Genomic DNA, 66,303 nt, shown 5'->3' with positions numbered 1-66,303 from the left:
TACTATTTTGACCCTATTTTATTAGGTAGCTATCTTTAATTTTCTTCGTCAAATAGGGATATTGAAGCTTGAGAGTTACCTTTCTTGTTTTCAAACTAATAAGAAAAACAAAATCGTGCTAACAGGTTGAAGCAGATTCTTTCCTCCACAAATCATCCTCAGCAAGCGTTTTTCAAAAAGAGGATTTACGCACGGACTCGCTGACTCACTGAAGATGATGTGGGCAACAACAGCTGCTGTTTCTTCTTCTTCTTTGAAAATTGGTTATGGCAGCAGCAGACTCAGAGGTATGCTGCCTTGTCTTGTTCAATCTTCTTTTGTTGTTGTTTTCTTCAACAATTACCTGGGTTTGTTTCACTCTCGAGCTTTTAAATCGACGGAATCAAGAAACACCCAATAACACTAGCGTGTGAAAATCACTAATGTTGAGGATGCTCTTAATGTGTTCGACGAAGTGCTTCAATAGTGTCTTCTGCATTCCATTATCCATTTCCCTCAAATGTTGGGTTAACTTGCCAAGTTGAAACATTACTCAACAATCATGTCGTTGAATAATAAAATGGGTGTCGGGAATTCATCCTAATGTTTGTACTCTAACCATTACCATTAATTGTATTAGACTATATGTGGTGATTGATGTTGCATATGACTGATGCTGCATAAGTTACCCCACTGATGCTACATATGGATATTAGACGATATGGGGTTATTGATGCAGCCAGATTTTATGTTCCCTCTTTCCATGGGATTCTCTATTAAGTATAATCCCTTAATTTGAGGAAGATTGACATCTAGGTGAATTGTTGATAGTTATGTGCTAGCTACTTGCTGCACTTCCTTAATTTAAGGAGTGACAGCTTTAGGGTTTACCGGGTTAGTAGGATTTGCCAAGGTAGGGTTGCTTGTAACCTTCTACCTCATCATATATCCCCCATTGTACATTCAATCAATGTATGAAAAATACATTGAAACTTAAAGCTAAAAAATCCACATGGTATCAGAGGGGGTTTTGTCGTAACTTGTCTGTGCCATTCTTGCTGCTGCGTTATTCCTTTCATCTTTGAGCCATGGCTAAAGAAAGTTCAGCAAATCACGATGAAGAAACTCAATATAGCCTTTCCCTAAATTTCTCAGACGTTGAGGTTAACACCAATCAACGTCTGTGTTTAATTATCTTCTTTGGTCTTGAGCTGTTTCACTAGGTCTCAGAGGCAAATGGAAATCAGGGTTTGTCAATGGAAGCGTGGTGGCTCTAGATAGCTCATTGTCAACATTTAGTGCATGGCTTTGCAAGGATCAGTTTATCATGTCCTTACTCCTCAACACCATGGAGATACATGTTGCTGAGATTTTCAGCTATTACAATTCGTCACTTGATTTTTGGAAAGCCTTGCAGAATATGTATGTAAATCAAAACAATTATGCATGAGTTTTTCAACTTAAGAATGACATTGCTAGTGTCCAACAAGAAGGAAAGGCATTTGTTCAACACCTTGGGAGTCTGAAGACCATGTGGAATGAGTTGGATGTTTATCTCCCTTATACCACAGACCCTACCACTCTCTTGAGCTAAGGAAGACAAAATTTATTAGTTGTTAGGGAGTTTGAACTCCGAATACGAAGACCTAAGGGGTCACATATTGATGATTCAAGAATTACCCACCTTCAACAATGTATGTGCAACTATTCAACGAGAAGAAGCAAGGAAGAAAGTGATGAATGCTGAGCACATATCAAGATTGACTGAGACTCGTGCATATGCCTCAAACTACAAGAACTTAGAGGCAAAGGGGTACAAGGGAAGAAATACACACCTAAAATGCAAATACTGCAATGGTGTTGGTCATGTGGAAGACAAGTGTTGGGAACTTCATCCTAAACTCAATCCTAAATTTAGCAAAGATGGGAAAATGATACCAAGATCCTCACAACAATTATACTCTCAACCCAAGGCTCAACTTGCTAATGCTCATTCTCTTACTGTCTCATAAGGATCCATGGAATTCACTGCCAATCCATTGTCACTCATCAATGAATTTGCAGCGTATCTTCAAAGTAAAGGACATGAAGGAGGTTAACAAGCTCAAGGCAAGGATAAGGGCAGTCATACAGCTATGTTGGGATAGTTTGTCTGTTTTTTTGCTGGAAATGAGAAGGTATCACGAGAGGAAGTACCAGGTATACTCAAAGCCTTCACTACTGCCCTATTGACTAGTATTGAAAATGATTGTTGGGTAATAGATTTAGGTGCCACAGATCATATGACAAACAAAGTCACAAACTTGCATCATTTTAAACGTTTTTCGAGTCTTTAACATGTTTTAGTCGCAAATGGAAAAAATGTCTTAGTTTTGGGCAAAGGGGAAGTAAACTTACTTTCACACAAAACACCCTCCATTGCCTTATATGTACCAACCTTTCCTTTCCAACTTCTGTCAATTGGAAAAATCACAAACACCCTAAATTGCCATGCTATTTTCTCACCAGATAAAGTAATTTTTCAGGATGTTCTGACCATGAAGATGATTGGTAAAAGGGTCTTCATAAATGGACTTTACTACTTGTGCAAGAATGCTTGCTTTTCTCAAGCTCTTCAAGCTCAATCGAAGTCCATGGATGAAAACCAACTTTGGAATAAGAGATTAGCTCATCCCTCAGAAGCTGTCTTGTCAAACCTATTTCCACATTTTTGTAAATCTCATCTTACTTGTGATACTTGTCAAATTTCTAAGTTTACTAGACTACCTTTTGGTAATTCAATGTCTAGGACAAGTAAACCTTTTGAAATGGTACACACTGATGTATGGGGACCAACAACTGAATCAATTGAAGGTTTTAATTATTTTGTTCTATTTTTTGATGACTTTTCTCGAATGGGTTTTTTTATACCTTATGAAAGAGTGAAGTCCCAAACATTTTCAAGGACTTTCATCTACATGTTCAAACTCAATTTCAATCAAACATTCAAGTCTTAAGATCTGACAATGGCACTGAATTTCTATCCAACAACATGCTTCAATACATAAGTTCTCAGGGCATCATACATCAAACCAGTTATGTAGGAACTCCCCAACAAAATGGAGTAGCAGAGAGAAATAATAGGGATCTCTTAGAGAAAAATTGTGCCCTTATGCTTCACATGAATGTTCCAAAGAAATTTTGGTCATTTGCAATCCTCACTGCCACTTATCTCATCAATCGACTCCCAAGTCGAGTGTTAGAGTTCAAATCTCCCTATGAAGTACTCAAAGGTAGAAAAATTGATTTGACACACATTAAGGTATTTGGATGTGTTTGCTTTGTTCACATTTAAGCCTTGAATCGTGACAAATTAGATGTCAGGGCTACCAAGTGTGTGTTTATGGGTTACTCTTTCACCCAAAAGGAATATAAGTGCTTCAATCCAACCACTGAGAAGTGCATTGTGTCAAGAGATCTGAAGTTTAAAGAAGACTGTCCTTATTTCACTTCCAAAGGAACTACTACAAGTCAGGGGGAGGAATTGTTTGAATTATTTCCATTCCCTCAGAACTTTAATCCTTCTGTGTTGGAAGAAAACTCAGTCTTTGTGATTTCTGATGGAGAAGAAGTGCAAATTGACTCAGTCATTGCTAGTCTGATTCCTGCTAGTGAAGAGAATGATGAGTCTCACTCTGATCACTCTCAACCTCTCACAGAGCCTCAAGTGATTAAAAGAAATCCTCCTCAAACAAGGAAACCTCCAACTAGGTTGCAAGATTATGTTACTTATGCCTCCCAGCTCCCTATCACTGAAAGCATCAGTTTTCGTGAGTTCTCTACATCTCATGCTGCATTTCTCATTGAAATTGATAAACACTATGAACCTAGGAGTTTCCGAGAAGCATCACTTCTCCCACAATGGAATCAAGCCATGGCAGATGAGCTTTATGCACTGAAGGAAAATAACACCTGGAGTTTAGTTCAACTACCACCAGGAAAAAAGGCAGTTGGAAGTCGTTGCATTTACAAGATCAAATTCAAGGTTGATGGTTCTATCAAAAGACACAAAGCTAAACTTGTAGCTCGAGGTTTCACCCAGACCTTTGGGGTAGATTACAAAGAAACATTTACACTTGTGGCCAAGATGAATTCCGTGAGGGTTTTACTTTCAGTTGCTGTAAATTGTGGGTGGTCCCTCTATCAAATGGATGTGAAGAATGTTTTTCTTCACGGAGAGTTACAAGAAGAAGTGTATATGCAGCCTCATCCAGGCTATAATGGTCTTGAAGGCAACATGGTGTGTAAATTGCACAAGGCAATATATGGATTGAAATTATCCCCAAGTGCTTGGTATGCCAAGCTCAGTTCAGTGCTCGAGAAAGTTGGTTTTATGCGAAGTAATGCTGATTCCTCACTAATTGTAAAAACTGGTACAGGTGGGAAATTAGTGGTTCTCAGCTACGTGGACGATCTCATTATCACAAGAGACAGTGATGTTGAAATTGAGGCACTGAAACGTTCACTACATCAAACATTTGCTATCAAAGATCTAGGGCAGCTCAAGTATTTTTTGGGTATTGAAATGACAACATCTTCAAAGGGGCTATTTCTACATCAACGTAAATATGTACTAGATCTTCTTCAATAAACAAACATGCTTGATTGCAAACCCGCCATCACTCTCGTGGATTGCAAACTGAGGCTCAATACAGATGGAGAAGCCATGGATGATGTGAGTTATTACCAACGGGTAGTAGGGAAGCTTATATATCTAACCATCACACGTCCATACATGACATATGCAGTGAGCTGGGTAAGCCAGTTTATGCACTCTCCCACTGTTGATCACCTTCACATTATTAAAAGAATTTTGCGTTACCTCAAGGGGTCAATAGGGCAAGGAATCATCATGCGTAACAATAAGTCCATTACCATTAGTGGCTACACAGATGCAAATTGGGCAGGGAATGCACTTGATAGAAAATCTACCATAAGCTATTGTACATTTGGGGGGGGGGGGGTGAATCTTGTTACTTGGAAGAGTAAGAAGTAACAAGTAATTGCTCATTCTAGCGTAGAGGCTGAATATCGAGCCATGGTAGCCATTACCTGTGAACTTATTTGGCTTAAAGGGTTTCTTTCAGACTTAGGGTTCCCTACTCCATCCTCTATGTCATTTATGTGCGATAATCAAGCAGCGATGCACATCGCTGCCAACCTTGTGTTTCATGAAATAACCAAACATATCGAAGTGGACTGCCATTTCATTAGAGCTCAAGTTCAAACTTAAGTCATACAGACTATCTTCACACGAAGCCATGATCAACTAGTAGATCTCTTTACCAAGACACTGGCATCAGCTCCATTTCATCATTTTTTGGGCAAGCTTGGCTCAATTAATTTCCTCGATCTAGCTTGAGGGGGAATATTAGATGATATGGAGTGACTGATGCTACATAAGTCACCCCACTGATGCTGCATATGGATATTAGACGATATAGGGTGACTGATGTTGCCAGATTTTATGTTCCCTCTTTCCATGAGATTCTCTATTAAGTCTAATCCCTTAATTTGAGGAAGATTGACATCTAGATGACTTGTTGATAGCTGTGTGCTAGCTACTTGCTGCACTCCCTTAATTTAAGGAGTGACAGCTTTAGGGTTTACTGAGTTACTAGAATTTGCCAAGGTAGGGTTGCTTGTAACCTTCTACCTCATTATATATCCCCATTGTACATTCAATCAATCTATGAAAAATACATTGAAACTTAAAGCTAAAATATCCACAAATTGCTTCTGCCATTTGCACCAATTGGGTTCAGTTTATCTATCTTTGGAAAATTCTTCAAATTGGGTTTTGCACCAGATGTCACGACTTACAGCACTCTAATCGGCTTTCTTCTTCAAAATAGAGAAGCCGAGGCAGCATCAATTTTCAATAAAATGTTGTAGAGTGGTAATTGCATACCAAATGTTGTTAGTAAAGGTCTTTTGCATGAAAGACAACAACATTGCAGCTATCCAATTGCTTAAGAAGATGGAAGAATGGGCTTGCAAGCCTAACGTGGTTATTTATAACATGATTATCGACAGTCTTTGCAAAGATACACTAGTTGTCGATGCACTGCACATGTTAAAAAGGATATCTCGGATTGATTAGTCAAACATTGTAAATTATTCATTAGTGATTTACTTCCTTATTTAACCCTCAGTCAGCCTTAATTATAGGTACTAGAGTAGGATCGTGATATACATTGTGTATATAAGAATGTAACCTAGTTTTGTGAATAAACAAGAAAGAAATTCCATCATATTGAGTTCCTTTAGATGGTACCATAGTGATCGAACTGGGAAAAACACAAAGCACGAAATACAAACCCTAGCATGCATAGCTATGGGCGACAAACCAGACAAGTCAACCTCTTCAGACATGACTTTGTATCAGAAGTGGGAAAACCCTAATCACCCACTCCACCTTCACCATTCGGATCAACTCGGTGTGATCCTTGTGTCGCAGCTGCTAGTGGAAGAAAACAAATTAGGGCTTGTTGATGGAACAATCAAGAAGCCAAGTGATGAACATATTGAAGAACTAGAACAATGGAATCGATGCAACAACCGGGAGAAAACGTGGTTGCTTGGTTCCATGTCAAATGAGATCTCGTGAAGTGTCATACATTGCAAGGATGCACAGCAAATGTGGCTCAACTTGCAAGAGAAGTTTTCTCATGTGAACGTCGTTCAATTATTTCATATAGAGAATGAAATCCATGACTGTGTGCAAAACAACATGACAGTAAGCTCTTATTTTACTAAACTTAAGAGTCTTTGAGATGAATGTGATGTCTTGTGTTCGATCCCAGCATACCGTAATGAGACAAAGAAGGAGATAATGTCATATGTCGAAACTCAGAAAACGATGAAGTTCTTCATGGGCTTAAATGACTCGTATGCTACGGTTCGTAGCAACACTTTGTTGCTCGAGCCACTGCCTACTGTAAACAAGGCCTATGCACTTGTCATTCGACGTGAGAAACAAGCCGAAGTCTCAAGTGGAAATAACATTATCCAACCAGAAGCCGATGTGTTCATTGTGAAGCGCGTTGGTCGCGAGACTGAATCCGAAAACAGTGATTAGTGTTGTGGAAAGTGTAACAAAACAAACCACAGTACAAAGAACTATCGTGCTCATGTTAAGTGCACCTTTTGTGGCTGGAAAGGTCACACCTTTGAGTTCTGTTGCAAGAGAAAAGTAGCTGCAGAAAATGAGTCAAGTCATTCATTTTCTTCCAAAGGGAACCAGGTTACATCACATGAAAAAAAAATGAGGTGATGCCCAACATGAAAAAAAATGAGTGATGCCCAACTTTCCTTTCTCCCAGGAGGATTGCAAGTAAATCCTTCAAATGTTGAGCAAAAATAAGTCTTCCTTTGGCAATCAAGTCGGTAATTCCTCAAACGTTGAAGAACTTTCAGGTAAAGCTTTCTCTTTTACATATAATGGGAAGAAAAATATATGGATCCTGGATAATGGTGCTACGAACCACATAGTTTGTGGCCCTGATCTTCTCACGCATTCAAGGCATGTTGAGAATCACACTGTTGAATTACCAAATGGTTCCTTTGCCAAAGTCACCCATATTGGACAAATGATGTCTTAGGCATACCACCTTTTAGGTTAAATTTGATAGCTATCAGCAAATTAGCTTATGAATCTTTATTTATCACCATTTTTCTAAACCAGTTTTATGTCATACAGAACCTACGCTCGAGGAAGATGATTGGGACGGGAATTGAATGGAAGGGGCTCTACTACCTCCACCCACCAAAGAAAGGAACATGCAACCACGTTCAAGTCACTTCTCCTAGCCTTTGGCACCAACGCCTTGCACACCCCTCTCAAAAAGCTTCCTCATTATTTCCTTTTCCCAATAATAAGTCTTTTGATTCCAATAATTGTTTGATTTGTCCATTAGCCAAACAAACAAGATCATCTTTTCCATTAAGCTTTATTTCTAGTAAATCATGTTTTGAATTAATACATAATGATATTTGGGGTGGCTATCAGGTTGCGTCTCTTTCAGGTGCCAAATATTCTCACTATTGTAGATGATCATACTAGGAGCACATGGTTTTATTTGATGAAGCATAAATCAGATACAAGAGAACTCTTAGTCCAATTTATTCACATGATCGAAACTCAATTCAATGCTAAGGTCAAAATAGTGTGCAGTGATAATGGCCCTCAATTTAAACTTGCAAGTTTCTGTGCTCTCAAAGGAATCCTACATCAATCTAGTTGTGTCAACACACCCCAGCAAATGTAAACATCAGCACTTACTTAATGTGGCTAGAGCATCGGCACTTACTTAATGTGGCTAGAGCATTACTCTTCCAAGCTAGTCTTCCAAAATGTTTTTGGGGTGATGCAATTCTTGCTGCGGCATACCTCATCAATAGGACACTAACACCTCCCCTTCAAGGGAAAACACATATGAAAAACTGTTTCATAAGGAACCAAACTATTCCCACTTAAGAGTCTTTGGCTATTTATGTTTATGCTTTGCATTCACTCATGCACAACGACCTTCCAAATTTGATCCCCGTGCAAGTCGTTGTATTTTCCTTGGCTATCCATATGGTCAAAAGGGTTATCGATTATTTGATCTCACACTTAAGAAGGTTTTTGTGTCACGAGATGTTATGTTAAGAAGGTTTTTGTCTCACTAGATGTTGTGCTTTTTGAGGATCAATTCCCTTACCAAAATCATGATCTTTTCGCTGTGCCACACTCCACTTCATATCATCCCACTTCATTTTTGCCATTTCCCAACCCCCCTTCTTCAGCCAATCTCTCAGGGGACACTTCTCCTGATCCTCCTAGCCACCCTAGCATCACATCCCAAGATCCTATTTCTCCACCACATCCCTTCCCAACCATGGTTACTTTCCTCAACAACTCACCTTTTACAACATTGCCCAACCCCCCACCTTCACCTCCACAACCACTTTTTGTTGACCGTGTCTCTCATCCTCTCCGACGAGGCACGTGACCCACAAACCATCCACCTTTTTTGCAGGACTTTCACATTGAGGTAGCCTTTCCTTCCCGCGTTGGTCCCACATCTTCCACGAGCATGGTTAAGTCCTTAGGTACTTCTCATTCTCTTTTTCATCATTTATCCTATGGTTGTTTGTCTTCTCATCATAAAATCTTCACCACCAAACTTACTCTTCTCAAGGAACCTATAAGTTTTTCACAGGCTATTCAGGATCCAAAGTGGCGTGAGGCTATGCAACATGAAATTACAGCACTTCAAGACAACCACACTTGACCCTTATGCATTTGCCACCCCACAAACGTCCCATTGGCTGCAAATGGGTCTACAAAGTGAAGTTTAAACCTGATGGAAGCCTCCAGTGGTACAAAGCCCGACTTGTTGCAAAAGGATATAGTCAAATGGAAGGTGTTGGGTACCAAGAAACCTTTGCTTCGATTGCCAAACTGACCACTGTTCGTGTTCTTCTCAATGTTGCCTCGCTGTGAGGTTGTCATATGCCCCAACTTAACGTGAACAACACATTCTTGCATGGTGATTTATATGAAGATGTCTATATGTCATTGCCTCCTGGATTCAGACGAAAGGGGGAGACTCGAGTTTGCAAATTAAACAAATCCATTTATGGTTTAAAGTAAGCCTCAAGACAATGGTTTGTCAAACTATCCAATGTTCTCAAGGCTGCTGGATTCCATCAATCATGGTCTGACTACTCATTATTCCTCCGAAGTCATCAAGGTAGTTTCATAGCATTAGTGGTCTATGTTGATGATGTGATACTCACAGGAAATAACTTACAAGAGATTGAAGAGACCAAGCAATTTCCTTCCTTACGTTTCAAACTAAAGGACTTGGGGCAGCTTCAATACTTCTTGGGGATAGAAGTTGCAAGATCAAAGAAGGGAATCACTTTATGTCAACGCAAGTATGCGTTGGAAATATTAGACAATGCTAGTTTCCTTGGTGCCAAACCCTCACGGGTTCCTTTGGAACAAAATCCGTCTCTCACACAAACAGATGGGACATTACTAAGTGGTCCATCTTCATAGAGGCGACTCGTGGGTAGATTAATTTACTTGACCATCACAAGGCCTGATCTAACTTATGTCGTTCATGTATTGAGTCAGTTCATGGATAAACCACGGTAGCCACACCTTGAAGCAGCTCACAAAGTTCTTAGGTACATCAAACAAGCTCTTAGACAAGGAATATTTCTACCTTCCATAGGCTCATTGCAATTACAAGCATTTTGTGATGCTGATTAAGCTAGATGTAAAGACACTAGAAGATCAATAACTGGTTATTGCATCTTACTTGGTCAAGCACCAATCTCTTGGAAAACAAAGAAACAAAGTATTATGTCTCATTCCAGAGCAGAGGCAGAGTATCATTCTATGGCCACTACGTGCTGTGAAGTCACATGGTTGAAGAACATTTTGAAAGATTTGAGAGTAAACCATGCACAACCTGTTATGCTATTTTGTGACAATCAAGCAGCTTTACACATTTCTTCAAATTCGGTATTCCATGAACGAACAAAGCACATAGAGATAGACTGACGGGTAGTGCGTGAGAAGATTCCAGGAGGGATGGTGTGAACAGCCTACATACGAACAACAAATCAGCCAGTTGACTTGTTTACCAAAGTGCTTGGTTTGGTTCAATTTGAAACCTTGCTTGACAAGTTGGGTATTATCAATATACACTCCAACTTGAGAGGGAGTATTAAAAAGGATATCTCGGATTGATTAGTCAAACATTGTAAATTATTCATTAGTGATTTACTTCCTTATTTAGCCCTCTATCAGCCTTGATTATAGGCAATAGAGTAGGATCGTGATATACATTGTGTATATAAGAATGTAACCTAGTTCTGTGAATTAATAAGAAAGAAATTCCATCATATCGAGTTCCTTTAGAGCACATCTTCTCAGAAATGATTAGTAAGGGTATTTCCCCAACTGTCGTTACCTATAACACATTGATTCACGAAATCTGCAAAATAGGGAACTGGAAAGAAGCTACGAGATTGTTGAATGAAATGGTGTGCAAACATATCTTTCCAAATGCGCCCACATTCAATGTCTTGGCTGATACATTATGCATAGAGGGGATGGTCCAAGAAGCAAGGAACATGTTTGAAATGATGATTCAAAGCAATATTGAACCTGATACGGTTACTTACAATTCGCTTATGGATGGTTACTGTTTGTGAGGAGAAATGGACGAGGCGAACAAATCTTTGATCTAATGCTTAGCAAGGATTGCATGGTTGATACTTATAATTATAATATATTGATAAACGGCTATTGTAAGCGTATAAGGATAGATGATGCCCAAATGCTTTTTGTGGAAATGTCTCATAAGGGAGTTGCTTCAGATACGGTTACTTATAACACTCTTATGGATGGGTTTTGCAAGATGGGGAGAATACAGGATGGGCAAAACTTGTTCTCTCAAATGCAAGCTAGTGACCAACTTCCAGATGTTCAATCTTATAAAATTTTGCTCGATGGTTTTTGTAAAAACCACCAACTATCTATGGCAGTTGGATTGTTGAAAAAGATGGAGGGAAAGAAGTTGGATTTTAATATTGTAACTTACAGTATTCTTATTGAAGGATTATGCAAAGCTGAAAAAGTTGAATATGATCGGGATCTCTTTCGTAGTTTGTCATAAAAAGGAATTCAACCTAATGTCAGGACATATACTATAATGATCATTGGATTTTCTAATTGGGGGCTAGCAAGTGAAGTAGAAAACTTGCTTAAAGAAATGGAATAGAGAGGTTGTTCTCCAGATGGTTGCACGTACAACACAATTATTTGAGGGTTTATCAATAACAAAGAGACATCAACGGCAGTGAGGCTTATTCAAGAAATGGTGGAGAGGGGTTTTTTTGCAAATGCATCAACTGCGGAATTGATTGTTAGTTTATTGTCTAAAGATAAAGTAGATCCCGCTTTGTTGGCATTTATAGAAAGACCATGATGAAATTGATTTGCATCTTTTCAGTTTTGACGAATGATATGTGTTATTAATTTAATTTATCAAGTGATAGAGCAACTCTTATGTTACTCTTTTAAGATGATGAGTTATGTTGGAGAAGCAGAGTATATGGACTGATATGAAGTTCGTAGACTTATTTATGACTTGTTTACCTTCTCTTTTGCTTTTTGGTGATAATTCTGTTAAGGATATGGTTCTGATGGAAGAAGCAATGGAGGAAATGATAACTACAGGAGGACTTGATCCATTTCTTAAACTTGTGCAGTTTTGCTCTAACACCAGATACAATATACACATCTGATCAAACGATGTGATGTGTAATTAGAAGGATATGCGAATGCCATCTTTCAGTATACAGACGCCGAAGCATTTGGTCTCTCAGACATCAGAAATCTTCAGCATTGTTGCAAACAAGTATCTGAAGCTTCATTTCACTCGCTACTAGACAGCCAAATTCAACAGAAGAAATTGAATTCGCCTCATCTAAGTGCTGCCCGGGATTTGCGGGAAACTTCGTTTCAGAGGTTACTCCCCGCAGAACCGTAGATGCCCATCTTGAACAACAGTCAGAACAAACTATGACCTGCAAGTTTGAAGGCGTTCCTCTCATGAAGCAAGCCTTTCATTCTCTCTGCATCACTATACCTTCCAACACCAGCAAAGATGTTGGACATAAGCACTTAGTCCCCTCCGTATCCTCGCTCCATCTCCAGTATCTTCTTCGTCACCCTCTCACCCATCTCCACATTACCATGAAAGCTACAAGCACCCAATAGCGTCCTCCAAATCACAACATAAACAATATTGCAAGGAATCTTCAAAGCCATCTTTTGTGCTTCTTCTATACTCCCTGCCCTCCGTAGCATATCTATTAAACACCAGTAGTGCTTGATGTCCAGTGCAATTTCATATTCGTCGATCATCTTCCCAAAGTTCAGCCCCTCATCAATTAATCCTCCATGGCTGCAAGCATTGAAAATACTCAACAATGTCACTCGATTCGGTTTGAGACCAACTTTCTCCATGCTTGTAAAATTCTCAACAGATTCTTTCCCGATTCCAAGCATTGAAAATACTCAACAATTCCAAGCATTGAAAATACTCAACAATTCCAAGCATTGAAAATACTCAACAATGTCACTCGATTTGTGCATCACCCGACCCGATGTACTTGTTTGTCACATTCTTTCCTTCCAACAACGGATGCTGTGGGAAGTACAATTTTTGTGTACTCGTTTGGACAAAATATTGTCCATAATTCAATCACGCCCTGGTCCTTTAGTTCGACATTCATTTATTTGAAATGGAAAGTAGAATTCATGAACACTATGTTAATCAAAACACAGAAAATATTCACTTATTTGTGTAAATCCTCAGTTTTTGTTTTCCGGATTGCCGGTTTCAGGTGAAAAATTATACGGAAAAGTAGAAGACTAGTTCCAGATACCAACCTTGAGCAGCGTGAAAAACTAGTTATGATTTTTTTAACAAACGATATTATCTACACTAAAGGGATGAGAGAATGAGCTAAACCTTATCATGGGCTAGTAATTATCAATAATGTGGTTCAAATTTGCCTTTGACAACAATCGAACCTAAGATCCCTCACTTACAAATGAAGAGAAATAACGAAAAACTAATCGTGTTTGGATGTGATAACTGCTCGTTTGTTTTTTTACTTTTTAATTTTTGAAATTAAAAAAATCTTTTCAATTTTACTGTTTTACTCTTACATTACACAACCTTCTTCTATTTCAAGGACCCAGATACTCTTTGGATCCAACGGAACTGAGCTTAATGATTAAATAATCTCGACCGTTAAAATTTGATTCAACAGCTATAAACAGGAGGCTCCTCTAAAAGTTATAATAATTATAGCCATTGAATTAAATTTTAACGGTCTGGATCATTTGATCCTTGAACTCAGTTCCTTTGAGTCTAGAGGAGATCCGGTTCCCTGTTTCAAGAGTTGTATTTTTGTGTTTGAAAGGCTTTTATGTGCAATTATTTTGTATGAAGCCTTTGAGAATAGTGAATGAGTCGGTTTTCACCAAAAATAGGAAAATCACTCGTTATTAAAGCTAATCGAAAAAAAAAAACAAGTCGTGCGAACAGGTTGAAGCAGATTCTTACCTCCATAAATCATCCTCAGCAAAAGTTTTTCGGAAAGAGGATTTACGCACGGATTCGCTGACTCACTGGAGACGATGCGGGCAACAACGGCTGCTGTTGCTTCTTCTTCTTCTTTGAAGGTTGGTTATGGCGGCAGCAGCAGCAGACTTAGACTCAGGGGTATGCTGCCTTGTCTTCTTCAATCTTCTTCTGTTGTTGTTTTCTTCAACAATTACTTGGCTTTGTTTCATTCTCGCGCTTCTAAATCGACCGAATCTAGAAACACCCAACAACACCAGCGTGTGAAAATCAGTAATGTTGAGGATGCTCTCAATGTGTTCGACGAAATGCTTCAAAGGCGTCCTCTGCCTTCCGTTGTCCCCTTCAGCCAAGTCTTGACTCAACTTGCCAAGTTGAAACATTACTCGGCAGTCATCTCCTTGAATAACCAAATGGTTATGTCCGGAATTCGTCCTGATGCTTATACCCTAAACATTATCATTAACTGCTTTTGTCGTTTGCACCAAATGTGCTTTGGTTTGTCAGTCTTGGGTAACTTCTTCAAATTGGGTTTTGAACCAATTGTCATGACCTTCAACACTCTAATCAATGGCTTTATTTGTGAGGGTAGAGAGGCTGAGGCAGCCGCACTTTTCAACAAAATGATGGAGAGAGGTAATTGGAAGCCTGATGTGGTTACATTCAACACACTAGTAAAGGGCCATTGCTTGAAAGGTAACAACACTGCAGCTATCCAATTGCTTAAGAAGATGGAAGAAGGAGCTTGCAAGCCTGACATAGTTGTCTATAGCACAATTATTGACAGTCTTTGCAAGGATACTCTAGTTGTTGATGCACTGAACCTGTTCTCAGAAATGACAAGTAAGGGTGTTGCTCCCAACGTCATTACCTATACCTCTTTGATTCATGGATTTTGCAAAGTAGAGAATTGGAAAGAAGTTACAAGATTGTTGAATGAAATGGTAAGTAAACAAATCTTTCCAAACGTGTGCACCTTCAGTGTTTTGGTTGATGCATATTGTAAAGAGGGTATGGTCCAGGAAGCAAGGAGCCTGGTCGAAATGATGATTCAAAGAGATATCAAACCTAATACAGTTACATACAATTTGCTTATGGATGGTTACTGTTTGCGAGGAGAAATGGATGAGGCGAAAAAGGTTTTTGAAGTGATGCTTAGCAAATGCTGCATGGTTGATACTTGTAGTTATAACATAATGATAAACGGCTACTGTAAAAGTAAAAGGATAGATGATGCCCAAATGCTTTTTGTGGAAATGTCTCATAAGGGAGTTGTTCCAGATACGGTTACTTATAGCACTATTATGGATGGGTTTTGCAAGATGGGGAGAACACAAGATGCACAGAACTTGTTCTCTCAAATGCAAGCTTGTGACCAACTTCCAGACATTCAAATGTATAATTCTTTACTGGATGGCCTTTGTAAAAACCAACAATTTCCCAAGGCAGTTGAATTGTTGGAAGAGATGGAGGGAAAGAAGTTGGATTTTGATATTGTAACTTACAATATTCTTATTCAAGGTTTGTGCAGAGCTGAAAAAGTTGAATATGCATGGGATCTCTTTCGTAGTTTGTCATCAAAAGGAATTCAACTTGATGTCAGGTCATATAATATAATGATTACTGGATTTTGTAATGGGGGGCTAACATGTGAAGCAGAAAACTTGCTAAGGGAAATGGAAGAGAGCGGCTGTTCTCCAGATGATTGCACGTACAACACAATTATCCGAGGGTTTATCAATAACAACGAGACATCAACGGGAGTGAGATTTATTCAAGAAATGGTGGAGAGGGGTTTTTCTGCAGATGCATCAACTACGGAGTTGATCGTTAATTTATTGTCTAAAGATAGAGTAGATACCGCTTTGTTGGCGTTTATAAAAAGACCATGATGAAATTGATTTGCATCTTTTTAGTTCGGACAAGTTTCGGTGCATCCTTCCCTTGAATGCTACATTGGAGGAGGGAGTTGTTCCACTGTCGAGTCCAATTCTGGTAGCCATTCGTTCGTGCATCGCCTAGTGACATATGATATGTGTTATTAATTGAATTTGTCAATTAAGATTATGAAATCTGTTGTTCAAGCAGAGTATCATATATACTAAAACCCGTAAGGGTTGAGCACTGTGGATGACCAGTGGGCGGACGGTCTTGCCCCTGGATTTTTTCTTGGTTTCCCTTGCTGCTTGCCCTTTTGTGCAGTGCAGTGACTGTTTTGCCCTCATTTGCCTATGCGTCCCTCATTGTTCCGCCTTCTTCGTTCGCTTTTCTGCTTTTTGTTTCTCTGTGCACAGCGTTGACCACGCGTCCTCATCCGTGTGCCTTTTCGTTGGATTTTCTTCCTGCTATACACGTGTTGCTCATCCAAGAACGGAAGAAAGATGGAAAATCAGGGATCTTCCATTTGCTTCCACGGATTTCTCGATCTCTCTCGAGCTCAGGTTCGTCTCCCTCTCTCTCTCAATTTTTTTTTTTTTCAATTCGTGATCGAATTTTCTTTCCAAATAATGTTAGGTCCGTTGCCTTCGGGAAGAAAGTTTAAACCTAGAAAAGCATGGTTTTCAGGAAATCGTCAATCCTGCAGAAACCTTGGGTTTCCTGGTGAGTTCTCCAGCTTATTGTTTTTGAGTTTTCTTTTATGTGTTCAAATTTTTGTGATTTTAAAACCTCTCGGTGGCTACAGATTTCATCGGCTATTTCATCAATTTTTCGATTCGATCAGGATCGGTTTTTTACCCACGAAATCTAGCATGTTCTGGTGAGTTTCGTGACTTCTCCGTGTGGCTGTTTCGAATTTTGTTTATGTAGTTTTCAATGTCCACATGGGTTTTTTGTTTGAATTTTGTATTTGTGATTTTGCATGTTGTTTTGAATTTACAGATGGCTTTTCTGTTTCAATTTTGATTCTGTGATTTTGAGAGTTTGTTTATATTGTCAGATCCAGCTTGGGTGTATGATCAGGAGACCTTGCTGTTTGTTTTTGGGCTTTGGTGTATAGACTTCGAAGCCCTTTGTGCACAAGGTAAATAATTTAGTATCTTCCTTTGAGGATTTTGTGTAACAAAATTTTTACTTTTTGTATATTGTGGAGGTTGAATTTTGTATATTGTGAACGTTGAATCTGTGCAAATCCATTTGTTCTTAATTTTTTTTTTGTGTATTTGGAGAATGTTGTTTCCTTTTTTTATGTGTTTTAGGTGGTGTTGCATAAGTTAGTCTCTTTTGTTCTAAGTTGTAAATGATTTTCATTCCATGTTATGTTGAGTTATGTTATTGCAGTATTGAAAAGAGATTGAGGGTTTTGGTTTAGTCTGACAGAGGGGGAGATAAAGAGAGAAGTGGATTATGTTCATGAATGGGGGATGTAGTTCATTGTTTCTAAGTATTTGAATTTCAGTTTTTATTTTTGTGGTTCACCTGTATTCATTTTGGAATTTTTTTCTTTCTATTTTTTTTACGTATTGTTTTTGATAATGTGATTGGAGCTTTTAAAAGAAAAATATAGAGGTTTTTCTTTAGCTAGAGAGAGGACGTGAATTGTGTCAATCTTTGGCTATTCGTGTAGACCATTTTGATCATGGGTGTATTAATCTATGGAAGATTTAATGAAAAAGATGTAATGAAAACACCATGTTTACTCAAAAAGCATATTGATTCCGATTTCAATTTCTTACTGAAATGGGGATATAATGTAGGCATAATATACAATAAAGACTATAAACACGATAAAGAGGAAATCCTGATTAAGAGTGAGTTTTAAAACAAAAACAAAAGAAAAAATGAACACAGTGCAATCTCCTTTAATTAGCTCTTAAACCCTAATTTCTCTCTCTCCTCTCTCTCTCTCTCTCAAATCCATTTTTCATTTTCTGAAAAGGGTTCAAGAGATAATTGTCTCTTTGTGTAGGTGGTAATCGAAGAAGTTTGTCAAGGGCCAATGGGACAAGGAGGATTGGATTTCAGATTGGCAGAAATACAAGGCCTCCCTCTCTGTGCATTTCCAATCTTTACCCTCCTCCTATATTTTCATCTAAATCACAATTTATATGATTATTTTACTGATTCTATTTTTTGGTATTTGAGTTTTTATCTCCTGATTATTTTTTCCAGAGGTTGTATTAATTTTCCTTTGACTGGAAATTTTGGGTTTCTTCAGATTCGCCTATTCCTATTGGTACATAATCATATGAGAAAATTAGGATTTGAACATGTTAATTAGCTATGAATTAGTTTACATTAGAGAATATATGTGATTTTGGATTCGTGTTGGTGTAGCTAGGGGCAATTATATATGTGAATAGATGTTGGGTTGGAAGGTCTACTCATAAAGAAGAACAAATCTAAGAGTAGAGTGAAACTGAAAAACAGCCAAACTCAAAATGTAATTTGCCAAAGAGCACGATTGGCCCTTTGTTTTAAAATTTTCATACTTTACTTCTCATTCTTATGTACCCTTATGTATGGGTAACATGTATTCAACTTTAGAACTTTATCCGAAACCATTTGGTGGGTGTTTGGAATTTTGGAATTAGATTTTTCAATTTGTTTTTTGAATTCCTAACATTTAATCTCATTTGGGTCTAAGCCTTTAGCTATTTTTGTTATGAAATAGTTCATTGATTGCATATTGTTAACTTGATACATTCTGTTTGTGGTAGCTCCAATTTCTTGCTTTAAGAAAACCACTTGGTTGGTTTTAAGTTTTTCGTACTTTTCGTTGTCCTATTTGCAGAAAAACATGTTTTACAAGTTTGGGGACTGATCTGAAATCATTTGGTGGATGTTTTTAGTCCTAATTGGAGAAGACTCTTTTTGCTCTGAAGTTTGTTAGTTGACAGAGATTACAAGTATAACATGGTGTTGTGTTGGATTTTGGTTGGTTTAGGTTGCAGAAGATGGGGGCTTTAGTTTTAAAGAAGGTGGTGACAGGCACCAGGGGTGGCTTCTCATCATTTGCAATTGGTTACATGGGGTGTTTTCTATTTATTGGCTAATATGTTGAGCCTTTTAGTCATCGGATACTGGTTGGAGAAAGAGTTCAACTTTGGTATGTATTTGAAAATCAGTTTTTTTAGTCTAATTATGTGGTATATATCTTCTGCAAATTCAGAGAACTTTGTGATTATAAGCATTTTCATCATTCAAGAGAGTCAGAGACTTAAAATTCTTGGCACTACAACTTAGTCATGTTAGGCTTTTATTAGCATTGAGCGAAAACGATTTGGTGATGTAGGTTTTGCAACTTATCATGTCAGACTAATAATTTTTCCATTAATTTCTCATCTTTTTTTTTTTCTTTTTCTTTTTTTTTATTTTTTTATTTGGGGTTTACGAACGTTAATTGTTTGATACATGTTATACTATATTGAATGATAACATGTTAACAGTAGTTTTAAACTAACATGATCTTGCCCCGTTTCGAAAGCAAATTAAAGAAATAATGATGGACATGCATGTTAAAAATATTATGAATTTAAAGAGGTGAAACCCAACTCACAACTGCTACCTATTTAGTTGAACACAATTTTCCTCTGCTTGGTTGATGAGAAAATGTTGGGAAACAAAGGAGCACGATTTGAGTGCTATTGTTATGATGGATGCTTATTTTGACGACCTTATTAAGTCTTGGATAATTTATGAATTTAAGATCTTCAATTTTAGTATTTAAAGAGTAATATGGTTTTTTTTTTTTTTTTTTTTTTTTTGTGTGGTGCAGCGGTTAAAGAGGGGTGCGAGGAAACTTTAGAAAATATTAAGGAAGGTGAATTGATCATGGTATTTAAATTTTAACAATTCAATTTCTTAAAATTGGGTAAATGCTGGCATTTAATAGTACTTTGAAGATGGATTTTTGACTTTGAGTTTTGACTCTTTGTCGTGCTTTTTATTTTTATTTTTATTTTATTTTTCAGTCTTTGGCAAGCCATAATACATCATAAACAAAATAATTGGGTTTTAGTAAATATTGATTTTGTAAAATTCTTTATTTAAATTTCTAGGTTCTGATGAATTCTCATTTAGAGTTGGTGACAACCAATCGACTCATCACCAACTTTAGATCAAGATTCAAGCATGCCTTAAATGTGTAAGTCATGTTTTCATTCTATTTTGTTGATTTTGTCATCACAATTTATTAGAAAGTTGGGATATCAGTTAATTTTTAGACTTGGATTTTAACTTTTTATTTGTATTTCTGGAAAATTGCAGAAAGCTTGCATTAAGATTCAGCTCTCCGATCCGAAAGACCTTAAGATTGATGGCTGAATTATTGTAAGTATGTCTTTTGTCACAGGTTTACCCATGTTCTTCTGTCCAATCATTTCTTGACACTGTATTAGTAACCCCAATTATTATAAGGATTAACAGATTAAGATCCATTTAGATTCGATATACACATTTTATATCTGGAACTTAGGTTAGGTATTGTCTATATATCAAACATAATGCATGAAATATATTAAAAAAATCTACGATTTGTTGTATGTGGATTGTATTTGTTAAATATTTTGTATATAAATTTTTTCTAACAATTTGAATGTAAATAGTATTAATCTTCTATCTTACAATCTTTCATATGTTTGGAATACAATCTTACATACAATTTTTAATCCCGCAGCAACGCGCGGGCATTGATTTCTAGTATGGACTAGTATGAAATTTGTAGACATGTTTATGACTCGAACACCAATCCATGAGATTGCCTCTGCTTGCTTTACTAATCCTGCAAATATGCATATTAACCGACAATTCAGGTCAGATATAAGAGTCCAAGACTAGTTCCCAATTCCAACCTTGCGCAGCATGAATAACTAGTCGTGTTTGAACGTGATAACGGCTTGTTTAACCTTATTTTTTTTTTAATCTTTTTTTCTTTTTGGGTAAAGTACATTTTACCTTCTTAGGTTTTGGTGCAATTACAACCTTATACAACATCTTCAAAACATTTCAATCTCATGCATTTAATATTATTTTTTTCAATTTCGTACAACCATTAAAAAATCTGTTAAGTTAACCGTGAATTGATGACGTGGCAAATATGGGATCCCTATTTGTGTTGACGTAGCTACCACATTTGTGTCACATGGCTAAACATTTAATAAAAAATTTAAAATATTAAAATAATTAGGATAAATTACACTTTACCACCTCAGGTTTGAGGTCTATTGCAACCTCATACATCTTTAAGAAATTTCACTTTCATACCTCACGTACTATTTTATTTCAATATAATACATCATTTAGATTTTCCATCTATTGATCTGTTAAGAGCTGATGTGGCTGCCACATTTATCCTAACCTGACTGCCAAATTTGTGCTACGTGGCCATTTTTTTTTTTTTTTATGTATTTAAAATATTATAATAATTTACCCTTTAAAAAAAAAATGTATTTATGCCATGTGGCTGTCATATTTGTGCTGACCTAGCTACGACTTTTGTGCTGACCATCCAAGAAGTCTGGCGAGATCTCCGACGAATGTGAGCTCGAACTCGACACCGAAGCGGTTTTGACGAGGAGGCACGGGTCTATGAAGACGAACCAAGTTGCGATACAGGATGGCGATGAGGTGGAGGGCCGCACTGGCTTGGATAAGAGCTCGGGTTTTCCAAGCACATTGGGAACAAGTATGAGATGGGAGAAGAGGTTGGGCGTGGGCATTTTGGGTACACTTGCAAAGCTACGTTCAAGAAGGGTGACCTCAAGGGCCAGTAGGCCGCCGTCAAAGTCATCCCCAAAGCCAAGGTTTGCAGTTTCTTAGTTTGAAAGGATTTACTAACCAATTAAGCTGTGGAGGAGGGGTTGCGGAGGTGGGGTTGTGGGGGTGGGGGTTGCGGGGGAGGTGGGGGTGGGGTGGGATGGGGTAGGTTTTTGGATGGGTGGGGAAGTGAAGAGAGTGGAGGAGAGGGAGGTAGGTCGGGGGAATGGGCTTCTGGGTTTCAATTTTTTTTTTTTTTTTTTGGTAAATTACATTTTACCCCCTCAAGTTTAGGATGAATTTCAATTCCTTACAACATCTTTAAAACATTTCAATTTCATACATTTACTTATCATTTTATTTTAATTTCATACATCCGTTAGAAAATCTGTTAAGTAAACCGTTAAGTGATGATGTGGCAAATATAGGATCCACATTTGTACTGACGTGGCTGCCAAATATGTAACACGTGGCAAAAATAATAATTTTTTAAGCATTTAAAATATAATAATAATTTACCCTATTATTAAAAATAAAAAAAATAAAAAACCTCGACCCTTTCCCCTTCCCCACAACCCAACCCCTCCTTCCACGGCTTCCGACCTTTCTGGTATGGTGGGACCTGTCATTGGGGTTGATCTTTCGGGATCCGGGTTTGAGTGACCCGGAGAACCATGTGGAGGAGGACTCGCTGAAGTGGTAGCCGATGGAGGAGTAGGGGTGGGAGGGGAACCGGAGGGGTTGATGACAAGGGTGGAGTGAAACAACATGGCAGTCTTTTCTCCATCGTGGGAGTTGCGCAAGGGGCTCTGGACGTAGTAGACGGGGCGGCAACCTGAGGATCTGGTGGGGGACAACGGTGCGAGACTGGTCACCTCAAAGTCGGTCTTAGCATGCATTGTGGCGGAGGTTGGATTGTTTGGTGGTGGATTGGGATGATTTAATGGAGGGTGATTTGGGGCAATATTGTGTGAGCTGAGCTCAGTTGCAATGAAAAGGGGGAAGATGGGTTGCAGGGAAGAGGAAGGGGAAGGGGTCGAGGAAGATGTTTAGGATTTTTTTTTTAAATAATAGGATAAATTATTATTATATTTTAAATGCTTAAAAAATTATTAATTTTTACCACGTGGTATATATTTGGCAGCCACGTCAGCACAAATGTGGATATCATATTTGCCACGTCATCACTTTCTAACGAATGTATGAAATTGAAATAAAATGATAAGTAAATGTATGAAATTGAAATGTTTTAAAGATGTTGTAAGGAATTGAAATTGACCTCAAACTTGAGGGGTAAAATGTAATTTACCCTTTTTTTTAGGGTAAATTACACTTTCATACCTCAAGTTTGAGCTCTATTTCAATTCCTTACAATATCTTTAAAACATTTCATTTTCATACCTTAAGTACTATTTTATTTCAAAATAATACCTCCGTTACATTTTCCATCCATTGATCTGTTAAATGTTGACGTGGCTGCCAACTGTCTGCCACGCGGCAAAAAAAATAATTTTTAAATTTTTTTAAAAAAACCTGAATTTTTACAAAAAAAAAAATTGAAACTATGTGACCTACATCTGCAAGAAGAAGATGGAGGGAGGGAGGAAGGAAAAAAAAAAGAAAATTGAAACTATCCTTCCCCCCCCCCCCCCCCCCCCCCGTGACCCACATCTGCAACAAGAAGAAGAAGAAGAGGGAGGAAGAAGGGGAAAAAAAAATTGAGCGACCTGCATCTGTAGTAGGAAGAAGAAGAGGAAGAGGAATGAGGAAGAAAAGGAAAAAAAAAAAACCAACCGCCCCCCCGCCAGGACCCTCCTTCGGTGCCATCCTTGCGCGACCCTCCCCCTGTTCCACCCTTCCCCCACCCCCCCCCCCCCCCCGGCCGCAACCCTCTTCCCGTCCCCCCTTTCTTCCTGCGCGACCCTCCTCCTTCCGTAATTTGGTGATTTTCAGTTTAGGTGAGTTTTGAAAATACTAATATTTTGAGTTTGAGATGATTTTTGAATTGGTTTTATGGTAGATGGGATTTTCGGGGGTGGGTGATGGGGGATTTTTGGGAGGGGTGGCTCGAGTGGGATTTTGGGGTTTTTTTCTTTCTTTCTTCCGCCCTCTTCTTCTTCTTCTTCTTGCAGATGTGGGTCGTTGGGGTTTAATCCACTTTCTTCTTCTTCTTCTAAGCAACCCGATCCAAAAATCCCCTGATCCCAAAAATCCCCCATCACCCCTTCCCCCCCCCCCTCATTCACCTACTCCCTCCTCTCCAAATATGGGGGATGGAGGCCGAGAGCCTAAGACAGAGTAGACTTGAGAAATGAGAACTTCTTGATCATGCAGATGTCGATGACGAAAATAAAGATCGGATGCGAGGTGGGTTTTTCAATGGACGAGTCATACTCAATGGTGGTGTACTAGGGGAAAAGCTCGACGGGGAGGTTCTCGTTGGAGATGGAGGATTAGTGGGGAGGAAAGTGGTTACGGGTGAAGCAGAAAGGGCAGATCCAGATCTTGGCGGTGTAATAGACGGTGGATAAGGGGTTGAGAACGAAGCGGCAATGGAGGGGCCGGGCATGGAAGGGAATGGCTTGATCGAAGTGTAGATGGCGGAGACTAGGACTATGCTCAGGCAAATATGGGGTAGGTGATGGGGATGGGGATGGAGAAAGGGGTGGGTGCTGGGAGTGGGAGAAGAGGGTGGGCTCAGGCGGGGAAAACAAAGGGGATTTTGGGGTTTTTTATTTTTTATTTTTTTACTTTTCTGTAATTAATTATTTTAATATTTTAAATCTTTTATTAAGTGTTTAGCCATGTGACACAAATGTGAAAGCTATATCAGCACAAATGAGGACCCATATTTGCCATATCATCACTTAAAGGTTAACTTAACAGATTTTTTAACGGTTGTATGAAATTGAAAAAAATAATAATAATACTAACTATATGAGATTAAAATGTTTTAAAGATGTATGAGGTTGTAATTGCATTGAAACCTGAGGGGGTAATTTACCCTTTCTTTTTTTTTTACAACTCTTACATTATAAAACTTTTTTTGTTTTTTTTTTTGTTTTTTGAATAAACGATATTATGTACACTTAACTGGTGGGGAGTGAGCTAAGCCTCACAATGTGCTAGCAATAATGTGATTCAAGTATGCTATTGACGAGAATCGAACCTAAGACTTCTCACTTACAAGTGAAGAGAAATACTGCTAAACCGTAGTACTAAGTGGTTATACAACGTTTTTCAATTTCATGAGTTTAATTTTTTGTTTGAAGGGCTTTAATGTCCAATTAGTTAAACTGCATATCAATAGAACTCTGACTATCAACTAAAATTTTATAAAATTAACATTCTAACCTACTAATCAAAACTAAACAGAAATAAAAGATATGGACTGCAATATAATTTCACACAAATTTTAAAAGGTAATGTTACACTTACCACCTATTTGCACATTTGAATCATTTCTCCAATAGCGGTGGGGCAGCCAACGCATGTGGGTCATATCTCTGTTAGGAGAAAAACTTATGTGAGACTTGACTTGCCGCTGGACTTCGCTGAGTAGCATTACAATCCACTCAAAACTCTCCACGTGGCAATTCTGAAATATAATCTCTTATCATTTTTTTTATATTTAAAATTCTCATAATTATTTTTCACTAATTAATATATATTATATATATATATATCAATCTAATGTTTCCATTTTTTTTCTTCTTTCTCCTTTTTTATCTACTTTCCCCCTCTTTTTATTTCTTCCCAAACTTCCCTTCACTTTTTTTTGTCATTCTCTTCACCATCTCTCCCACTTCTTTCTCTCTCCCAGTTATGGTTCTTGCTTTTTATGAAATTCTGCACTTTTTTATTCAAAAAATTTCTTTGCTTTCTTTCCTCCTCCTCTCTCCAAATACAAACATTTCTTTTCCCCCATTGTTTCTCTCCTCTCTATAAATACCAAAGTGCACACTCCAGATTATCGAATTAATTTTTTCATAACCTATTTGTTATCTTTCATTTTATTTGGATCATAGTAGCTTTCTATTTTCAAGAAAGTACATCTCTATCAAATATAATTAAGAAGAAAAAAAAAACCCCTAATACGCCTATATATGTGGGTTATTCATGTCAAGTTCACATGATCAAAGCAACTATTGTATAAAGAATGAAAAGAAACTTATAGATTCTTGGTTTCTTTCCATGGTGTTGATTTTTTTTTAATTTTTTAATTTTTAAGGAAAGCAAGAAACAAAACTGGAAGAGAAAGGAGTGGGAGAGAGAGTACTAAAGACCTACAGCAAAACAAACTAGAGGGAAATTTGGGAAGAAAAAAAAATAGGGGGAAAGAAGAAAAAAAAAAGGAAACATTAGAATTAGTAGAAAACATAATTATGAAAATTTTAAATATAAAAGAATGGGAAAAGATTATATTTAAAATTTGCCATGTGGCGAGTTTTGAGTGGGTTGTAGTGCCACTCAGCGAAGTCTAGTGATAAGCCGAGTCCCACACAAGTATTTCTCCTCTGTTAAAGAGATAGTACAAATATGTGGTAAGAATAACAATTTTGTTTTTTGAAGTTTCACCCACAGATTCTAACATATCGTTAACATTATGTTTGAATAAAGAAATGATAGAATTTTATTTTATAAATTTGTAAATTTTCTTGTTTGGTTAACCTAAAAGAACAAGGAAATTGAATATGGAATTTGTTATTTTTAAACTCTCAATCATGGAAATTGGAAAATGACACTTATTTATATGGAATTTAAACTTGGGAATTTGAGGTCCCAAATTCCAAGTTTTTCTTCTAGGCGAAAATTCTAAATTTCTATGTTTATGAATCCAAACGAGGGAATTAGTGCATTTCAAATTTTAAATTATAACCTTTACCCAAATTCTAAGTTTTTCTTCCACGCGAAAATTCTAAATTTCTATGTTTATGAATCCCAACAAGAAAATTAGTGCATGCTAATTTATAAATTTTAATTTTTATCTAAATTTCAAATTTATTTTCTTTAGCCAAACGTAATGTAATATTAAAAATAAAAAATAAAAAATAAAAAAGCCTTTCTTCTCTCTGCTCTCCCACGTCTCCCTTCCTTCCATTCTACACACATTAAGTGGGCATAAGTTAGTTTTTATTAAGTTTTTTTTTTTTACTTTTTTTTTATGAACAAATGATATTATTTACATTAAGGAAGATGATGGACTTAACCTGAGCTAATAATAATATGGTTAAAAGCGAGTATCGAATCTAAAATTTGTCACTTACAAGTAAAAAAAATATCATTAGATCGTAATACTAATTGGTTTTTTTGAAGCCTTTAGAATAGTGAATGAGTCAGGTTTCACCAAAAATAGTAAAATCATGCTAACATGTTGAAGCAGATTCTTCCCTCCATAAGTCATCCTCAGCAAAAGTTTTTCGGAAAGAAGATTTGCGCACTGATTCGCTGACTCACTGGAGATGATGCGGGCAACAACAGCTGCTGTTGCTTCTTCTTCTCTTTCTTTGAAGGTTGGTTATGGCAGCAGTAGCATACCCAAACTCAGAGATATGCTGCCTCGTCATCTTCAATCTTCATCTGTTGTTGTTTTCTTCAACAATTACTTGGCTTTGTTTCACTCTCGAACTTCTAAATCTCCCGAATCTAGAAACACCCAACAACACCAGCCTGTGAACATTGTAATGTTGAGGATGCTCGCAGTGTGTTTTTGAAGAAATGCTTCAAATGCGTCCTCTGCCTTCCGTTGTCCTTTTCAACCAAATCTTGACTCAACTTGCCGAGTTGAAACATTATTCGGCAGTCATCTCCTTGAATAACCAAATGGTTGTGTCCAGAATTCGTCCTAATGTTTATACTCTAAACATTATCATGAATTGCTTTTGTCATTTGAGGAAAATGGGGTTTGGCTTTTCAATCTTGGGAAAATTCTTCAGATTGGGTTTTGAACCAATTATCACGACCTTCAACACTCTAATCAATGGCTTCATTCGTGAGCATAAAGAGGTTGACGCAGCTGCACTTTTCAATAAAATGATGGAGGGAGGTATTTGCAAGCCGGATGCGGTTACTTTCAGCATACTAGCAAGGGGCTATTGCTTGAAAGGTAACAACACTGGAGCTATCCAGTTGCTTAAGAAGATGGAAGAAGGCGATTACAGGCCTGACGTAGTTGTCTATGACACGATCATCGACAGTCTTTGCAAGGATACTCTAGTTGTTGATGCACTAAACCTCTTCTCAGAAATGACAAGTAAGGGCATCGCTCCTAAAGTCATTACCTATACCTCTTTGATTCATGGATTTTGCAAAGTAGGGAATTGGAAAGAAGCTACAAGATTATTGAATGAAATGGTGAGTAAACATATCTTTTGTCACATCTTGGCCTAGGCCCCCACCACATTTCGGGCTCGACTCCACCGTAGCACGATATTGTCCTTTTTGGACCCCAACCACGCCCTCACGGTTTTGTTTTTGGGAACTCACACGGGAACTTCCCAGTGGGTCACCCATCCTGGGATTGCTCTTGCGCGCTACTCGCTTAACTTCGGAGTTCCGACAGAACCTGAAGCCAGTGAGCTCCCAAAAAGTCTCGTGCTAGGTAGAGATGAGAATATACATATAAGGCTTACAGGATCCACTCCCATGGGCAATGTGGGATGTTATAATCCACCCCCCTTAGGGGCCCGATGTCCTCGTCGACACACATCCGGCCAAGGATTGGCTCTGATACCAAATTGTCACATCCCGCCCCAAGCCCCCATCACATTCCGGGCCCGCTCCACCACCGTAGCACGATATTGTCTGTTTTGGGCCCCGACAACGCCCTCACGGTTTTTTTTCTGGGAACTCACACGAGAACTTCTCAGTGGGTCACCCATTATGGTATGGCTTTCGCGCGCTACTCGCTTAACTTCGGAGTTCCTACGGAACCCGAAGCCAGTGAGCTCCCAAGAGGCCTCGTGCTAGGTAGAGATGGGAATGTACATATAAGGATTACTCCCCTGGGCGATGTGGGATCTTACAATCCACCCCCCCTTAGGGGTCCGACGTCCTCGTCGGCACATCGCAGCCAGGGTTAGACTCTGATACCAAATTGTCAAATTCTGGCCCGGGCCCCCACGACATCCCGAGCTCAACTCCACCGTAGCACGATATTGTCCACTTTGGTCCCGACCACGCCCTCACGGTTTTCTTTTTGGGAATGCACACGAGAACTTCCTAGTTGGTCACCCATCCTGGGATTGCTCTCGCGCACTACTCGCTTAACTTCAGAGTTCCGATAGAACCCGAAGCCAGTGAGTTCCCAAAAAGCCTCGTGCTAGGTAGAGATGAGAATATACATATAAGGCTTACATGATCCACTCCCCTGGGCAATGTGGGATGTTGCATCTTTCTAAATGTGTGCACCTTCAATATTTTGGTTGATACATTTTGTAAAGAGGGGATGGTCTAGGAAGCAAGGAGCGTGGTTGAAATGATGACGCAAAGGGATATTGCACCTGATACAATTATGTACAATTCACTTATAGATGGTTATTTTTTGCGAGGAGAAATTGGCAAGGCAAAAATGGTTTTCGAAGTAATGCTTAGCAAATGGGTATTGTAAGCGTAAAAGGATAGATGATGCCCGGATGCTTTTTCTGGAAATGTCTCATAGGGGAGTGGTTCCAAATACTATTACTTATAACATTCTTATTGATGGGTTTTGCAAGATGGGAAGAATACAAGATGCACGTAACTTGTTCTCTCAAATGCAAGCTTTAGGCCAACTTCCAAATATTCAAACTTATTCTATTTTACCGTATGGCCTTCGTAAAAACCAACAATTTCCCAAGGCGGTTGAATTTTTGGAAGAGATGGAGGGAAAGAAGTTGGATTTTGATATTGTAACTTGCACTATTCTTATTGAAGGTTTGTCCAGAGCTGAAAAAGTTGAATATAAGGGAAATGGAAGAGAAAGGTTGTCCTTCAGATGGTTGCACGTACAACAAAATTATCCGAGGGTTTATAAATAACAACGAGACATCAACGGCAGTGAGGCTTATTGAATAAATGGTGGAGAGGGGTTTTTCTGCAGATGCATCAACTACAGAGTTGATCGTTAATTTATTGTCTAAAGATAATGTAGATCCCACTTTGTTGGCCTTTATAGAAAGACCGTGATGAAATCGATTCCGCATCTCTTCAGTTTTGACTAGTTTCGGTGATTCCTTCCCTTGAATGCTACATTGGAGTAGGGAGTTGTTCCACTGCTGAGTTCAGTTCAGGTAGCCATTCATTCATGCATCGCCTAGTGACATATGATATGTGTTATTAATTGAATATATCAAGCGATAGAGCAACTTTTATGTTACTCTTTTAAGATGATGAAATCTGTTGGAGAAGAAGAGATTGGCAAATCTTACGAGCCCCAAGAACCGAGACAGCCGGAAACATGGCTAGAAGTGTAATCCGAGTAGGTTCAATAAGATCTTCAACAACCATTTTAGGAAACAAAGCAACAGCCTTCTGGGGCTGATTCATGCGCGAGTACGCATCAATAATAGCAGTACAGGACACAACAGTAGGCTTCGGCATCTGATCAAACAGAGACAAAGCCAATTTAAGCTCCCCCCATTTGCCAAACCATGTATCATGACATTCCAAGTGACAGAATTCCCCTGCGGGATTTCATTGAACACATTGAGAGCAAGCGCCAACAAGCCACAAGCAGCATACATATTAATCAGGAAATAACGATAGGATTCGTGCATTACCCGAGAGGTTAGGGTTAGCTCAAGAAGTGAGAGCGGGTGGGAGAAATGATAGAAGAAGACAATCAATCATTTGGAGGCACTAAATGAACGAAAATTTGAGCACCCGATTGAAATTCAGAACGATATGATTTCTTTGTATATTTTTGTTCTTGACCAACAGTTCCTCCCAAAGACATACTCCGCTGGAAACCCCCTATTAACATCCCAAAACTCTGAGCAAGAGAATTAACACGATGCTTTTAACTTTTCTTTCTTTTCTCTTTATCCTTTCTGTTTTTTTTCAGCTCTACGAGTAACGTAGTAACCCTATGATATATACATTGTACCTCTCTGAAGTAAACTAGAGCAATCATGCCTCGGGTAGTGCCGGAACAGAATCACCAAGCGTCACCTCTTCGTCCTGCTCTTCAGTATTACCTTCAAGGGGTGTTTCATCCACTTCTGCTGTGAAGTTCAGCGGCCCTTGTGGTGTTCCAAAGAGTGTAGTGAATATCTGTGTATGGCATTCGTCACAAAAGTAGATGTAGGTGAAATGGCCCTCGTATGGAAGCTTATCTGTAGGAGTTTGAGACCCTCTTATCCCATATTGGTCAACAGTATTTTTTCACTAGCCTTTATATAGACTTATTTCTTTTTCTTAGTAATTAGAACTTGGACCATTTGGAAATGGATTGAAGGCTTGAGTCTTATGGTTGTGTGGATTAAGCTTGATGATTATACTATAATATTAATATTAATATGATTATACTATAATATTAATTAAGTTTTTAATTAAATTAATTAAAAACGTTTTGATTAATAGACACAACTCTTTGGAAATAGTTGTATCTCTTTGGAAAGAGTTGTATAGCTTCAAATACATTCAAAAGGTGTTTGAAGAGGTATGAAAAAACCTATATAACTGGAGTCCTCAGCTCCATCAAAAATCATCTTTTTCTTCCCCCTTGTCTTCCGTACAAAATTTTCAGAGAGTAAACACACACACAAAGCAATTCACTAGAGTTCTATAATCCAGTGCGGGTTGTAGAATTAGGTAGTTGTATCCTGGTCGAGCAGACGTTGTAAAACCACAAGCACAAGAGTGGGACGGAAATACTGTTCAAAGGACCTAGCGTTTGCGCTAGCCTCTACCTTCAATTCATTTAACTTAGTATCATTTTAATTTTTTGTTACTATAGCATAATTGTATTCTGTATTACAAGTATTTTTGAATAATAAAGTATAAGTATTTCGGTTCTGTATTTTTGTTATTTTATTATTTCTAAATTGTTCTCCAACATTATCTACCTCAGCTCCTTGTAAAATCCGGTGAACGAAATCAGTCATCGATGGTGGGACCACCTTATCGTCCATCCCCTGTCAAACATTGGAGGAGAATGGTCTGGATTAATACAAAATTCAACAGGAAATCAATACCTCCGATGAAAAATACTAAACGCTCTGTATAGTTTGAATGAAGCCATTGTATGGCGAGAGATTCGTTGTGGTTACAAGGAAACAACTATCAACAGAAATCTGTCTACGAGTATGTTACGCCATACATTACTTTCTGAACCTGAGACGAATTTCACATTCTCGTAGCAGAAATCTTCCCTCGACGAACTTAGGACAAGTAGTAATTCAAACCTTTCTTATGTTAGCATGAGGAAGAGCAACTCAATTAGAACAATCCTGTCAAATGACTGATCTCATTGTTATCGACGAGTCTACTCAACATATTACCTCGTCTTCTATCAAAAGATTCCAAGTATCTCAGCAGTAAAAGTATCGATAGCTCAAACAAACATGTAAACGATGGAGATGCTTCTGACCTGCCATATGTGTATTGGGCCAAAGAAGCCAATGTATTCTTCCTGAGCTGAGCTGAGCATGGACTTAATCCAATTGAGCACGCCTTTCCCTTGTTCTTTCTTCTGCAATTTGAGGTCTGCAAGGCTGAAACCCCAATTTGACACTTGCAAAACAGCTTCCTCCACGAAGGGTTTCGAGATTCTCTGCCTAATTGATTCTTCTGCATCCCTTTGCCAGAATTCTTCGTAGATTGGGTCCTCCATCAGAGCTTTATCCTGGAGAACAAAATGAAAACTCATACAGGTAAAACAATAGTCATTGTGGTAATCATTTAACACAAACAAATGGGAGCCGAATGAAATGGAAACCGTGACAAGTGAGGGATGAACCATGAAACACTTTCTGCATTGTTAGAAGAGAAGACCTCCAAGACCGGATCAGTCTCCAGCTTATACAAGGAACATATGCATTTGTTGTAATAATCAAAATTTAGTTGTAAGATTTGTAAATATTTCAATCTGTAAACAAAATGTTGATAATGATCCTCACCCTCTTTCCCAGTGACAATGACAGCCATTTATTGATTTGTCCGTGCTTTCCAGACAAGAAGCTTCTGTGATAGAAGTAAGAAAGAAATCTAGGAAACCTCCTTGCCAAAAATTACAAAAACTTTCTGCTTTGCGTCCACTTCCCCCAGGTCATGCGTCTCTCTTCCCTGTTCATGATTGAATCGTACGGATTCACCATTGGAGCAAACATGGCTGCACCCGTTAAAGTGTAACCTGCCATCATTAGAACTATAGTCATCATTGCCATAAAGGAAAGACAGCAAGGGTGTGCACTCTGGAAAGGAATGTTGCATGTGATTGCTGACTCCTGGACAGCAGGGAGGTCATTTACTTTGTATTATTGCTGCATGTGTGCTGTTGCATCTGGTTACAAGGGTGTAAAGCTTTCTTTGTATTGTGTATTAGAAAGCCTTATGGTAAGGCTTTCTATGCAATGAAATGTATTACAATTCAAATCAGAAAATTTAATATGGTATCAGAGCAGAATTAATCAGAAAATTTATTGTGTGGTTGATTCCAGCCATGGGTACGACCAAAGCCCGGATGGAGACAAGCCAAAAGCCTCCAGTCCATTTTTTATTCACGTTCTCGTCTCCGATGGAGACAATCGTTCTACTTGGTGTAGATCACTTTCTGATACCCAATATCAACAAATCATCTCCATTATGAACAACAAGAGGACTGGGCAGCCAACTGCTCCTTAAGCCAATGTTGCCGGCAATTCATCGGTTTTGTCTATACTCCCAGATACAACATGATCCGCATTCAACATTATATTGGATTGTGGATAGCGGGGCAACAGATCACATTTCTCATCTATCACCCAGTCATAATAAAACTACAACACAACATGATTTTATTGGTTTACAAAATGGAGGACAAGCTGCAATTGAAAGCTTTGGGTCTATTAAATTGTCATCAGAGATATCTCTTGATGGAGTTTTACATGTGCCAAAATTTTGTGTGAACTTATTGTCTATGAGCAAATTAACTCAGGGGTTGAAATGTATCGTGATATGTTATCCGGATTTTTGTGTTGTGCAGGACATGGATATGAAGAGGACGATTAGCCTGGGCAAGCATTTTAATGGGCCTTACTACCTCACACCAAGCCAAAATCCTCACCTAGTTAATCATATTAACCACACCTCAGGACTTTGGCACCAACGTCTTGGACACCCATCATCAGCCCCTCTTCACTCTTTATCCCAAACCATCCCAGAAATCATATTTGATTCTAATTACGCATGTTTGTGAGGTTTGTCCTTTAGCAAAGCAAACTCGCTTATCTTTTGTTTCAAATTCCATAAAATCGGTTGCACCTCTTGATTTGATTCATTGTTATATTTGGGGACCACACAAAATTCATACACACATCGGAGCACGTTATTTCCTAACTATTGTAGATGATTTTACTCGCTTCACATAGGTTCATCTCATGCGTTTTAAATCCGATACACAAGCATTGTTGAAATCATTTTTTTTTCTTGGGTCAAAACACAATTTAATCGTGAAATTAAAGCTCTACGTGCCGACAATGGGGTGAATTTGTATCGATGCGTGCATTTTTAGATGCTCATGGCACCATTTTTCAACATACTTGTGCTCACACTTCTCAACAAAACAGGGTGGTTAAGTGCAAACATCGGCATCTTTTGAATGTTGGCCGTGCATTACGCTTTCAGGCCAATTTACCTTTAAAGTTTTGGGGGGAAAGCATACAAACCGCTTGTTATCTAATAAATCGTCTTCCTACACCCTTACTTTCATATAAATCTCCCTATGAACTCTTGCATGGCACATTACCCGAATATTCTCATCTTCGGGTTTTTGGGTGTTTATGTTATGCTACCAATCTTACTCCCTTGTACAAGTTTGACACACGTGCACGTTGTTGTTTTTTTCTAGGATATCCCCTTGGTCAAAGGGGCTATCGACTCTATGACCTTGATAGCAAGCAAATCTTCACATCTCATGACATCGTTTTTGACGAGCACATTTTTCCTCTTGCTACCTCACCACCAGAAAATCAACTAGATTCCCCTGTATTACCCATTCCTCATGATGACCACGGTTCTAAAAAGCAAGCTAGGCGATCGCCTAGATGCTGTGCGTCAAGCTACGGCCGCAATTATTCCAAAAGCGTTCAACAAATCAGCAAGGGTATTAGGCAGCGCCTAGGCAGCCGATTGTGCGAGCTAGGCGGCCACGGCAACGGACTAGGGGGTTCTGATAAAAAAATATATACAGATCATTGTTTAACAGCATCGCCTAAAAGATGAGGCGTTCACATAATATTGAAGAAAGAGAACGAGAGAGCATGAGGGAAGAGAGAGCGATGCAGAATTAGAATAACAGATATGCAATTGTAGGGATAAACAAGAAATTGATGTGGACAGTTAGGATTTCTTCGATCGAGCATGCAATGTTTTAGAAGATTTCTTCGATGCGCTTGACGTTTTAGGAAATTTTACAAAGGAAAAAGAAGATGGGCGGTGCAGGGAAATTTTACAAAGGAAGAAGATGGGCGGAACAATTGAAGGCGAGGAAGAGGAAACAGAAAAGATAAAGGCCTTCATGATTTCCAAGGCATCAATAACCCATCCCTTCTCTTTGACCGGTGTCCACTACTTTCCACTATTAATTACCCACCTTCAGTCTCCAATTAATTACCCACTACCAACTTATAATTATAATAAAATAAAATAAAAATAGTTACCCTCTCCACTAGTAAATATGTTGTATATGGGTAATGTTAGTTTTGTTAGAGAGACTAAATCTTATCCATGGATTTCATACAAGTATAATTTTTTTTAAGTGTCAATATGCACTTATTTGAAAGATATACACGAAATTTACCTAAATCCGCTTAGGCGCTAGGCGCTAGCCCGCTGTCCGACTAACGCTTAGTGTTTTTTAGAACCTTGATGATGACACATATTCTCCTTTAGTCTCAACCCAAACACCCACACCATCAAATCTAAATCCACCTATAGACCCCACAAATTCTAACTCTCACATAGACAACGCAGAAAATCTCTCACCACCCGCCCCAGAACCTGCTTCACTACCACAACCCGCCCCTCCACCCCAGTCCGCTTTTCCTCCACTTCGTTGTTCCGATTGAATTAAACATCCACTTGCTCGTTTCAGTGACTATTAGACTCATCATGCTGCTTTGTTCATGCCTAGCGTCGTCCTTTCCTCCATGTCCGGTACGCGATATCCGCTTCAACGATACGTCTCCTACTCTCGTTTATCTCATGCTCACCAATCATTTGTGCACAACATATCTCACCTGGTCGAACCAGCTTCTTATGAGCAGGCCTGTCTTGACCCCAAATGGATTACAACCATGAATTCTAAGATTTAAGCTCTTGAAGACAACCACACCTGGTCCATGGTTCTTTTGTCTCCTAATCAACGATCCATTGGATGTTGAAAACACGGTTAGAAGGGGAAATGATTATCACACCAAATGGTACCTAAACGAAACTTCACTCGTGGAAAATTCACTTTTGAATTGGGTGTTGAAAGCATGGCTAGAAGCAGAAGTCCAGACAGAAAGATCATATAAATTTACACAGGGGTACATCTCGGAAACAAGAACCAACCAAAAGGGGTTTAGGAAATAGGCCAAATGAAAAGGAAGGAGCATCCTCTCCAGATCCTCTTTGTGAGGATCCCGAGGATCCTCCAATCAAGTATGTTTATCGTACATCATGCGGTCATAAATCATTACAATTTTTTTAGGGAACTGTTATTAGCATTCCAAAAATCTCATTTGGCACTCCTTACAAGTGTATTTTTCTTTCCAAATATAGAAAGTTTGGAGTACCAAATGAGATTTGTAAAGTGCCAATAACAATTCCCTTTTTTTTTTTTAATCTAAAATTGAATATAAGCATAACCTGACGAAAACTGGCTGCACGATGTATGATGAAATGATGTGATTGGAGGATCCCCAGAATCCTCACAAAGAGGATCCATAGAGGATCCTCATTCAGGAACAAAGACTTTGATTAATTAAATAATTAATTAAAAAAGATTAGTAGCCTCTTATGTCATCAACAGTCGCTTTGGCCGAGTGGTTAAGGTGTGTGCTTGCTAAGTGCATGGGAATGCCTTGCGAGAGTTCAAACCTCTCAGGTGACGATTTATTTTTAATTTTTGTTTAATGTTTTTGGGCCATACTTGTGATGCTCTACCTGCAGGATCATGTAAATTGGAAAGGTCAATATTTGTAGAGATTACTTTACATTCGCAACATGGCCATGCAAAGCTTTTTTATCATTGTCCAAAAACTTAACAAGAAACTAAAAGTAAAAAGAACCAAACGTCTCATGATAGGATGATGAGACAATGTTGCCAATGTAGAAAATCATGTTTTGCCATAAAAAGTATGTACACATTATCAAACATATTGTGTACATCTTTACATATAAAGCCAACAATCCTTTGAGGTCACAAGCTTCACCAAAAATTTATTTTTGGACAAAAATGCTCCCAAAACAAAAAATTTCAAAAGCAACCCAAAATAATGTTGGGGTATTTTCATCATTTTAATAGTGGGTTTTTAATAAATAATTCTTTTTGTACTTTTGTTTTAATTAGTACCTCACAATAGGTTAGCAACAATGTGATTCAATCAGTTGTTCAATAAATATTATTTCTCTATTTTTAAACACGCTTATAACATCTTAAGAGGCGTGTAATGCCGGTTATAAAAAAGGTCTTTCATACGTGCATAATAATGTGATTAAATTTGTTGTCAAATGATTGTTTTTTTTAACAAACGATATTTTCTACACTAAGGGGGAGATGGTGGGCTTAGTCTCATAATGGGCTAGCAAAAATGTGATTCAATCAATTTTTTATTAAATATTATTTTCTCTATTCTTAATGTAAATTCAATAAAATGTAGATGGAAATTGAAAGACCGATTTTATTATGTGAATTCAGCTGCTTTGATTGGTGTGTGAAGGGTTTTTTCTAGCATGATCTAAGATTAATCATTTGCTTCAAATATTTGACTTTCCTTTTGTCAATTCACACATATAAATACATTTTAAAACGTGTAAGTCACGTGTAGCACACTATGATTCAAAAAATGCTTTTTGCACTCGCGTGAGCACATGCAAGAAGGCTAGTATATATAGTACATTCATCAATATTAACCAAAAGTTACTGTACCATAAAACGTTTGGTAAATTATTCAAACCAAAAACCTGGGTACATTCTTCAAAACCAAGAAAAATAATAATAATGAATATTAGGCTTAATAACATTAATAATTTTTTTTCGAATAACTTGACATGAATTGTCACATCCCGGCCCGGGGTAGACCACTTCCCGGGCCCGCTCCACCACCGTAGCACGATATTGTCCGCTTTGGGCCCCGACTACGCCCTCACGGTTTTGTTTCTGAGAACTCACACGAGAACTTCTCGATGGGTCACCCATCTTGGGAATGCTCTCGTGTGCTACTCGCTTAACTTCGGCCTGGCCCGGGGCAGACCATTTCCCGGGATTGCTCCACCACCGTATCACGATATTGTCCGCTTTGGGCCCTGACTACACCTTCACGATTTTGTTTCTGGGAACTCACACGAGAACTTCCCGATAGGTCACCCATCCTGGGAATGCTCTCGCACGCTACTCGCTTAACTCTGGAGTTCCCATGGAACCCGAAGCCAGTGAGCTCCCAAAAGGCCTCGTGCTAGGTAGGGATGTGAATATACATTTAAGGATCACTCCCCTGGGCGATATGGGATGTTACAATCCACCCCCCTTAGAGGCTCGACGTCCTCGTCAGCACACCACAGGCAGGGTTAGGCTCTGATACCAAATTGTCACATCCCGACCCGAGGCGGATCACTTCCCGGGCCCGCTCCACTACCGTAGCATGATATTGTCCGCTTTGGGCTTACCATTCCCTCACGGTTTTGTTTTTGGGAACTCACGAGCAACTTCCCAGTAGGTCACCCATCATGGGATTGCTCTAGCCCCCTTCTCGCTTAACTTCGGAGTTCCTATAGAACCCGAAGCCAGTGAGCTCCCAAAAGGCCTCGTGCTAGGTAGGGATGAGAATATACATTTAAGGATTACTCCCCTGTGCGATGTGGGATGTTACATGAATACATTTTCAACTCAACGAGAAAAATGTACCCATATAAGTTTTAAAAAATAGATTAGAAAAAAATTGAAATTTACAGCTTAATTATCATTGTATTGCATAACTAAAAATATATATACAAGATACAATCCTTGTTCTATAAGGAAACAATAAACAATAAAGGACACAAAGATATATCCTTCCTAAAACATGACTCTAATAATTACAAAATATTTACATTCCTTTTCTCCTAAATATTGACTTATTCCAATACTCCCCCTCAAGCTGGAGCATAGATATTATTCATGCCCAACTTAACAAGCGAGTCATCGAACCTCCTACTACACACGGCATGAGTAAGAATATCTGCAAGTTGTTCCTCCAAGTTCACAAACGGTATTGACACAATCTCCTTCTCCAACTTTTCTTTGGTAAAATGTCTATCAACCTCAACATGCTTAGTCCTGTCATACTGTATTGGACTCTCAGCAATTTCTCTCGCGGACTTATTATCACAATACAACTTCATTGCCTCTTTTTGTTTAAAACTGAGACTCCAAAGTAACTTCCGTAGCCAAAGAATCTCACACAAACCCTGTGCCATACCCTTATACTCGACTTCAGTAGAGGACCGAGATACCACGTTCTGCTTCTTGCTCTGCCAAGTAACCAAATTACCTCCAACAAATGTAAAATACCCAGATGTAGACCTTCTATTAGTCACATTACCTGCCCAATCAGCATCAGTAAATCTCTTAATCCTCATATGTCCATGACATTCATACAAAATTCCTTTACCTAGGGAAGACTTCAAATATGCCCAGATTCTCATTACCGCCGCCATATGATTCGCACTTGGTGAGTGCATAAATTAACTAACCACACTTACGGTGTAGGCAATATCCGGACGAGTGTGAGACAAATAAACTAGCCTTCCCACTAGTCTTTGATATCTACCTTTGTCAACTGGTTCCTGATCTTTATAAATCCCCAAATAATGTTGCTCTACGATGGGAGTGTCCACGGGTTTTCAGTTAGGAGGAACACCACGATTTTGCCTTTACGGCAACTTATATGTACTCACAATATTATCTGGATTAGTTACATAAGCATTAGTGGTACTAACCTCAGGAATATCCAGAGAAGACACATTGGGTGGCATTATCGAGCTCGATAAAGAGGGGGTTGTGGATTCGGTAGCTACTAGTTGCTGGGATGGTGTTACTGGTTCGAGAGCTTCCTGTCGACATTCTGCATCATACTCGGCAGGTTGTTGCCGACAAGACTCAAGCTTTTCGGTGCTCAGTGGCTGAATGATACTCCAATTCTCAACATCTTCTTGCTGAGAGCCTTGACTGTCTCCTTGCCGAGAGCTTTCACAACTTTCATTTTCAACAGACACTCCCCCTAAGCTACATATTTCCAACCACTCAAGATCACCAACACTCTTTTCCCCCTGGTGATCAAAAAAGGATGGAATTGAAGCATAAAAATACTCGGACTCAGAAAAAGTAACATCCATGGTCACGTACATATGGCGAGTTTCAGGATAATAGCACTTATACCCTTTCTGTTGAGGAGCAAATCCAAGAAAAACACACCGATGAGCACATGGATCCAACTTACTACGATGAATCTTGTGAATATGAACGTAGACGACACACCCAAACACACGAGGAGTAAGAGTATTGGTGGACACTATAGAAACAAATTGAAATTTACGGTTTAATTATCATTGTATTGCATAACTGAAAATATATATACAAGATACAATCCTTGTTCTATAAGGAAACAATAAACAATATAGGACACAAACATATATCATTCCTAAAACATGACTCTAATAATTACAAAATATTTACATTCATTTTCTCCTAAATATTGACTTATTCCAATAAAAAATAAAAATAAAAAGTGAATGGATTTTAAATAAAAAAAAATGGGTACGCTTTACATTAAAAGAAGTTGGTACATTTTACATATAACAATTGGTATATTTTAAAAATGGAAAAATTATACAAATAGGTATGTTTGAGAGATTAAAAAAATTGAAAATCGACTAGACTCAGACCTGGTTTGGTACTGAGGTGATTCTGAAAAAAACTGGTATAAAAAAAAGCTGGGAACTGTTTTTGTGTTTGGTAAACATTCAGCTTCAGCTTTTTTTCACAGTTTTGGATGAAAAAAAGCCAAAAACAAGAAGCTGCAAAACCTAGCTTTGAAAAATCGGCTTTTTCACATCTGTTTTACATAAAAGTTTACCAAACACTATAATACTGTTTTTTTTTTTTTCAAAAGCATTTTTACAAAAAAGTTTACCAAACACTCTGCTGCTTTATTTCACAGCCGCTTATTCTCACAGCACAGCAGAATCAGCTTTTTTTCAAAGCACAATAATATCAAACCAGCCCTCAATGACACGCCCCGATCCCGACACGAATTCGTGTATTTCAACCAGAAGGTGACAATTCAAAGAGAGAAAGGTTTGCACAACTGCGCGAAACGGCACCAAATTCGAAGGTCGTGACATCCAAATGACGTCATGACAAACACACTACTACAGTAACAAAAGGTCCTAAGTATGCTCTAAACAAACCTGGCTCTAATACCAACTTCGAAGTTAAGCGAGTTCACGCGAGAGCAATCTCAGGATGAGTGATCCACTGAGAAGTTCTCGTGTGAGTTCCCAAAAACAAAACCGTGAGGGTGTGGTCGGGGCCTAAAGCGGACAATATCATGCTACGGTGGAGTCGAGCCGGGAATGTGACACTCGATGATGTGGTAATGGCAACAGCCATGGTCAGCGTTTTCTGGCAAGAATGAGCTAGATTTTGGAATAGCTGCGGACTAAGATTTAAGGGGTGAGCCCCAATTTTTTATTTATAATTTATTTTTTAATCAATGCGGACAAATTTGACTGTCATATCAGCAAAAAGGTGGGATCCATAGTTGACACATCATTACTTAACGGTCAAATTAACTAATGGATGTATGAAGTTGAAATGAAATAGTAAGTAAAGGTATGTGATTAAAATGTTTCAAAAATATTGTATGCGGTTGCAATTGACCACAAACCTAAGGGAATAAAATGTAATTTAATCGAAAAATTAATAAGAGAAACCCATCAGACATCAGCCTTCCATCTCAGGCGGCAATTCATTTTTAATTTTTGTTTAATTAAATAGTTAATTAAAAAAGATGAGTAGCCTTCTACGTCATCAATAGTCGCTTTGGCCGAGTGGTTAAGGCGTGTGCTTGCTAAGTGCATGGGGATCCCCCGCGAGAGTTCGAACCTCTCAGGCGACGATTTATTTTTAATTTTTGTTTAATTAAATAGCTAATTAAAAAAGATGAATAGCCTCCTACATCATCAACAGTCGATTTGGCCGAGTGGTTAAGTTTTTTGCTTGCTAAGTGCATGGGGATCCCCCACGAGAGTTTGAACCTCTCAGGCAACATTTTATTTTCATTTTTTGTTTTTTTTATTGTTTTTTGTTTTTTTTTTTTTTGGCCATGCTTGTGGTGCTCCATTTGCATGATCATGTAAATTGGAAGGCCAATATTTGTAGGGAGTATACATTACGTTTGCAACATGGCCATACAAAGCTTTTTTTTATCATTGTCCAAAAACTTAAGAAACTAAATGTAAAAACAACCAAACATCTCAGGATAGGATGATGAGACAATGTTGCCAATGTAGAAAATCATGTTTTGCCATAAAAAGTAAGTACTCACAAATATTATAGAACATATTGTGTACATATGTATAGTACATTCATCAATATTAACCAAAAGTTATTGTACCATAAAACGTTTGATAAATTCTTCAAACCCAAAATATCAGTACATTCTTTAGAACCACGAAAAATAATAATAATAGATATCATGCCTAATAATATTAATAAATTTCTTCGAATAACTTGGCATGAATACATTTTCAAATCAACAAAAAAGATGTACCCCTATAAGTTAAAAAAAAATAGATTAGAAAAATATGGGATCCACAGTTGCTACATTATCATTTAACGGTCAAATTAGCAGATTGACTAACATATGTATGAAATTGAAATGAAATAATAAGCAAATGTATGTAATTGAAATGTCTTTAAAATGTTGTATGAGGTTACAATTAACCACAAATATGAGAGAGTAAAATATAATATACCAAAAAAAATTAATAAGAGCAGCCCACCAAACGTCAGCATCTCCTCTTTCTTTTTGTGCAAAACCCTACAATTGTAAGACTATAAGAAATGGTTACACACAATTATAAGAAAGTTTGTTCGAAGAGGAAGAAGAAAGAGAAAAAATGAGAAAGAGTGTGAAGTGCCAAATGTTTCCGTTTGCCCGTTCAGGTTTTGCATTTCTTTCCTCAACCGTTGCACATTCGCATTTAATTTATTTTCGTAAGCTACAATTTCCTATGTTTATTAATTTTACTTTTCATTAGGGTTAGAAATTTGAGCAATAATATATTATTGTGATGTATTTTGAAACGCTAAAGACGCTTCTATGCATGCTTGGAGGAACAATCTGAGTTTGTCAACCACTATCTTAGTCATATAGGTTCGGTTTTGCTCAATGGTAATCTTAATTGTTCATGTTTTGTACTATCTTGCTTAACCGCCTTATTATTTTCTCGTTTTGTTGTCATTTTCAGTTTGTCATCAGATTTTTGGTGCACAATTACCTAATTAGTTTGTAAATTTGACACCTGATTTAGTGCTATATGTATTTTAGTGAAGAACGAAGTTGAAGTTTGTAACTCACACAATTCAGAAATGGACAATTGTTGAATACTGGTGCTCTTCATTGCTGACTTGTTTCACGGCTTTAAGCATGCAAAACTTTCGTGCTCAGTACTTCTCACTTTTGCATCTAATAACGTCTTCCATTGCCTCTTAATACTAATAATATTCACTTTTACTTGTAAACGAGATGTCTTAAATTTAAACCACATTAATATGACTATCCCTTTGTGAGACTTTGACCACTTCTTCCCTCTTGGTATAGATAATATCGTTTGTTAAAAAAAATAACAAAATGTTCAATTAATGTAGTATCATAGACCGGAAAGATTTATAGAGGCATTTCAGCCTCCCCTGACGACCATCATGTGATTCACCAGCGTCAAGAATTGAATCCAAGAGATGTCATATGAAATACGGGCCCTTATTTCTATATATAATTGTAGGGGTGGACATAAAAATCATAAAACCAAATCAAACAACGACATTATAAACTGGAAAAAACCATGTTGACAAAAAAAGTCAACTTACGTTCAAGAACCGGATCAAACCGTTCATATACATTCCGATTTTCATCTTGGTAGAACCTTAGAACCAGACCGAACCGTTTATTTAATTTTTTTAAATATCTTATTCACTTGTATATAGACTCAAGCAAATTTAATTAAGTCCAAGTTAAAAATCATGATAATGCTTTCACCTGCTCTGCTCATTTGTTAAAATCATAATAATGTCTTTTCTTATCGTGGATGTTCTAAAAGAGGGGGTTCAAAACCTAAATTTTAAGCTTTAACGCAAATGTTGAATAAAAGAGATTTAACTGTAGTAGTTTGAATTATTTGAGACTTGGGCTTGTTCTTCTTCATGCTTATATTCTCCCAACAAAAATGAATAATTTTTTCTCGTTGATTTGTGTATTTATTTTCAATTTGCGTTTATCTAGAACTAGAAAAAAACATGAAATTCATGGTCTTGAACTCTCACAACAACTCTTTGATTTGTGAGCAACTCTCAGCTCGCTGACTTAGAGATGCTGAAGATGATGCGGGCAACGATTGCTGCTTCTTCTTCTTTGAAGGTTGGTTATGGAACCAGCACCACCAGAGGTATGCTGCCTTGTCCTCTTCAATCTTCTCCTGTTGTTGTTTTCTTCAACAATTACTTGGCTTTGTTTCACTCTCGACCTTCTAAATCGACCGAATCTAGAAACACTCAACAACACCAGCTTGTGAAAATAAGTAATGTTGAGGATGCTCTCAATGTGTTCGACGAAATGCTTCAAAGGCGTCCTCTGCCTTCCGTTGTCCCTTTCAACCAAATCTTGACTCAACTTGCCAACTTGAAACATTATTCGGCAGTCATCTCCTTGAATAACCAAATGGTTGTGTCCGGAATTCATCCTAATGTTTATACTCTAAACATTATCATGAATTGCTTTTGCCATTTGCCCCAAATGGGGTTGGGTTTGTCAGTCTTGGGAAACTTCTTCAAATTGGGTTTTGAACCAAATGTGCGACCTTCAACACTCTAATTAACGGCTTTCTTCTTAAGAATAGAGAGGCCGAGGCTGCAGCACTTTTCAATAAAATGTTGGAGAGTGGTAATTGCAAGCCAAATGTGGTTTATTTCGGCACATTAGTTAAGGGTCTTTGCATGAAAGGTAACAATAGTGCAGCAATCCAATTGCTTAAGAAGATGGAAGAAAATGCTTGCATGCCTAACGTAATTGTCTACAACACGATTATCGACAGTCTTTGCAAAGATTCTCTAGCTGTTGATGCACTGAACCTCTTTTTAGAAATGACGAGTAAGGGCATTGCTCCTGACGTCATTACCTATAACTCCTTCATTCATGGAGTTTGCAAAGTAGGGAAGTGGAAAGAAGCAAGGAGCGTGGTCGAAATGATGACGCAAGGGGATATAGCACCCGATACAATTACGTACAATTTGCTTATAGATGGTTACTGTTTGCGAGGAGAAATGGACGAGGCGAAAAAGGTTTACGAAATAATACTTAGCAAAGGCTGCATGGTTAATGCTCGTACTTATAACATATTGATGAATGGCTATTGTAAGTGTAAAAGGATAGATGATGCTCGGATGATTTTTCTGGAAATGTCTCATAAGGGAGTTGTTCCAAATACGGTTACTTATAACACTCTTATGGATGGGTTTTGCAAGATGGGAAGAATACAAGATGCACAGAACTTGTTCTCTCAAATGCAAGCTTGTGGCCGACTTCCAGACATTCAAACTTATTCTATTTTATTGCATGGCATGTGTGCAAACCAACAATTTCCCAAGGCAGTTGAATTGTTGGAAGAGATGGAGGTAAAGAAGTTGGATTTTGATATTGTAACTTACAGTATTCTTATTGAAGGATTATGCAAAGCTGAAAAAGTTGAATATGCATGGGATCTCTTTCGTAATTTATCATCAAAGGGAATTCAACCTAATGTCAGGACATATACAATAATGATTAGTGGATTTTGTAACCAGGGACTAGCAAGTGAAGCAGAAAACTTGCTTAGAGAAATGGAAGAGAAAGGTTGTTGTCCAGTTGGTTGCACGTACAATACAATTATCCGAGGGTTTATCAATAGCAACGAGACATCAACAGCGGTAAGGCTTATTCAAGAAATGGTGGAGAGAGGTTTTTCTGCAGATGCATCAACTACGGAGTTGGTCGTTAACTTATTGTCTAAAGATAAAGTAGATCCCGTTTTGTTGGCATTTATAGAAAGAACATGATGAAATTATTTTGCATTTTGACAAGTTTCAGTGCTTCCTTCTCTTGAATGCTACAGTGGAGGGAGTTGTTCTGCTGCTGAGTGCGGTTCAGGTAGCCATTCATTCGTGCATTGGCTAGTGATGTATGATATGTGTTACTAATTGAAGCTATCAAGTGAACTTTTATGATACTCTTCTTTTAAGATTATGAAATCTGTTGAAAAAGCAGAGTTTTAAGCAGAGTAATGGGACTGATGAAATTCGTAGACATATTTATGGCTTGGTTTAACTTCTCTTTTATTTTTTGGTAATAATTATCTTGAGGAGATTATGTATACTTAATTTTAAAGGATATGGGTCTGATGAAAGAAGAAATGGAGGAAATGATAGCTACAGGAGGAGGACTCTATCCATTTCTTAAACTTGTGCAGCTGCTCCAACACCAGATACAAATTACAATACACATCTGATCAAATGATGCATCCGAATTCCATCATGAAGGGTACAATCTGTATCCGATCAAACAATGTCATATGTGATTAAACAAAGAATATATGAATTCCATCTTTTCTTAATCATTTTTCTATCTGCACTAAAATATTGCAAGTTCACCATTGAAACAAATGCCTTGAGTTGTTGATATGGAGGTTCACGAGTCCTGTTGGTAATTGCAAGTAAATGTTTGGCTCCATCAGTCTTCCATTTCTGAATCCAGAACAGGGAGGATGCTCAGGGCTGAAGGATTAAGATGCTTGCCCCGAACAATCCCCTCATATTAACAGGTACAGGTGTTGAGTAAATTTCAATAGTGCTGGCACGATAAACAGACTGGATGACTAGTAAAAGACCAGCAATTTGGAAGAGCTCAATTTGGCATAAATGTGGCGTTAATCATTACAGTTATGCCTTCTCCCAACTGACGGTGTTTAATTAAGCGAGCATATGCTAGTAATTACCAACCTGAAGAGAAAGTTGCGATTTCAAATCCCAATACAAGGCAAAAACTGGTGGACTTTTCCTTCCAACTGCAAGTCTGCGAGTACTACAAGCTCCTGGGTGAAAACCAGACGGGACACCTGATACAACGGCTATGTACTTCTCAGGAAGCCTTTCTTTCCTAAAACGAGCACCAGCATAAGATGTTGTAAGAATCTGGATATCTTTACAGATTACTACCATGAATGAAGACTGATTTGAGTTTGCAACCTCTTTAACTCTAGTGAACCCTAGAAAGTGTGGTCGTGCTACCTCTTGGAGTGATCCAAGAGGTAGGCTTGAAAATGTAAGGTTTCTTTTTATTGGATTACTATTATGATCTCGAATTAGAAACCCTGCAGCAGCATTACCATAATGCCATTGGCATGAACAAAACCATCAGAGCTAATTTTAAAAATGTATATATTAGCCAGATAGGAATCAAGTGAAACGCTAATTAGACTCTCTTAAAGTGGAACTCTCCATATACGCTCCGAACAGTGCTCTCCGGCGAGTTCACCATCGAAACAAATGCCTTGAGTTGTTGAAACGTAGGTTCACAAGTCCTGTTGGTAATTAGGGGTGTATTCAATTGAGATTTTGAGGGATTTTAATTCTTTTAATGAATCTTGGTGTATTTAATCAGAATTTTAAATGATTCTCTGAAATTCAATATGTATTCAATCAGGAATTTAAAATAATTTATTAAAATCCTTAGAAATCAGGTGTATTCAATTAGAATTTTAAAAAAATTTATAACATACCAAGTGTATTCAATTAGAATTTGGAAAAGTTGAGGAATTAGAGGGAATTAAAGAGATTTTGTAGTGTATTTTAAACATTCACAAATCTCACATCTCTTTATAAGATTTCGAGAGAATTGAATCAAAATTTTATATAAAATCTTTACAAATATGTTAAACTCCATAAAAATCCATAAATTTATAAATCTATTAAAATTTCTTAAATTACTAATTGAATACGCTTCCTAAATTTGGGAATGGTACGATATTACTATTTTGGCCCTATTTTATTAGGTAGTTGTTTTAACTTTCCCCGTCAAATAGGGATATTGAAGCTTGAGAGCTTTACCTATTTTATTAGGTAGTTGTTTTAACTTTCCTGTTTTCAAACTAAGAAGAACGGAAAATCGCGCTAACAGGTTGAAGCAGATTCTTTCCTCCATATATCATCCTCAGCAAACGCTTTTCGAAAGGAGGATTTACTCACGGACTCACTGACTCGCTGAAGATGATGCGGGAAACAACAGCTGCTGATTTTTCTTCTTCTTTTAAAGTTGGTTATGGCAGCAGCAGACTCGGACTCAGATTCGGAGGTATGCTGCCTTGTCTTGTTCAATCTTCTTCCGTTGTTGTTTTCTTCAACAATTACTTGGGTTTGTTTCACTCTCGAGCTTCTAAATCGACGGAATCAAGAAACACCCAACAACACCATCGTGTGAAAATCAGTAATGTTGAGGATGCTCTCAATGTGTTCGACGAAATGCTTCAAAGGCGTCCTCTGCCTTCCGTTGTCCCTTTCAACCAAATCTTGACTCAACTTGCCAAGTTGAAACATTATTCGGCAGTCATCTCCTTGAATAACCAAATGGTTGTGTTCGGAATTCGTCCAGATGTTTATACTCTAGCCATTATTATTAATTGCTTTTGTCATCTCAACCAAATGGAGTTTAGTTTGTCAGTCTTGGGTAACTTCTTCAAATTAGGTTTTGAGCCAAATGTCACAACCTACACCATTCTAATCAACGGCTTTCTTCTTAAGAATCGAGAGGCCGAGGCAGCAGCACTTTTCAACAAAATGATGGAGAGAGGTAATTGCAAGCTTGATGTGGTTATTTTTGGCACACTAGTAAAGGGCCTTTGCTTGAAAGGTAACAACACTGCAGCAATCCAATTGCTTAAGAAGATGGAAGAAGGAGCTTGCAAGCCTAACGTTGTTATCTATAACACGATTATCGACAGTCTTTGCAAGGATACTCTAGTTGTTGATGCACTGAACCTCTTCTCAGAAATGACGAGTAAGGGCATTGCTCCCAACATCATTACCTATACCTCTTTGATTCATGGATTTTGCAAAGTAGAGAATTGGAAAGAAGCTAAAAGATTGTTTAATGAAATGGTGGAGAAACAAATCTTTCCAAATGTGTGCACCTTCAATGTTTTGGTTGATACATTCTGCAAAGAGGGTATGGTCCAGGAAGCAAGGAGCGTGGTTGAGATGATGATTCAAAGAGATATCAAACCTAATACAATTACATACAATTCACTTATGGATGGTTACTGTTTGCGAGGAGAAATGGACGAGGCAAAAAAGGTTTTTGAAGTAACGCTTAGCAAAGGCTGCATGGTTGATACTTGTAGTTATAACATAATGATAAACGGCTACTGTAAAAGTAAAAAGATAGATGATGCCCGAATGCTTTTTGTGGAAATGTCTCATAAGGGAGTTGTTCCAGATACAATTACTTATAACACTCTTATGGATGGGTTTTGCAAGATGGGGAGAATACAAGATGCACAGAACTTGTTCTCTCAAATGCAAGCTTGTGGCCAACTTCCAGACATTCAAACTTATTCTATTTTATTGCATGGCATGTGTGCAAACCAACAATTTCCCAAGGCAGTTGAATTGTTGGAAGAGATGGAGGGAAAGAAGTTGGATTTTAATATAGTAACTTATAATATTCTTATTGATGGTTTGTGCAAAGCTGAAAAAGTTGAATATGCATGGGATCTCTTTCGTCGTTTATCATCAAAAGGAATTCAACCTAATGTCAAGACATATACTATAATGATTCGTGGATTCTGTAATGGGGGGCAAATATGTGAAGCGGAAAACTTGCTTAGAGAAATGGAAGAGAAAGGCTGTTCTCCAAATGGTTGGACGTACAACACAATTATCCGAGGCTTTATCAATAACAACGAGACATCAATGGGAGTGAGGCTTATTCAAGAAATGGTGGAGAGGGGTTTTTCTGCAGATGCGTCAACTATTGAGTTGATTGTTAATTTATTGTCTAAAGATAGAGTAGATGCCACTTTGTTGGCATTTATAGAAAGACCATGATGAAATTGATTTGCATCTTTTTAGTTTTGACAAGTTTCGGTGCGTCCTTCCCTTGAATGCTACATTGGAGGAGGGAGTTGTTCCACTGTCGAGTCCAGTTCAGGTAGCCATTCGTTCATGCATCGCCTAGTGACTTATGATATGTGTTATTAACTGAATTTATCAATTAAGATTACGAAATCTGTTGGTGAAGCAGAGTATCTGGACTAGTATGAAATTTGTTGACATATTTATGACTCGAATACCAATCCATGAGATTGCCTCTGCTTGCTTTACGAATCCTGCAAATATGCGTATTAAGTGACAATCCAGGTCGGAGATAGGAGTCCAAGACTAGCTCCCAATTCCAGCCTTGCGTAGCCTGAATAATTAGTCGTGTTTGAACGTGATAATTGCTCGTTTAACCTTTTTTTTTTTTTTTTTTTTTCGAATAAAAGATATTATGTACATTAATGGGTGGGAAGTGAGTTAAGCCTCACAATGGGCTAGTAACAATGTGGTTCAAATACGCTGTTGATGAGAATCGAACCTAAAACTTCTCACTTACAAGTGAAGAGAAATATTGTTGAACTGTAATATTAAGTGGTTGTACAACTTTTTTTCAATTTCAAGAGTTTAACATTTTGTTTGAAGGGCTTTTATGTCCAATTAGTTAAACTGCATATCAATGGAACTCTGATTGTCAACTAAAATTTCATAAAATTAACATTCTAACCTACTAATCAAAAAAACTAAACAGAAATAAAATATAATTTTACACAAACTAAATTTTGCTATTTTTTAAAAGGTAATGTTGCACTTACCACCTATTTGCATATTTGATTCATCTCTCTAATAGCGTGCGGGCCGCCAATGCATGTGGATCATATATTTGTTAGCAAGATAGTACAAATATATTGTAAAAATAGCAAATTTGTTTTTTGAAGTTTCACCCACATAATTCTAACATATCTTTAACATGTTTGAATAAAGAAATGACAGAGTTTTATTTTCTAAATTTATAAATTTTCTTATTTGGTTAACCTAAAAGAAGAAGGAAATTAGATACAGAATTTGTTATTTTTAAACTCTCAATCATAGAAATTGAGAAATGACACTTATTTATATGGAATTTAAACTTGGGAATTTAAGGTCCTAAATTCCAAGTTTTTCTTGTAAGCAAAAATTCTAAATTTCTATATTTATGGATTCAAACAAAAGGATTAGTGCATGTCAATTTATAAATGATGACTTTTACCCAAATTCCAAGTTTTTCTTCCACGCAGAAATTCTAAATTTGTATATTTATGAATTCAAACAAGAAAATTAGTGCATGTTAATTTATAAATTTTGATTTGTATCCAAATTCCAAATTTATTTTCTTTATCCAAATGTAATGTAATATTAAAAATAAAAAATAAAAAAATCTTTCTCTCTTTTCTGGTCTCTCCCATGTCTCTCTCCCTTGCATTCTACACACGTTGTGTTATTTTTTGACAAACAATATTATCTACACGAAGAAGATGAATGAATTTAGCCTTACAATGAGTTAGCAATGATATGGTTCAAATTAGTTTTTAATGAAAATCAAACCTAAAACGTTTTACTTACAAATAAAAAAGAATACCACTGTACTTTAGTATTAAGTAAATGAAGTGGTATTATTTAGAATAGTGAATGAGTCAGTTTTCACCAAAAATAGGAAATCATGCTAACAGTAGAAGCAGATTCTTCCCTCCATAAATCATCCTCAGCAAAAGTTTTTGGGAAAGAAGATTTGCGTACGGATTCGCTGACTCACTGGAGATGATTCGGGCAACAACAGCTGCTGTTGCTGCTTCCTCTTTCTTTGAAGGTTGGTTTTGGCAGCAGCAGCAGACTCAGACTCAGAGTTATGCTGCCTCGTCTTCTTCAATCTTCTTCTGTTGTTTTCTTCAACAATTACTTGGCTTTGTTTCACTCTCGAGCCTCTAAATCTCCCGAATCTAGAAACACCCAATAACACCAGCCTGTGAACATCGCAAATGTTAAGGATGCTCGCAATGTGTTCGACGAAATGCTTCAAGGGCGTCCTCTGCCTCTGCCTTCCGTTGTCCCTTTCAACCAAATCTTGACTCAACTTGCCAACTTGAAACATTATTCGGCAGTCATCTCCTTGAATAACCAAATGGTTGTGTCCGGAATTCGTCCTAATATTTATACTCTAAACATTATCATGAATTGCTTTTGTCAATTGAGGAAAATGGGGGTTGGCTTTTCTATCTTGGGAAAATTCTTCAAACTGGGTTTTGAACCAATTGTCATGACCTTCAACACTCTAATCAGTGGCTTTATTCGTGAGCATAGAGAGGCTGATGCAGCTGCACTTTTCAACAAAATGATGGAGGGAGGTAATTGGAAGACGGATGTGGTTACTTTCAGCATACTAGCAAAGGGCTATTGCTTGAAAGGTAACAACACTGGGGCTATCCAGTTCCTTAAGAAGATGGAAGAAGGTGATTACAGGCCTGATAACACGATCATCAACAATCTTTGCAAGGATATTCTAGTTATTGATGCACTAAACCTCTTCTCAGAAATGACAAGTAACGGCATCGCTCCCAACATCGTTACCTATACCTCTTTGATTCATGGATTTTGCAAAGTAGGGAATTGGAAAGACGCTACAAGATTATTGAATGAAATGGTGAGTAAACATATCTTTCCAAATGTGTGCACCTTCAATGTTTTGGTTAATACATATTGTAAAGAGGCGATGGTCCGGGAAGCAAGGAGCGTGGTTGAAATGATGACGCAAAGGGAGATTGCACCTGATACAATTACGTACAATTCACTTATAGATGGTTCGTGCAGGAGTATGCTTCAATAATAGCAGTACAGGACACAACAGTAGGCTCCGACATCTGATCAAACAGAGACCGAGCCAATTTAAGCTCCCCCCATTTGCCAAACCATGTATCATGACATTCCAAGTGACAGAATTCCCCTGCGGGATTTCATCGAACACATTAAGAGCAAGCGCCAACGAGCCACAAGTAGCATATATATTAATCAGGAAATAATGATAGGATTCGTGCATTACCTGAGCGGTTAGGGTTAGCTCAAGAAGTGAGAGCGGGCGGGAGAAATGATAGATGAAGACAATCAATCATTTGAAGGCACTGAATGAACAAAAATTTGAGCACCCGATTGAAATTCAGAACGATATGATTTCTTTGTATATTTTTGTTCTTGACCAACAGTTCCTCCCAAAGACATACTCCGCCGGAAGCCCCCTAATAACATCCCAAAACTCTGAGCAAGAGAATTAACACGATGCTTTTAACTATTCTTTCTTTTTCTCTTTATCCTTTTTGTTTTTTTTAAGCTCTACGAGTAACGTAGTAACCCTATGATATATACATTGTACCTCTCTGAAGTAAACTAGAGCAATCATGCCTCGGCTAGTGCCGGAACAGAATCACCAAGCGCTACCTATTCTTCCTGCTCTTCAGTATTACCTTCAAGACGTGTTTCATCCACTTCTGCTGTGAAGTTCAGCGGCCCTTGTGGTGTTCCAAAGGGTGTAGTGAATATCTGTCTATGACATTCGTCACTAAAGTAGATGTAGGTGAAATGGCCCTCGTATGGAAGCTTATGTACCGCAGCTCCTGGTAAAATCCGGTGAATGAAATCAGTCATCGATGGTGGGACCACCTTATCGTCCATCCCCTGTCAAAAATTGGAGGAGAATGGTCTGGATTAATACCTCCGATGAAAAATACTAAACGCTCTGTATAGTTTGAATGAAGCCATGGTATGGCGAGAGATTCGTTGTGGTTACAAGGAAACAATTATCACCAGAAATCTGTCTACGAGTATGTTACGCCATACGAGAGATTCATGGTGCTTTATCTGCAGGATCATGTAAACTGGAACGGTCAATATTTGTAAGGATTACGTTACGTTACGTCCAAAAACTTAACAAGAAACTAAAAGTAAAAAGAACCAAACGTCTTATGATAGGATGATGAGACAATGCTGCCAATGTAGAAAATCATGTTTTGCCATAAAAAGTATGTACACATATTATAAAACATATTGTGTACATATATATAGTACATTCATCAATATTAACCAAAAGTTACGATACCAGAAAACGTTTGGTAAATTCTTCAAACCGAAAACATGGATACATTCTTCAAACCCACGAAAAATAATAATAATGAATACTAGGCTTAATAACATCAATTTTTTTAGAGAATAAACGGGGCAGACTGGGGCGGAACGTGTGTATTTAGGGGCGGGCCAAGTCCTATTATTTAGAATAACAGGGCCCCGGACCGGCCCGTTCTAAACATAATGGATGTATTCTTCTGCTGCTCCATCTCTCTTAGAATCCAGAGTCTCCAGTGTCCCAGACCATCCACTCCTGTCAACCCTTGCGACTCCGTACTCGCTCTTCTCACTGCCGTCTCGACCACCACGATGGCACCACCTGTCTCTCCTCTTGGACACATCCCAGAGTGTTGGAGTTTGTGGCCAAGTGGACTATCCTCCAAAATGACTTTCGGCTAAAGAAAGAAAGAAAACATCTTTCCTTGTTTCAAGGAGGAAACAAGGGAAAAGCAAGGAGGAAAAAAGGGAAAAGCAAGGAGGAAAAAAGGGAAAAGTAAAATGTTCTCTTCAACACCCGTGGGTGTTGGTTCAAAAAGGAAATAAAAGAGTGTGAGAGCTCAATTCGGTTTTGAGAGAGAGCAGAGAGCTCATTTGCCTTTGCAGAAAAAAAAGGAGAAGAAAGAGTTCTTTTTGCAGAGAGCAAGAGAGAGTTGCAGAGAGAAATCAAGAGAGCTAGAGTGAAAGTATTCTAGTGAAAGAACTCTTGGGGTAGAGTGAGGCTCTTGGGAAAATTCTGTGAGTGGGTGTACAAGGGATATGGGATTGGGTTATGTCGATTTAACTCATGTGTAACTTGTACTGTTTTTCTCATAGTGAAGAGCAATATCTCTCCGAGGACGTAGGCAGGTTTTTGCCGAACCTCGTAAATTTCTCGGTGTCTTTATTTCTTGTATTTTAAACTATTCAACTGTGGGTTTGTACGTTGGTGAAGATAATCAGCCAAGGCACAACAATTGGTATCAGAGCTTTGTTGGAAGCTTTGGTTCATTGAAAGTTCAGATTTATTATTCACCATGATGACTACAAACATGTCGTTTTCAGTTGAGAAGTTTAATGGGAAGGGCAGTTTTACTCTCTGGTAGATGAGAGTAAAGGATGTCTTGACTCAACAAGGCTTGGTTAGAGCTTTGAAGGGAAAAGATGGGAAGCCTAAAGAAATGACAGATGACCAGTGGGAGGAGCTGGAGTCGCGTTGTGTTAGCATGATTCGACACTGCATAGCTGATAACATTATCAACAATGTTATGGATGAAGATTCTGCGCCTGCACTATGGGAAAAGTTGGAAAAACTCTATATTGCTAAGAGTTTGACCAACAAGTTACATCTGAAGAGGAAGCTGTACAAGCTGAAGATGGATGAAGGCGGGAATCTCATGGACCACATGAATGTGTTCAATGGATACTTGGATCAATTGAGGAAAGTTGATGTTAAGGTTGAGGAAGAAGATAAAGCCCTCTTACTTCTTACCTCACTTCTAGATTCGTATGAGAATCTTGTGACAACCTTATTGCATGGAAAAGATACAGTAAGTTTGGAGCAGGTGCAGGCTTCTTTGGTGTCTTATGATACACAAAAGAGGAAGACCATTGTTGATGGTGGGCACGAGACTGCTTTAGCTGTTCAAGGTTGGAATCATGGAAGAAAATTGGGAGGAGGATTTGAGAGAGACAGCAGGTTCAAATCAAGCTCCAAAGGCAAGGGACCACAATGCTATGACTGCAAAGAATTCGGGCATAAAAGGATAAATTGTCCTTTGAGAAAAAGAAAGGATGATCTTGGTCCAGGTAGCAGCAATTTTGTGGCGGAAGACTTCGAGTATGCCCTCTAGGTACTCGAAGCAACACATCTCCTGGTGATGTATAGTCTCAAGTGTTGCAGGGGTTTTGCAGCAGGTGGAGCTATGGGATTCACAGGTGATGAGATGGTCCTGAAGAATGAGAAGTGTGAGGAATGTTTGTCTGGCTCGACGGGTGTTGCTGGAAATGGGTGCACTGACAAGTTTCCAAGTTGCAGACAATGAAGAGGAGGAAAACCTGCTGGAGGAGACGAGGATGTGTCGAGATCCTGTCTGAAGCTAAATGTTTTTTTTGCTTGCAGCAGCTGCACATGCATTGGCAGTGACTGAATCGGAACAGGACCAACGAGGTTGATTCAGAGTGTGCATGCTGGTACGTAAGGCCAATGGACTTTGGTACAGCTTGGCCAAGGTGGAGATTGTTGGAGTTTGTGGCCAAGTGGACTATCCTTCAAAATGACTTTCGGCTAAAGAAAGAAAGAAAACATCTTTCCTTGTTTCAAGGAGGAAACAAGGGAAAAGCAAGGAGGAAAAAAGGGAAAAGCAAGGAGGAAAAAAGGGAAAAGTAAAATGTTCTCTTCAACACCCGTGGGTGTTGGTTCAAAAAGGAAATAAAAGAGTGTGAGAGCTCAATTTGGTTTTGAGAGAGAGCAGAGAGCTCATTTGCCTTTGCAGAAAAAAAAGGAGAAGAAAGAGTTCTTTTTGCAGAGAGCAAGAGAGAGTTGCAGAGAGAAATCAAGAGAGCTAGAGTGAAAGTATTCTAGTGAAAGAACTCTTGGGGTAGAGTGAGGCTCTTGGGAAAATTCTGTGAGTGGGTGTACAAGGGATATGGGATTGGGTTATGTCGATTTAACTCATGTGTAACTTGTACTGTTTTTCTCATAGTGAAGAGCAATATCTCTCCGAGGACGTAGGCAGGTTTTTGCCGAACCTCGTAAATTTCTCGGTGTCTTTATTTCTTGTATTTTAAACTATTCAACTGTGGGTTTGTACGTTGGTGAAGATAATCAGCCAAGGCACAACACAGAGAACCTAGGTCCCAGAACCACGACGACACCACCCATCTCTCCTCTTGGACACATCCCAGAGAACCTAGGTCCCAGAACCACGACGACACCACCCATCTCTCCTCCTCGACGACATCACCGCCGTCGCGATCACCAAAAACACATCACTGCCAGCGCCCGATGAGATGAGGTTCTTCAATTTCGATGTATTATTACGGCCGATGAGGTTCTGCCTTTGATTGGTTTTTGATATGAAATTCAAACCTAATACTTTTGAACTATCAGTTCATGTTCTTATAATAGAGTGCTTAATGGAGTTTTTTTAGTACAGACTCTATATGCCGAGTGATGAATCTCAAAAGCGGACCTTCATACTGTTAATTATTATTTGTTAAGCGATTAATCATGTGGGGTTCAAATTAGATGGCTGAATTCTTCGTTCAACTGCTATGTCTCTTGTAAATATGACCAAAGCTTGTCCAATGCCATAAACTGCTAATCCGGCCAGCACCAGCAATTCCATTCTTTCATGAAATTATTCATGTGTTTTCGAAGATTTGTTGATTTACTCTCTAGTGATAATAAGATTTGTGAAAAAGTTAGGAGTTTGTGACCAAATATTCCTACCATTTATTTGCAGCACTCCCTTGTGATAATAAGATTTGTGTTGCTACAGTGCAGCTGTGCAATGCAGTTTATAAATTACCAAAAAAAAAAAAAAAGAGTTGGACCCGTGGACCCGCCCCGAATCAACGGGCCGGGTTAAGTCCGGTTCCAAAATTTAAAATCCTTCTACCCTGCCCGTTCTGTACTGTTACTGTTTAAAACGGGTAAGGTCCGGTTCCTCCAAAATGGGGCCTGGCCCGGCCCATGCCCACCCTTAGAATTAGCTGGATCTGGAATATCTACAGCCTAAGATTTAAGGGGTGGGGCACAATTTTTTATTTATAATTTATTTTTTAATCAATGCGGACAAATTTGACTGTCATATCAACAAAAAAATGGGATTCATAGTTGACACATCATTACTTAACGGTCAAATTAACGAATTAACTAATGGATGTATGAAGTTGAAATGAAATAGGAAGTAAAGGTATGAGATAAAAATGTTTCAAAAATATTGTATGTGGTTGCAATTGACCACAAACTTGAGGGAATAAAATGTAATTTGCTTGAAACATTAATAAGAGAAACCCATCAAACATCAGCCTCACATCTCAGGTTGCAATTTATTTTCATTTTTTGTTTAATTAAATAGTTAATTAAAAAAGATAAGTAGCCCCTTACGTCATCAACAGTCGCTTTGGCTGAGTGGTTAAGGCGTGTGCTTGCTAAGTGCATGGGGATTCCCTGCAAGAGTTTGAACCTCTCAGGCGACGATTTATTTTTAATTTTAGTTTAATTTTTTTCAGCCATGCTTGTGGTGCTCTATTTGCAGGATCATGTAAATGAACGGCCAATATTTGTACGTTACGTTCGCAATGTGGCCATACAAAGCTTTTATTTTTATCATTTCCAAAAACTTAAAGAAACTAAATGTAAAAAAGAACCAAATGTCTCATTATAGGATGATGAGACAATGTTGCCAATGTAGAAAATCATGTTTTGCCATAAAAAGTCTGTACACACATATTATAGAACATATTGTGTACATATATATAGTACATTCATCAATATCAATCAAAAGTTACTGTACCATAAAACGTTTGATAAAATCTTCAAACCCAAAATATGGGTATATTCTTCATAACCACGAAAAATAATAATAATAGATATTAGGCCTAATAATATTAATAAATTTCTTCGAATAACTTGACATGAATACATTTTCAAATCAATGAAAAAGATGTACCCCTATAAGTATAAAAACTAGATTAGAAAAATGTGGGATCCACAGTTGATACATTATCATTTAACGGTCAAATTAGCAGATTGACTAACATATGTATGAAATTGAAATGAAATAATATGCAAATGTATGTGATTGAAATGTTTTTAAAATGTTGTATGATGTTACAATTAACCACAAACATGAAAAGGTAAAATGTAATTTACCCAAAAAAAAAATATTAATAAGAGCAGCCCACCAAATGTCAGCATCTCCTCTTTCTTTATGTGCAAAACCCTACCATTGTAAGACTTTAAGAAATGGTTACATACAATTGTAAGAAGGTTTTCTGGAAGAGGAAGAAGAAAGAGAAAAAAATGAGAGAGAGTGTAAAATACCAAATGTTTCCATTTGCCCGTTCAGGTTTTGCATTTCTTTCCTCAACCGTTGCATATTCGCATTTTTTTTCTTTTTCTCGTAAGCTGTAATTTCCTTTGTTTATTAATTTTACTTTTCATTAGGGCTAGAATTTTGAGCAATAATAAGCTATTGTGATGCATTTTGAAAGGCTAAGGACGCTTCTATGCATGTTTGAAGGAACAATTTGAGTTTGTCAACCACTATCTTAGTCATACAGGTTCGGGTTTTTTCAATAGTAATCTTAATTGTTCATGTTTTGTACTATCATGCTTAACTTGACGCCTTATTATATTATCGTTTAGTTGTAATTTTCAGTTTGCCTTCAGATTTTTGGTGCCAATTACCTAATTAGCTTGTAAATTTGACACCTGACTTAGTGCTATATGTATTTTAAGTGAAGAACGAAGGTGAAGTTTGTAACTCTCACAATTCAGACATGGACAATTGTTGAACACAGGTGCTCTTCATTGCTGACTTGTTTCACGGCTTCAAGCATGCAAAACTTTCATGCTCACTACTTCTCACTTTTGCATCTAATAACATCTTCAATTGCCATTTAATCTTACAGCCTAATGATATTCATCTTCACTTATAAGTGAGATGTCTTAGATTTGTACCACATTAATATGACTAACCCATTGTGAGACTTTGATCACTCCCCCTCTTGGTGTAGATAATATCGTTTGTTACAACAACAAAAAAAAGAAAAAAAAATAGTTGTTCAATTTTATTGTAGGTGCCCAACATGAGCAGTTCCACCTTAAGCACGAGCTAAGTGAATGGAAAAAGGATAACCAGTTGATGAGACACAAGGGTGGGTGTAGCTGATATTGTATGTTTAAAAAAAAGTTGACCAATTGGTTGCTTTGTCACGACGATTTATCCTTTCGAAAGCCAGAAAGACTTTTAGAGTCATTTCAGCCTCTCCTGATTACCATCATATGATTCATCATCACTAAGAATTGAATCCAAGATGTGTCATATGAAATATGGACCCTTATTTCTGTATATAATTGTAGGGGTGGACATAAAAATCATGGAACCGAATCGAACAACAACATAGTATACTAGAAAAAACCATGTTGACAAAAAAAATCAACTTACGTTCAAGAACCAAACCGAATTGTTCAAATCCATTTCGGTTTTCATCTTGGTAGAACTTCAGAACCAGACCAAACCGTTTATTTATTTTTTAAATATCTTATTCACTTAGCTCATTTTGTATATAGACTCAAAGAAATTTAATTAAGTTCAAGCCTAAAATCATGATAATGCTTTCATCTGATATGCTCATTTGTGAAAATCATAATGATGTCCTTTCTTATCGTCGATGGTCTAAGAGAGGAGATTTAAAACTTAAATTTTAACGTAAATGTTGAAGAGAGTTTAAAAGATGTTTAAATGTAGTAATTTGAATTATTTTAAAAGTAGGCTTGTTCTTCTTCATGCTTATATTCTCCCAACAAAAAAGAATCATTTTTTCGTTGATTAGTGTATTTATTTTTAATTTGCGTTAATCTAGAACTAGAAAAAAAAAACATGAAATTCATGCTCTTCAACTCTCACGAGCAGAGTCTTACAACTCTTTGATTTGTGAGCAACTCTCAACTCGCTGACTTAGAGATGCTGAAGAGGATGCGGGCAACGATTGCTACTTCTTCTTCTTTGAAGATTGGATATGGAAGCAACAGCACCAGAGGTATGCCGCCTTGCCTTCTTCAATCTTCTCCTGTCGTTGTTTTCTTCAACAGTTACTTGGCTTTGTTTCACTCTCGAGCTTCTAAATCGACCGAATCCAGAAACATTCAACAACACCAGATTGTGAAAATCAGTAATGTTGAGGATGCTCTCAATGTGTTCGACGAAATGCTTCAACCAAATCTTGACTCAACTTGCCAAGTTGAAGCATTATTCGGCAGTCATCTCCATGAATGGCCAAATGGGTGTGTCCGGAATCCGTCCAGATGTTTAGTTTGTCAGTCTTGGGTGACTTCTTCAAATTAGGTTTTTAGCCAGATGTCACAACCTACAGCACTCTAATCAACGGCTTTCTTCTTAAGAATAGAGAGGCCGAGGCTGCAGCACTTTTAAATAAAATGTTGGAGAGTGGTAATTGCAAGCCGAATGTGGTTTCTTTCAGCACATTAGTTAAGGGTCTTTGCACGAAAGATAACAATGATGCAGCAATCCAATTGCTTAAGAAGATGGAAGAAAATGCTTGCATGCCTAACGTAATTGTCTACAACACGATCATCGACAGTCTTTGCAAAGATGCTCTAGTTGTTGATGCACTGAACCTCTTTTTGGAAACGACGGGTAAGGGCATTTCTCCCAACGTCATTACCTATACCTCTTTGATTCACGGAGTTTGCAAAGTAGGGAAGTGGAAAGAAGCTACAAGATTGTTGAATGAAATGGTGGAGAAACATATCTTTCCAAATGTGCACACCTTCAATTTCTTGGTTGACACATTCTGCAAAGAGGGGATGGTCCAGGAAGCAAGTAGTGTGGTTATAATGATGACGCAAGGGGATATAGCACCCAATACAATTACATACAATTCGCTTATAGATGGTTACTATTTGCAAGGAGAAATGGACGAGGTGAAAAAGGTTTTTGAAAAAATGCTTAGCAAAGGCTGCATGGTTAATGCTCGTACTTATAGCATATTGATAAATGGCTATTGTAAGCATAAAAGGATAGATGATGCTCGGATACTTTTTCTGGAAATGTCTCATAAGGGAGTTGTTCCAAATACGGTTACTTATAGCACGCTTATTGATGGGTTTTGCAAGATGGGAAGAACACAAGATGCACGGAACTTGTTCTCTCAAATGCAAGCTTGTGGCCAACTTCCAGACATTCAAACGTATAATATTTTACTGGATGGCCTTTGTAAAAACCAACAATTTCCCCAGGCAGTTGAATTGTTGGAAGAGATGGAGGGAAAGAAGTTGGATTTTGATATTGTAACTTGTAATATTCATATTGAGAAAGTTGAATATGCGTGGGATCTCTTTCGTTGCTTACCACCAAAAGGAATTCAACCTAATGCCATTACGTATAATACAATGATTAGTGGATTTTGTAATGGAGGGCTAATATGTGAAGTGGAAAACTTGCTTAGAGAAATGGAAGAGAAAGGCTGTTCTCCAGGTGGTTGGACGTACAACACAATTATCGGAGGGTTTATCAATAACAACGAGACATCAATGGGAGTGAGGCTTATTCAAGAAATGGTGGAGAGGGGTTTTTCTGCAGATGCATCAACTACGGAGCTGATCGTTAATTTATTATCTAAAGATAAGAGTAGATGCCACTTTGTTGGTATTTATAGAAAGACTATGACGAAATTGATTTGCATCTTTTTAGTTTTGACAAGTTTCGGTGCATCCTTCCCTTGAATGCTACATTAGAGGAGGGAGTTGTTCCACTGTCGAGTCCAGTTCAGGTAGCCATTCATTCTTGCATCGCCTAGTAACGTATGCTATGTGTTATTAACTGAATTTATCAATTAAGATTATGAAATCTGTTGGTAAGGCAGAGTATATGGACTAGTATGAAATTTGTAGACATATTTATGACTCGAATACCAATCCATGAGATTGCCTCTGCTTGCTTTACGAATCCTGCAAATATCCATATTAAGTGACAATCCAGGTCGGAGACAAGAGTCCAAGACTAGTTCCCAATTCCAACCTTGCACAGCCTGAATAACTAGTCGTGTTCGAACGTGATAACTGGTTGTTTAACCTTCTTCTTATTATTATTTTTTTAATTTTACTATTTTACAGCTCTTGCATTATAAAACGTTTTTCCTTTTTCTTTCTTCGAATAAAAGGATATTATTGACACTTAACGGGTGGGGAGTGAGCTAAGTTTCACAATAGACTAGCAATAATATGTTTCAATTACGCGGTTGGCGAGAAATAAACTAAGACTTCTCACTTACAAGTGAAAAGAAATACCACTAAACCGTAGTACTAAGTGGTTATACAACGTTGAAATGAAATAGTAAATAAAGGTATGTGATTAAAAGATTTCAAAAATATTGTATGAGGTTGCAATTGACCACAAACTTGAAGGAATAAAATGTAATTTACTAGAAAAATTAATAAGAGAAACCCGTCAAACATCAGCCTCACATCTCAAGTGGTGATTTATTTTTATTTTTTGTTTAATTAAATAGTTAATTAAAAAAGATAAGTACCCTCTTACGTCATCAACAGTCGCTTTGGCCGAGTGGTTAAGGCGTGTGCTTGCTAAGTGCATGGGGATACCCCGCGAGAGTTCGAACCTCTCAGGCGACGATTTATTTTTAATTTTAGTTTAATTTTTTTCAGCCATGCTTGTGGTGCTCTATTTGCAGGATCATGTAAATTGGAACGGCCAATATTTGTAGTGAGTATACGTTACTTCAACGTGGCCATACAAAGCTTTTTTTTTTTATCATTTCCAAAAACTTAAGAAACTAAATGTAAAAAAGAATCAAATGCCTCATGATAGGATGATGAGACAATGTTGCTAATGTAGAAAATCATGTTTTGCCATAAAAAGTATGTACACACATATTATAGAACATATTGTGTACATATATATAGTACATTCATCAATATTAACCAAAAGGTACTGTACCATAAAACGTTTGGTAAATTCTTCAAACCCAAAATATGGGTACATTCTTCGTAACCACGAAAAAAATAATAATAATAGTAGATATTAGCCCTAATAATATTAATAAATTTCTTCGAATAATTTGGCATGGATACTTTTTCTAATCAACAAAAAAGATGTACCCATACAAGTTTAAAAAATAGATTAGAAAAATGTGGGATCCACAGTTGATACATATCATTTAACGGTCAAATTTAGTAGATTGACTAACAAATGTATGAAATTGAAATGAAATAATAAGTAAATGTATGTGATTGGAATGTTTTTAAATGTTGTATGAGGTTACAATTAACCACAAACATGAGAGGGTAAAATGTAATTTACCCAAAAAAAATTAATAAGAGCAACCCACCAAACGTCAACATCTCCTCTTTCTTTTTGTGGAAAACCCTGCAATTGTAAGGATTCGTTTGAATGTGCTTTTAAAATGACTAAAGCACTTTTAGAGAAAATGTTTTTGATTCCAAAAGCACTTAAAGTGCTTTTTGCAAGAAGCACCAGTTATGAGCTTCTTCTAAGAAGCACTTTAAGTGTCTTTCCAGAATTTACTTGCATTTTTACTAATGATTGATTCTAAAAACATTTTCACCAAACACGCTTTCTGTCATTTTAAAAGCACACGAACTTCTTGACGAGGTAGTCTCCCTCTGTTCCAGCATTGTTGCAAGTTTCGATGAAATGGGTAATATGTTCTTTAGGATTGCCCTTTCCATCGAATTGCATGAACTTTGGCGACTGATAATCCCTTGGCATCCTCAAGGCGTTAAGTGACAATCCAGGTCGGAGATAAGAGTCCAAGACTAGCTCCCAATTCCAACCTTGCACAGCCTGAATAACTAGTCGTGTTTGAACGTGATAACTGGTTGTTTAACCTTCTTCTTATTATTATTTTTTTTAATTTTACAATTTTACAACTCTTGCATTATAAAACGTTTTTCCTTTTTCTTTCTTCGAATAAAAGGATATTATGTACACTTAATGGGTGGGGAGTGAGCTAAGCTTCACAATAGACTAGCAATAATATGTTTCAACTACGCGGTTGACGAGAAATAAACTAAGACTTCTCACTTACAAGTGAAGAGAAATACCACTAAACCGTAGTACTAAGTGGCTATACAACGTTGAAATGAAATAGTAAGTAAAGGTATGTGATTAAAATGTTTCAAAAATATTGTATGAGGTTGCAATTGACCACAAACTTGAAGGAATAAAATGTAATTTACTAGAAAAATTAATAAGAGAAACTTGTCAAACGTCAGCCTCACATCTCAGGTGGTGATTTATTTTTATTTTTTGTTTAATTAAATAGTTAATTAAAAAAGATAAGTACCCTCTTACGTCATCAACAGTCGCTTTGGCCGAGTGGTTAAGGCGTGTGCTTGCTAAGTGCATGGGGATTCCCCGCGAGAGTTCGAACCTCTCAGGCGACGATTTATTTTTAATTTTAGTTTAATTTTTTTCAGCCATGCTTGTGGTGCTCTATTTGCAGGATCATGTAAATTGGAACGGCCAATATTTGTAGTGAGTATACGTTACTTCAACGTGGCTATACAAAGTTTTTTTTTTTTTTATCATTTCCAAAAACTTAAGAAACTAAATGTAAAAAAGAATCAAATGTCTCATGATAGGATGATGAGACAATGTTGCTAATGTAGAAAATCATGTTTTGCCATAAAAAGTATGTACACACATATTATTGAACATATTGTGTACATATATATAGAACATTCATCAATATTAACCAAAAGGTACTGTACCATAAAATGTTTGGTAAATTCTTCAAACCCAAAAT

General features: G+C 37.7%; 3 protein-coding genes, 1 long non-coding RNA gene, 3 other non-coding genes and 4 pseudogenes across 8 annotated transcripts; 9 read left to right on the top strand and 2 right to left on the bottom strand.

Moving 5' to 3' along the window:
* Window positions 1-5,932: 5,932 nt before the first annotated feature.
* On the top strand, window positions 5,933-11,849 carry LOC137743076 (uncharacterized; annotated as a pseudogene).
* A 392-nt stretch (window positions 11,850-12,241) lies between these two features.
* On the bottom strand, window positions 12,242-14,292 carry LOC148692858 (uncharacterized). The gene is made up of 2 exons (XR_015953312.1): window positions 14,163-14,292; window positions 12,242-12,992 (listed from the first exon to the last, which is right to left on the bottom strand). It is a non-coding gene; the product is annotated as an uncharacterized LOC148692858 (long non-coding RNA).
* LOC137742599 (uncharacterized) lies at window positions 14,237-20,755 on the top strand. The gene is made up of 9 exons (XM_088679663.1): window positions 14,237-16,621; window positions 16,695-16,781; window positions 16,864-16,938; window positions 17,119-17,202; window positions 18,088-18,172; window positions 19,066-19,227; window positions 19,897-19,941; window positions 20,180-20,265; window positions 20,388-20,755. The coding sequence occupies exon 1, from the start codon at window positions 14,237-14,239 to the stop codon at window positions 16,070-16,072; it is 1,836 nt and encodes a 611-aa protein (XP_088535789.1). The 3' UTR covers window positions 16,073-16,621; window positions 16,695-16,781; window positions 16,864-16,938; window positions 17,119-17,202; window positions 18,088-18,172; window positions 19,066-19,227; window positions 19,897-19,941; window positions 20,180-20,265; window positions 20,388-20,755.
* Window positions 20,756-27,340: 6,585 nt separating this feature from the next.
* LOC148692857 (uncharacterized) lies at window positions 27,341-30,041 on the top strand (annotated as a pseudogene).
* A 928-nt stretch (window positions 30,042-30,969) lies between these two features.
* On the bottom strand, window positions 30,970-33,246 carry LOC148692856 (uncharacterized; annotated as a pseudogene). The gene is made up of 4 exons (XR_015953311.1): window positions 32,975-33,246; window positions 32,446-32,700; window positions 31,913-31,990; window positions 30,970-31,184 (listed from the first exon to the last, which is right to left on the bottom strand). The product of XR_015953311.1 is annotated as an uncharacterized LOC148692856 (transcript).
* A 9,087-nt stretch (window positions 33,247-42,333) lies between these two features.
* Window positions 42,334-42,415, top strand: TRNAS-GCU (transfer RNA serine (anticodon GCU)). Its single transcript has one exon. It is a non-coding gene; the product is annotated as a tRNA-Ser (tRNA).
* A 2,114-nt stretch (window positions 42,416-44,529) lies between these two features.
* Window positions 44,530-47,185, top strand: LOC137741413 (uncharacterized). The gene is made up of 2 exons (XM_088679664.1): window positions 44,530-46,829; window positions 47,019-47,185. Exon 1 carries the CDS (start codon window positions 45,445-45,447, stop codon window positions 46,606-46,608), a length of 1,164 nt encoding a protein of 387 aa, XP_088535790.1. The 5' UTR covers window positions 44,530-45,444; the 3' UTR covers window positions 46,609-46,829; window positions 47,019-47,185.
* A 1,444-nt stretch (window positions 47,186-48,629) lies between these two features.
* LOC137742598 (uncharacterized) lies at window positions 48,630-50,844 on the top strand. The gene has a single exon (XM_068482508.2). It carries the CDS (start codon window positions 48,814-48,816, stop codon window positions 50,647-50,649), a length of 1,836 nt encoding a protein of 611 aa, XP_068338609.2. The 5' UTR covers window positions 48,630-48,813; the 3' UTR covers window positions 50,650-50,844.
* Window positions 50,845-61,109: 10,265 nt separating this feature from the next.
* Window positions 61,110-63,185, top strand: LOC137743078 (uncharacterized; annotated as a pseudogene).
* Window positions 63,186-64,065: 880 nt separating this feature from the next.
* TRNAS-GCU (transfer RNA serine (anticodon GCU)) lies at window positions 64,066-64,147 on the top strand. Its single transcript has one exon. It is a non-coding gene; the product is annotated as a tRNA-Ser (tRNA).
* A 1,712-nt stretch (window positions 64,148-65,859) lies between these two features.
* Window positions 65,860-65,941, top strand: TRNAS-GCU (transfer RNA serine (anticodon GCU)). Its single transcript has one exon. It is a non-coding gene; the product is annotated as a tRNA-Ser (tRNA).
* The last annotated feature ends 362 nt before the right edge of the window (window positions 65,942-66,303 follow it).

This window comes from Pyrus communis, chromosome 11 (assembly GCF_041283825.1).
Source record: "Pyrus communis isolate YQ-2024b chromosome 11, ASM4128382v1, whole genome shotgun sequence".
NCBI classification, from domain to species: Eukaryota; Viridiplantae; Streptophyta; class Magnoliopsida; order Rosales; family Rosaceae; genus Pyrus; species Pyrus communis.
Note: the sequence above shows the minus strand (reverse complement) of the source record. Positions and strands in the feature narration are given on the sequence as shown.

Bases quoted from the DNA above. Each gene is read 5' to 3' on its own strand.
- LOC137742599 (XM_088679663.1), top strand. From the start codon at position 14,237: ATGCGGGCAACAACGGCTGCTGTTGCTTCTTCTTCTTCTTTGAAGGTT.
- LOC137741413 (XM_088679664.1), top strand. From the start codon at position 45,445: ATGTTGGAGAGTGGTAATTGCAAGCCAAATGTGGTTTATTTCGGCACA.
- LOC137742598 (XM_068482508.2), top strand. From the start codon at position 48,814: ATGATGCGGGAAACAACAGCTGCTGATTTTTCTTCTTCTTTTAAAGTT.